Here is a 71076-nt window from a genome sequence, read left to right as displayed (position 1 = left end):
ATCAACCAGGAACAAGCTTTGTAAAAGAGAGATAGAGCCGCGGGTGGCTCCAACTTTCCTTCCATTTTATCTTCACATCCCTCATTCTCTCCCATTCTCCACACGATCTTCCCTCCCCATCTTTCTCTCTCTTTTGTCACACTTCATACTTACAACTACATGCTTTTGTTCTTCTAGCCTTTGCGTCTGTTATTAGCATGTCTCTTCAGTCTGTAGCTCACGTTAATGGCTACTATCTAAAACCCACTTCTGTTTTCGCCACCAAAAGAGACTTTTTGTTTCTAGATTTTGTGGGTTTAGGCGCTAAACGAAGTAATCGGAGATTACTTGGAGCTGGTGCGAGTGCTCTCAAGAGTGTTGGAGGGTTCCCGAAGAACAGGAACTGGTCGTGTTCGATCAAATCGGTTCTCGATTTTGATCGTGTTGATCATGTGGACGCCCAGCAACCTTCTGATTCCAAACGGAAGGTGTGATTTCGTTTTTTCAATTTCGTTGATTGTTTAAATCGGTAATCCAATTCATTATTCCCTTTAGTTTCAGTAAGTTCTATAGCAGATCGATATTTTTTCTAATAAACAAAGGAGGAGCAGAGTCGACGACCAATACACCATTATACTGACAGAAACCGGACCTTATACTTCTCTTCAAAATCGAGAGTTGACTAAATTGAGCATCTGAACAATGTTGAGTGATTTGTTTTTGTAGGTTGCAAATTTGGAAGAAATATTAGCAGAAAAAGGGGAGTGTGGAGTTGGGTTTATAGCTAATTTGGACAACAAGGGTTCGCATCAGATAGTTGAAGATGCACTCACAGCTCTTGGCTGCATGGAACATCGGGGAGGTTGTGGGGCAGATAATGATTCCGGTGATGGTTCGGGGTTGATGACTTCAATTCCATGGGAGTTTTTTAATGATTGGGCTGAAAAACAAGGGATTTCCCCCTTCGATCAATTGCATACAGGAGTTGGAATGGTTTTCCTTCCAACGGATGAAACCCTTATGGAACAAGCCAAATCCAGTAAGTTTTCAGTACCATTTGCCCGACTTTCTCAATTAAGTGAAAAACAAACACTATCTAAATCTCCTGTTTTGAAATGCTTTTGTAGTTATTGTAAATATCTTCAATCAAGAGGGTCTTGAGGTGCTTGCATGGAGGTCTGTTCCCATAAACGCCCCTATTGTTGGTTTCTACGCAAGAGAAACCATGCCAAATATACAACAAGTTTTTGTTAAAATCAACAAAGAAGATGACATTGATGATATCGAAAGAGAACTTTATATATGTCGCAAGTTGATTGAAAGGGCAGTTAGTTCAGAAACATGGGGAAGTGAACTTTATTTCTGTTCATTATCAAATCGAACCATAGTTTATAAAGGAATGCTTCGTTCAGAGGTTCTTGGAAAATTTTACTATGATCTCCAAAGTGATATTTATAAATCCCCTTTTGCCATTTATCACCGAAGATACAGCACAAATACAAGTCCTAGGTGGCCTCTTGCTCAACCCATGAGGCTTTTGGGTCATAATGGAGAGATCAACACCATACAGGTACAAATTACAATGCCTTGAAAATTGAAATCTCCTTCATATTACAAGTTTACAACATTTTACTTTGAAAAATATACTCAAAAAACTAATGATGCAGGGAAACTTAAACTGGATGCAATCTAGAGAGAACTCATTGAAGTCACCTGTTTGGAGAGGTCGTGAAAATGAAATTAGGCCTTTTGGAAATCCCAAGGCATCTGACTCTGCAAATCTTGATAGTGCAGCAGAAGTAAAGCATATTTCTTTTTGTATAATACATCAACATAGTTGTTTTTTTAGCTAGTTAACTGATAAAACATTTATAATTAGTTGTTTATACGAAGTGGGCGTAACCCTGAAGAAGCTATGATGATTCTTGTCCCTGAGGCATACAAGAATCACCCAACTTTGTCAATCAAATATCCCGAGGTATTTATGTTTCTTGAACTTGTAGTTAAAGATGATATTATAAGTTATAACTAACTATTATGTATAATGTATGTCTCTTTTAGGTTCTTGATTTCTACAACTACTACAAGGGCCAAATGGAGGCTTGGGATGGACCTGCATTACTCCTCTTTAGGTAGAATCTCTAATTACTCTTTTAGGCAACATTGTCTTTATACAACATAAAAGAATGACTTTAAAAACTTGTATTGAAAAACAGTGATGGGAAAACAGTTGGAGCTTGTCTTGATCGTAATGGACTTCGCCCTGCTAGATATTGGAGAACTGTAGACAATGTTGTCTATGTTGCATCTGAGGTGTGTGTGTGTGTGTGTGTGTTCTTTTCATATTAGCTTCTCTTTTCACCATGTTTGTGTTACAATTATTAGAGCTTGTTATCTTAATATAGGTTGGTGTTCTACCAATTGATGATTCAAAAGTGACAATGAAAGGGCGTCTAGGTCCAGGGATGATGATAACAGTTGACCTAGTCAATGGCCAGGTATGTACAAAATTGTAATCTTTGTAAAAAGCATATATGAACTGAATATTTGCTGATATTGAAAGTTTGAAACAGGTTTATGAGAACACAGAGGTTAAAAAAAGAGTTGCTTTATCGAATCCTTATGGAAAGTGGATATCTGAAAACATGCGAAAGTTGGAGTCTGCAAGTTACCTCTCTGCCCCAACCATGGAGAATGAAACAACATTACGCCGCCAACAGTAAGAAGGGCATTCACGTCTTTTTGCACAGACAATATTTTGTCCTTTTGTGAAATCTAATGATGATCATTTTGACATGAACAGGGCGTATGGTTACTCGAGTGAGGATGTGCAAATGGTTATTGAAACCATGGCTTCAGAAGGGAAGGAGCCTACTTTTTGCATGGGAGATGATATTCCTTTAGCTGTATTATCTCAGAAGTCACATATGCTTTATGATTATTTCAAGCAACGGTTTGCTCAGGTTTCATTTTCATCTATCTCATTTGATTCTTCCTATTTTGTAGCATCTTTTAAAATGAAATTAACTTCATTATGCATTATCATATCCAGGTTACAAATCCTGCAATTGATCCACTTAGAGAAGGATTAGTCATGTCTCTTGAAGTCAATCTTGGTAAGCGTGGCAACATATTAGAGGTTGGACCCGAAAATGCCTCTCAGGTAAATGGACTAATTTCTCATTCCTTATTATATTATTTTCTTCTCTAAAACTTATTTTCCTCTATTATTCTTTTTTCCTGAACATACCATGCATGTTGTCCTTTTAACTAAAGCAAACACTTGGTATCTTTTCCCAGGTGACTTTGTCCAATCCTGTACTCAATGAAGGGGAGCTTGAATTATTATTTAAAGATCCGTATTTGAAAGCTCAAATTATACCAACATTTTTTGACATACGAAAGGGTCTTGATGGATCCTTGGAAAAGACACTGAATAAGCTCTGTGAAGCAGCTGATGAAGCTGTTAGAAATGGTTGCCAGCTACTTGTCCTCTCTGACAGATCTGATGAACTAGTAAGCACTGTGTGTGTGTGTGTGTGTGTGTATATATATATATATATCATGCAGAATGTGTCTCATACTAATAAACATGTGTGTGTGTGTGTTTGGCAGGAAGCCACACGTCCTGCTATTCCAATACTGCTTGCAGTAGGTGCAGTCCACCAACATTTGATACAGAATGGACTGAGAATGTCTGCATCTATTGTTGCTGACACTGCTCAATGCTTCAGTACACATCACTTTGCTTGTTTGATTGGATATGGTGCAAGGTATTTATATTTTTTTTTCTGACATTTTCATTGCAAGTTGCAAGCTCAGATGATTTATTTGTTTATTATTGAATCAATTTTGTTGTAGTGCTGTGTGTCCTTACTTGGCATTAGAGACATGTAGACAGTGGCGATTGAGCAAGAAAACTTTGAACCTTATGAGGAATGGAAAGATGCAAATGGTTACAATTGAAAAAGCTCAAAATAACTTCCGCAAGGCTGTTAATTCTGGTTTAATGAAAATTTTATCCAAAATGGGAATTTCCTTGTTGTCAAGTTATTGTGGTGCACAGATATTTGAGATTTATGGATTGGGTCAAGATGTCGTTGATTTTGCTTTTTCTGGGAGTGTCTCAAAGATCGGTGGATTAACTTTTGATGAGGTACATACATACATACATACATACATACATTAAAAGATCATCACTTTTTCAACTTTAAATAAGTTTTAAACTGAAGTTTGATCTTTTTCTCCTCACAGCTTGCAAGAGAGAGTCTATCATTTTGGGTAAAGGCTTTTTCAGAGGACACAGCTAAAAGACTTGAAAATTTTGGATTTATACAAATGAGACCAGGAGGTACTTACTTACTTAAAGACACTGATTTTTCCATATGGTTTGGTTTATTTCAGGAAACACATACATAAAAGATAAAACTTGCAGAGTAATTTTGTAATTTTGTTTTGTTGTCTAATAATTTAAAAGGTGAATATCATGGTAACAACCCGGAGATGTCAAAACTACTTCATAAAGCAGTTCGTGAGAAGCGTGAGAGTGCATATTCAGTCTACCAACAGCATCTTGCAAACAGACCTGTCAATGTAAGTATAAATATATTAAATAATAAATGATAACATAATATATCTGTTTGTAAGAATGTAAATATGAAGGACAACATATAATATAACTGACGGATGTGATTCCAATTTGTGACCTACCACAGGTGATTCGTGATCTTTTTGAGTTTAAAAGCGAGCGATCTCCGATTCCAGTTGGAAAGGTGGAATCCGCTGCATCAATTGTTGAACGTTTCTGTACAGGTGGCATGTCTCTCGGGGCTATATCCCGTGAAACCCATGAAGCAATCGCCATTGCAATGAACCGAATAGGCGGAAAGTCCAATTCCGGAGAAGGTGGTGAGGTAGGTGATTCAATAAAAAATCATCTCCTAAAAGAAGGAAGAACATTTGATATAGATAATATAGATATTTGGTAAATGATTCAGGATCCGATTCGGTGGACCCCACTTTCGGATGTGGTTGATGGATACTCACCCACACTGCCACATCTTAAAGGTCTTCAGAACGGGGATACGGCTACAAGTGCCATAAAACAGGTGGCATCAGGGCGATTTGGTGTGACTCCAACTTTTTTAGTAAATGCTGATCAGATTGAAATTAAAATTGCACAAGGTGCAAAACCGGGTGAAGGTGGTCAATTACCAGGGAAGAAAGTCAGTGCGTATATTGCAAGGTTGAGAAATTCCAAACCGGGGGTCCCGCTTATTTCTCCGCCACCTCATCATGATATTTACTCTATTGAAGATCTTGCTCAATTGATTTTTGACCTTCATCAGGTGTGAAAACATGTTAAATATTATTCACACAACTTTTGTTGATATGAATGAATTGAGAATAATGAGTTTTGAGATTTTATGTTGTGACCAGATTAATCCAAAGGCTAAGGTTTCGGTCAAGCTGGTGGCAGAAGCGGGAATTGGCACGGTGGCTTCTGGAGTTGCAAAGGGTAATGCTGATGTTATTCAGGTATGGAAGCAACGTACTTTTGTTTATTTGCTATTTAATTAATAAAATGCCCTTCTAACTGATTTTAACAGAAATTCAACTAATTTTAACTAACATCTAATCAGACGTTAACATATTGAAATACATGATTTCCCTTTTGCAGATATCAGGACATGATGGTGGAACTGGAGCCAGTCCAATAAGTTCAATCAAGCATGCTGGTGGTCCTTGGGAACTTGGACTCACAGAAACACACCAGGTTTTATTTTATTCTATTTTAAGATTTGAATGATTGTTGTTTGTTAATTGTTAAGTAAAATGATGTGATGTTTTGGTAATGCAGACTCTGATATCAAATGGTCTAAGAGAAAGAGTGATTCTTAGAGTTGATGGTGGGTTTAAAAGTGGAGTAGATGTTCTTATGGCTGCTGCAATGGGTGCAGATGAATATGGATTTGGTTCAGTTGCAATGATTGCAACCGGATGTGTCATGGCCCGCATTTGCCACACCAATAACTGTCCAGTTGGCGTTGCCAGTCAGGTACTGGGTGGGACCCACCTCCCTTCAAAAAAAAAACATATTTTACTCTTTTAACCAATATATTGTTACATACTTTCTTTATATCTCTCAGAGAGAAGAGCTACGTGCTCGTTTTCCTGGTGTACCTGGTGATCTTGTGAACTACTTTTTGTATGTTGCTGAGGAGGTAATTTATTTCTTTCAACTCTAATCTCTTTGTTTTTTATATTGTTATAAAAAATATATATATAAAAATTTATATCTTGTATTTACTTGCAGGTTAGAAGCACATTGGCTCAACTGGGATACGAAAAGCTTGATGACATTATCGGACACACAGAGCTATTAAGACCTCGAGATATCTCCTTAGTCAAAACTCAGCATCTTGATCTTAGCTACATGCTTTCTGTATGTCTCTTTACACTCTCAAAACCACATTTCTTTTTTGTTTGAAAAAAAATAAAAACAAAAACGGTAATATTAAAATTTTCATTTCTCAGAATGTTGGGTTCCCAAAATGGAGCAGCACCACCATCAGAAAGCAGGAGGTGCATAGTAACGGCCCTGTTCTTGATGACATTATTCTTTCTGACATTGAGGTAATTTACTAATTCTTTCTTCAGTACAATTCCTTTTTTCAAGATTTTACATTTTTTTTTTTGTGTGCAGATATCAGATGCAATTGAAAATGAAAAAGTGGTAAACAAAACCTTCAAGATATACAATGTGGATCGTGCTGTTTGTGGGCGTTTAGCAGGTGCTGTTGCTAAAAGATATGGAGATACCGGTTTTGCAGGGCAGCTCAACATAACGTAAGACATTAAATTTAATATAAACTATTTATAATAATAACTAACATTAATCTCACAACTTATTTAATTAATCATATTTTCCCATTATTCTAGATTTGAAGGGAGTGCTGGACAATCATTTGGATGTTTCCTTACACCAGGAATGAACATACTACTAGTAGGAGAAGCAAATGACTACGTGGGAAAGGTCTGATTCTCACATATATATATAATATATGCATTAACTTTAAAAAAAAAAAAATTAAAATTCTTACATTGGGAGGTTTTGTTGTGTTGTGGGGTGTTAGGGTATGGCTGGAGGTGAACTGGTTGTGAAGCCTGTTGAAAATACCGGTTTTGTCCCTGAGGAAGCTGCAATTGTAGGGAACACATGCTTATATGGAGCCACAGGCGGTCAACTTTTTGTCAGAGGCAAAACCGGGGAGCGGTTTGCGGTCAGAAACTCACTTGCTCAGGCGGTGGTGGAAGGGACCGGTGATCATTGTTGTGAGTACATGACAGGCGGTTGTGTTGTTGTCCTTGGAAAGTAAGACCATCTTTTTTTTTTTTTTGAGAAAAGGGCAAATACGTAAATAGTTAGGTTAGGACTTACCTGTTTGGTTCTTGTTTCGTAGAGTTGGAAGAAACGTGGCAGCTGGAATGACTGGAGGTTTGGCATATATTCTTGATGACGATGATACCCTCATTCCCAAGGTTTCTTTTCTATCAAACATAACATTTTCTATTTTTCTGCATTTAGATTTTGGAATATAATTAAATCAATTGTTATTATATAACTACAATAACAGATAAATAAAGAGATTGTGAAGATTCAGAGAGTGGTTGCACCTGTGGGCCAGATGCAACTCAAAAGCCTTATCGAAGCACATGTTGTAAGTAGAAACAATATCAAATATTAAGTCCTTTCTTTCTTTCTGCATTAAGTCAAAAAGAAACTATGATGAGTTGTTTTTATTTATTTCATGTAGGAAAAAACCGGGAGCACAAAAGGTGCTACTATCTTGAAAGAATGGGACAAATATTTGCCCCTGTTTTGGCAGTTGGTGCCACCAAGTGAGGAAGACACACCCGAGGCTTGTGCTGAGTATGAGCAAACAGCCACTGGCCAGGTGACAAGTGTCCAGTCTGCATAAGAAGATAAGAGCCCCAAAACTAGACAAAAAAAAAAAGGATTCTTTCAAATCGATTTGACTTGGAGTAGATGACACTGAGTGATTTACAGGCTTCACCTTCACTAGTGGAAGATTAAAATGGAGGTCTGGTTTGTTAAAAAAAAACATGCCATTTGAATTGAAGGTGAAAATGTATAGACCATACACAGATGGTGTAAAAAGTGTAAATTCCTAGGTACAATATTGAATAAATCTACTTTTTTTGTGAAAGGATATGGGAACAGAACACCATATGTCCATAAGCATTTGCTTCTATTTGCATAATTTTTTACTTTCACATGAAGCTTTCAAATTCGATATGCTAAAATTCTTCTTCTTCTTCTTCTTCTTCACATAATATACTACCAGAGTGTTTAGTGTTGATTGTAATGCACATAATGATGTATACTTGTACAATCATAGAATATGGATTGAAGAAGTGAAAACCCATGACTCGGTTCAAATCAATTTTCAACATTTTGGAGCTTAGCTAACTTTATTAGAACATAAAGGATTTAGGTCCTATAGTTAGGATTCATGATGATTATATTATTGTGAACATATGTAGAAATTCATATAGTAAGTTGATAGGAAGTTTACATATGTCTCATGGTCATTCGTGTTTTCATATGGACTAAACGGACCATGATGCTAATGTGTTGCTTGTAATTGTTGTTCTTAACCACTTATTAACAATGACAAAGATGATAAATACTGATTTTTTTAAAAAATTATAAATGATGATAAATAGTGACTTTTTCATCATAATGATTACAAACGATTTTTAATATAAGTTACTATATTATAAAATATTTCAACAATATTATGTTATAAAAGACTAGAAAAAAAAATTAAAATTTGCTTTTCCATTATAAATTACTTCAACTTTTGTATTGCGTATATGTCCATATATTGTGGAAAAAAGAATTATATGATAAGTTTTTCTGATGGACGTGAGTTTGCTAAAAATAACTAAGTTGTTGCAATATGAAGTTTCATATAATTTTTTTAGTATGAGAATTATTCATATATTTTTAGGCTAAATGAAACACATGTAATATTGTATATTTTTACCATTTTCTCTATGTATGATCACATAATTTCTTGTATTATATATAGTGTAGCAGACCTCAAAAGTATTGAGTTAGGCAACACTATAACCGATTAATAATATTATTATAACTTTATAATAGAGATAATATAGTTGAGTTGAGTAAGGTTTGAAAATGTCACTTGACTCGTTATAGTATTAAACTATTTTTATGATATTTATCTATGTATAACCACATACACATACACATGTATTGATATACAAATACAATTATACATACAAATATACTTATACATAGCTGCACACGTACACGTTACACATATACATATATACGCATACCAAAATTGGAAAATGAAAACCGATACAAGATACACATACAAATAGGGGTGAGCATGGTGCGGTTTGGTGCGGTTTTAGAGCCAAACCGAACCTCAAATCGCAAGGTGCGGTTTTTGAATTCTAGAAACCGTTGGGTGCGGTTTTTCAATAGTTCGGTTTTGCGGTTTTTGAGCGCGGTTTCGGTTTGTACCGGTTCGGTGTCGGTTTTAAACCGAGTCAAACATATGGTGCCGTTTTTTATGTTCATCAATACTATTTTTTAACCGTGGTGTTCATGTAAAGATTTATGATTTTATGACATGCTGTCATTTCGTTTCCTTACATTTAGAAACTGTAATTTTGAGTATTTTATGTTGTTTACTTGTTCACTTCATTTACAACCCATATTCCTAAGCTTATTTTTTTTATTCAATCTGTGTTTACAATTTATAAGCTTGCAAGTTGTAACCCACATAATCTTTACACTTTACACATAATCATTAAGTTACAAACACAAACTCACATATTACACCTAATACCTAATTACTAATTATTTTCAAGTTCAATATATAATATATGTATAAAATAGAATTTATTAGTTTTTTTAAATAATATGTATACTTGTATAATATAAATTAGTAATTTATTTTATTGTAAATAAGCTTGCGGTGCTGTTCGGTTTTGATGGTCCGGTACTAGATAAAAACCGCACCGCAACAATAAATTCGGTTCTTCAAAAAAATAAAATCTACACCGTCGGTTTGTGCGTTGGTTTCGGTTTTTTGGTTGCGGTTTTTCTTTTATCAGTTCGGTTTTTGCTCACCCCTACATTCTTAATTTACTAAAATGGAAAATGAAAACTCAATTAGTTTTAACCAAACGTGGTTTCTAAATTATTTATAGAAAACTATAAATGACAACTCTACAACTTTTTCTATTTTTTTTCCAAGAAACTGAAAACACATTTTTACAAAAAAATGCATCTTTAAGTTTACATCATTACGTGGCATGGTAACCGGGAATAGAAGCCCCAACCCGGCTAAATGGCACTCGACAAATTTTGGAGTATAAACAAAAAAAAATCTATTTTTAAGCTAAGAGTGTTGATGAGGTGTAATATTAAGGGCTTTGTGACATTTTCCTCCATTTCTACATAAAAAATCATAATTAGTGGTATTATGTAATAGAATGAGCCGACCTCAAAAATATCAATGCCAAAAAAATACTCAAATTGATAAATATTGTTATATATAACTTTTTAATATAAATAATCAAGTTGAGTTGAGTGAGTTTTGAAAATACCATTTCATATATGTTATAATTAAGCTACTTGTATGTTATCGTTATAAAAAAATTGTTTAGAAATTTTTTACTTTTTCACAGAAAAGAATTTAACATATTGTAGTTAGATTTCGTACCTTCTAATAACATGATCTGGATATTAGATAAACCATGACTCTAACCCAAACACAATTTATTCTACAAACGGAATTTTGTGGATGACTTTTCTTGTATGATATAATATCTTTTTTAGTTTTATAAGTTCTTTTTTATTTCCCTTTTCAGTTTCTTACATTCTTGTATATAAAGTAGTCATTTTAATATAATTTTTTTGTGGGAAAGATTGTTGCATCACATCAAAGTAACTCCTCAAAAAATCATACTTTTATAAGTATATGGTAAGAAGAATTGATATAAAACTAGTAAAAAAACCGGGCGTCACCCGGGGTCGGTACTTTTTTTAAAACCTTTTTTCCAATTAGAGCATCGTACTTTGAAAAGATTATTGTTACTTATAGTAGCAACGTTCTTACATAGTTCTACAAATACTTTATTTGTATTTATTGCTATCATTGGTAATTAAATATATGTGTTGTTACATGAGGAAAATAAGATCGCATAATAGAACATCGAAGGTGTGGGTGTGTGTGTGTGTTTGTGGGAGAGGGGGGGGGGGGGGGGGAGGGGACCAAAAGCAGCAACTCCATAAACTAATATGGCAAAAATTTGAGGTGTCACATTTAGTAAATGCTAGGGACCAAAAGTAGGAAACTCTTGAACCCTTTGTGGCTAGCAATAGAGAATATCGAAGTCGAGGGACCAAAAGTGCCAACTCTACAAACTAATGTGGTACAGAGTTGAGGAGGGAACAAAAGTGGGAATTTATTGAAACTTTATATATGTATGGACGAGCATCGGAACCGGGTACCCGCTTTTGGAACCGGAACCGCCTCGGAACTGCCGGTTTTGGAACTGGAACCGCCTTAAGCGGTTCCAGTTCAGGTTCCTAAAGTTATGGAACTGCCTTAGGCAGTTCCAGTTCCGATTCTCGTTTTTTTGGAACTGCTACCCGCTGGGTACCCGACGAAACCGCTTTATATATATATATATATATATATATATATATATATATATATATATATATAATTTCATATAAATATGTGTTACTTAGATCGGTTTAGAATATATTGGTCCGATTTTGTCCATCTTTGGTCCGAATTGATTTGATTTGGATCGAACTAAATTGCGGTTTTGTCGAAAAAAGCTAACAAAATTAACGCGACCGGGTTACCCGCTCACAGAACCGGAACCGCCGGTTCCGGGACTGGTTCCAAACATTTAAGAACTACCTAGATCGATTCTGGTTCCGGTTCTAACTTTCTAGGAACAGCCGGTTCCGATTCCGGTTCTCACCAAATGAGGCGGGTACCCGCCTACACTCATCCCTATATATATATATATATATATATATATATATATATATATATATATATATATATATATATATATGTGTGTGTGTGTGTGTGTGTGTGTGTTGTTCTTTGAGGGAATTAAAACCGTATAGTAGAATATCAAAGGGAGGGGGGGGGGGGGCAAAAGCGACAACACCACAAACTAATGTGGTAAAAACTTAAGGTTTCACATTTGGTAAATGCCAATGACCAAAAGTAGAAAACTCTTGAACCTTTTGTGGCTAACAATAGAGAATATCGAAGCTGGAGGACCAAAAGTGTCAACTCCACAACTAATGTGGTGAAAAGTTAAGAAGAAACTAAAAGTGACAAAGTGTTGAAGCTTTTGAGCTAAAACTTTGAAAAAGTTGAAAAGAGACCAAAAGTGACAAAGTATTGAAATTTTGTAGCAAAACTTAAAATAATAGAAAATATACTATTCATAAGAGCTTTGTGCATATATATATATATATATATATATATATATATATATATATATATACACACACACACACATACTAGCCGTTTACCTGTGCAAAGCAACGGGTGCAGATCAACAAAATGACATAAAAAATTTGTTAAACAAAATGACGAACATATAGAAATTTCTTACCTGGGCTAGGGTTAAACATAAGACATCTTTGGCTCATTCGATTTTAATAGAAAGAAAAACCAAAGGAGGAGACAACGAGCATGAGATAGAACCAAGGTTTTGTGGTTAATGGCTAGGCATTCATGATAGACGAATGCTAGATTAATGTGCCTCTTCCGGTTTATATGAAATGCTTTATAACGTGTACATCGTATTAGACCGATTCAAATGGATATGAAGAACACTTGGTCAAACTATGACCCATTCAAAATCTTATCATCATCTTATTTGACTTTTTCATTAATGGTAACCGGATAAGATTCAATATTTACCGATTCAATTGGATATGGGGAACACTTGATCAAAATTTGATCAATTCAAAATTTTATCATCATCTTATTTGATTTTTTCATAAATGTTGACCGGATAAGATTTAGTATTTACCAATTTAATTGGAAATGAGGAACACTTAGTCAAACTTTGACCTATTCAAAATCTTATCATCATCTTATTTGATTTTTTCATAAATGTTAACCGGATAAGATTCGGTATTCTTTTAATGCATAAAGTCATTATACATGATGTACTAATGGTTTGTACCTCTTAATTTTTAACCTTTGATCAAATTTGCATAATAAGTAATATATATATATATATATATATATATATATATATATATATATATATATATATATATATATATATGGTTTAATTTCAAATTTTGTGGTATTCCTAAAAAAGTGTTGTAGCTCCTAAAGAATAGTTAATTCAAATATTGTCACGTAAAATATTTTAACAAAATTTTATGGCTCTATCATGATAATGAGTTGTGAATTAAAATGTATTATAACACTTTATAAAAAATAAGTAAAGATGTATTTTACCATAACTAGCAGCGTACCCGCGCAAAGCGGCGGGGTGTGTAAATTCTTTCGGTGATATGTTTCCTCTACAAAAATGTTATGTTACAAAAGAAAGTACATGTCGAAAACAAAATAATCAAACTATGGTGTTATTTGGGAGATGAAGTCATTTTTTGTTCCTAGACGGTGGGCTTTATAGCAGATGAGGGAACAAAGAGGTATATGTGATTGGAGGGATATTTGAATCAACATGCTAAATTTAAGGATATCTAAAAGGGTTCAAAATTTGAATGAATCCGGGATTTGAGGGAACAATATCAAATTGCTGAGAAATATAAGGAGATTTGATGATAAATATTTGAATTCAAAATGTGGTTAAGATTTAATATTATTTTATTAATGTTTACTTGTACTATCAGCTTCATTATTTTGACGTCTTAAAAAAATATTATTATTATAATCAATCTATTTTTAGAAATAGTTAGATTTCTTTTATAAGATAGTAAAGATATGATTATAGCGAGTTAATTAGTGATGGTAAAGCAATAATTATAATATTGTATGAAAAATACTCTTTGACATATATGAATTCATTTGTTGGTTAGAGTTTTTGTTAACATTATTTTTATCGAGTTTGTTTTTGGTATTCTATCATAATAACGAAGCCATATGCTTTTTTTGGAGGAATTTTGTTCATCATTATGAGAGAGGTCTTCTTGAAGAGGTAAATGAATGAAAACATCCAACATGATATAAACTAACAATCTTCCTAGAAAAGCTATTATATTAAGCTACATAAAACTTAAAAATAATTAAGTTCAAAATCATTGAATGATGAATAAACTTTTAGGCCATTCGATATATCTATCATTAATCCAAATATGATGAGATGTCATGTCACTGCCATTTTATCACCAAATTTAAATCATACCATTATAAAATAATCACCACTCCACATCATTATGTTTTTCTTACCTTTTGATATTTAAATGAAAAATAAAGGTTTTTTTAATTTATTAAAAGATAAAAAAGATAGGGAGGGAAAATATGATTAGATGTGGTCAATTATGGTAGTGACATCATTTCACTATATTATACACCACCATATTGTATTAGGATGATGTTCATTATAATGGTGGGTTGTCATCTTATCACCACGAATACTTCATACCAACCATATCAATTGATTTTATCTCAAAATGACTAAATTAACAGAAAATGACACAACATGTTCACATAAAACAATTACAATTTTTATTTGTTATATATAAAAAAACATTCTAATTAACCGTTTTAGTTTGTTCCCAATATTTTTTTTAGGGAAGAGCTAAAATGGCTTTGGAACAAGAGAGAACGTGTGATAGAAATCTAGGGTTGCGTTTAGTTACGGAAAAACAATTTTCATTTTCCGTTTTTTGTTTTTCCTTTTTGATTTTCGTTTTTCGTTTTCATTTTTCATTGAAAAATTTAGAAAACGTGTTTAGTTAAACTTATTCATTTTTCATTTTCAGTTTTAGAAAATTAGAAAACGTGTTTAGATGTGTATTTTTCTATCGGTTTTCATTTTTAAAAAACGGTAGCGATGGTAGGGTGTGGGTGGGGGCGGTGACGGTAGTGGGTCGGCGGCGGTGGTGATGACAGACGATGGTGGTGGTGGCGGCAATTGTGTCAGTAGTGGTGATGGTGGCGGCAGCGGTGGTGGTGGTGCTAGTGACGAGTTAGTGGTGGTGGTGGTGGTGATGGTAGTTCGGTGATTGTCGTGGTGGTGTTGGGTTGGTGCGAGTGTGTGTTTGTGTGTGTATGTGTGTTTGTGGGGGTAAGTATAGGGTTGTGTGTGTGTGGGTGTGTGTGTCTGTGAGGGTGGAGGTGGGGATAGGTGTGGGTTTGTGTGTGGGTGGGTATGTATGTGTGTGTGTATGTGTGGGTTGGTGTGTGTGTGTGTGTATGGGTGGGTATGTATGTGTGTGCGAGGGTGGGTATGTATGTATGTGCGTGTTTGTGGGTGGGTGTGTGTGTGTGGGTAGGTATGTATGTGTATATATATGTGTGTGTGTGTGTGTGTGTGTTTGTGGGTGGGTGTGTGTGGGGGTAGGTATGTATGTGTATATGTGTGTGTGTGTTTGTGGGTGGGTGTGTGTGTGGGTGGGTATGTATGTGTGTGTGTGTGTGTTTGTGGGTGTGTGTGTGGGTGGGTATGTATGTGTGTGTGTGTGTTTGTGGGTGTGTGTGTGGATGGGTATGTATGTGTGTGTGGGTGGGTTGGTGTGTGTGTGTGGATGGGTATGTGTGTGTGTTTGTGGGTGGTGTGTGTGTGGGTGTGTGTGTGTGTGTGAGTTGGTGTGTGTATGAGTTGGTGTTTGTGTGTGTGAGTGGGTATGTATGTGTTTGTGTGTGTGTGCGGGTGGGTGGGTATGTATGTGTGTGTGTGTTGGGGGGGATGTTAAGGTTGGGGTAGGTAGAGGTAGATGGGGTGGAGTGGATGTGTATTTATAGAAAAATTTTGAAATTAGAAAAATATGGAAAACAATGATTAACAATTTTCCAACTTCTTTGTAATTTTAGAAAACGGAAAATTTTCATTTTCTGTGAAAAATTTAGAAAAATAGACGAACTAAACGCGTTTTCAAAATTCTTATTTTTCTTGGAATTTTTTTTCCGAAAAACGACTCATTTTTCCGCAACTAAACGCACCCTAGGATATTCAATTCTATTTTCTTTCGCCGTAAACCACATCCTAAATGCGGCTAACACTATAGTTTATATGTTAGCAACGAAGCAAAGTTGCAATTTTTTTGAGTTATTATTTAATGTTATGGTGCCGATTTCTTTCATGTTTTATTTATTTTTCTTGAATGCCACAAAACGTGATATGGCCGAGTGACTTTGTAACACGAATTGACTTTTTGAGGGGCTATACATTTTCAAAAGTTTAAACACGAGTATAAAAAAACAAAAATGCCATCAAACAAGTCGTTAATATTGTTGTGGACTATAAATATTATTATATTTAACGTGTTTAAAATTCTTTTATCGTGAGAAAATACACAAACTCAATAATTCTGATTTTTTAAAAACTGAAAAAAAGAAGAAGATAAAAACAATGTGTGTTTGTGTATATATAATAAAATAAAAGCTTAGACAAAATCGAGTCATGGCCGACTAGACCCAAACCCAACCAAGAAACGACCATATCAACCACCACCGATATGATTTTCCTCCTCCTATTTGCCTTTTCCTCTTCCGCCGCCTCCGCCGTTAACATTCAAACATCATTGAATCAATTACAAGCGCTGCAGATTTTGTAACAAGGCTCTTAAAAATCAACCCCCACATCCGAATTAAGGCGATTGTTGAAGATTGCATCGTGATTTTCTTTGGTCGAGATTTACGTGATTCATCCAGATCTGATTCTGAATAGGTATACCTTTAACCCTCTAATGATCGGTTTGATATATGTAGTAAATCGTTGAATCACGTATATAGGTTTTGATGGTTTATGTGTGGTCGTGTGATTGTATTGGTATTTTGTTATCTTTCCATTTGTGGTTTCGTACGATTAGGGTTTTCTTTTTTCCTCTTGTTTATTTTGACGGATGATTCCGTTGATGTTTTTGATTGTTGGTTATGTGTGTGTGTGGGGGGTTGATTGGGTTTCATAAGTTTTTGGAATGTCTATCGTCGTTTATGCATGCGAGGAATGACGTCATCTGATTTTCAAGCGCGAATGTGAGATTCTCTTCGGTGATAACTTTCATACCTCAGGCGATCAGAAGCGGCTAGGTTGTTGTTTAATATTCTGCAAAGTTTTTAGGTTTCAAGAATCTTGATGGTGGTGGTGAAACCACAAATTGAATATCTTCTGTTGAATCTTTTAATATCCAGAGTAGTTGCATCTAGTTCTTGATTGCAATTAGCATATCCAAGAAGTATGTGGATGAATTTTTTGACAGATTGACTGAATGGGGCTTTTGAATGTCTTGAGAATCTATAGTATGCAACATTTAGATATGAGTTTCTTAAAAACAACCATTACAGATTGTTAGGCAACCAAATATTTTTGTTTCAAAACAGTAGGAGTAGGATTCAGGCTATTGTAAGTCATTCTAAAGATTATATCCTATTCATTGAAAGTTTGGATATTAAGGTTTGTGGGAAGTTGGCATTATTGACTTGATGAAGATATTATGTGTGATGCAGTTACTTGGTGATTAAATGTTGAATGTAGCTGTTCAGATCAGATCTTTTGGAGCCAAGTCTTATCACACTTGTTTGATGGACAATGACTATTCCAATGAATAACACTGTGAGTAATTTGTCAAGGGAGAGAGCTCAACTTCTTTACAACAAGGTATTCTATCCATGATCATTAGCATTATGTTACTAATATGAAAAGCTAACAAACACAATTATGATATTTTCTTGATTGTTGATCTCATTTGTTGTTACCCTGTAGAATGTTGAGTTGGAAAGTAAGCGTAGAAAAGCAGCACAAGCAAAAATCCCATCAGATCCAAATACATGGCAACAGATGCGGGAAAATTACGAATCTATCCTTCTTGAAGACCATGCCTTCTCTGAACAACATGACATTGAATATGCTCTATGGCAGTTGCATTACAAATGCATTGAGGAGTTGCGGGCACACTACAGTGCTGCCCAAGCACAAAATGCAAAAGCTCCTGCCCCTGCCCGGCCAGGTCCTGCCCGAATCACTAAAATCCGTTCCCAATTCAAGACCTTTCTTTCTGAAGCTACTGGATTTTACCATGATTTGATGGTGAAAATTAGGGCAAAATACGGGTTATCTTTAGGTTATGTTTCAGATGATTCACAACATGATGTTGAGATGAAGAAAGGATTGATATCTTGTCATAGATGTTTTATTTACCTTGGAGACCTTGCTCGATATAAAGGGTTATATGGTGAAGGTGATTCAAAAACACGTGATTTTGCTGCAGCTTCAAGTTACTATAAGCAAGCTGCTACTCTTTGGCCTTCAAGTGGCAATCCTCATCATCAGGTATGTTTGCTTTTAATCATTCATTTTCATATTAAATAATAATAATAATAATAATTATAGTAATAATCTGTTTGTTGTAATGTATTCTCAGCTTGCTATTCTTGCATCCTATTCTGGAGATGAACTTTTGGCTGTTTATCGTTATTTTCGAAGTTTAGCAGTTGATACCCCTTTTACTACTGCAAGAGACAATTTAATTATTGCATTTGAGAAGGTATTTTGTTTTCTTACAATTATTAATAAATATTTTATGTTTACAACCTTAGTAATCAAAGAAAGATGTATGGAATTTTTGGCAGAATCGTCAAAGCTATTGCCAGCTTCTTGGAGATTCAAAAGCTGCCCCTAACAAGAAAACACCTGCCCGAGTGACCGGGAAAGGAAGAAACAAAGGTGAAACATGGGTTTCTTCAAAAGATAGGAAAACAGAACCAAATCTTGTTGAAAGAGAATCTATTACAATGCCTGAAACCCTTAAAGCCTTCAGTATTCGATTTGTCAGACTCAATGGCATCCTTTTTACTCGTACAAGGTATATAAATATAAATATAAATATTAATTTCTTTTCCAATAAAGCTTAATCAACTTATACCATCATCTACAGTTTGGAGACTTTTTTGGAAGTTTTCTCAGTGGCAAGGAGTGATTTTCTTCAGCTACTATCATCTGGACAAGATGAGGTGTTCAATTTTGGTTCAGATTATGTGGAGTGTAAACTCTTCATAACCAGATTCATTGCAATCATGATATTCACTGTTTACAATGTAAACAAAAAGGAAACAGAACACCAATCATACGCAGAGATTCTTCAACGATCTGTTGTCCTTCAAAACGCATTTGCTGCAATATTCGATTTCATGGCACTCATACTTGAAAGATGCATCCAGTTAAATGACCCATGTGCAAGCTTTTTACTCCCTGGAATCATGATTTTTGTTGAATGGCTTGTTTCTTGTAAAGAGGATTTAGCATCCACAAATGAAATGGAGGAGAAACAGGTTGCTGCTAGATCCTTATTTTGGAACCAATTCGTTTCTTTTCTCAACAAGCTTTTGATTGTGTCTCAAGTGGTTAATGAAAGTGGAGATGAAACTCGTCTCGCGTTGCCTGAAGACATGGAATTAAGGGGCTTCCTTCCACTTGTTTCTGGTCAACTCGTTCTTGACTTTACAAGAACAAATTATTTAGATGGAAATCAGGAAAAGAAAGCACGTGTACAACGCATTGTAGCTGCTGGAAAGGCTCTTTCTAATAATAGTAAGAAAGCATTCTATTTTGATTCCAAATCCAAACAGTTTCTCTTTGGTGTTGAGCCACAAAATAACAACCAAGTTTCCACTGAAAACATTGGACAAAAATTAGAATCTGAAGAGGAGGAAGATGATGAGGTTATTGTCTTCAAACCCTCTGTACCTGAAAAACATACACCTACACATACAGATGGTTTGGTGTTTCCTTCAAAACGTATTGACAATCCTGCCCCTGTGTCTATCTCAATGCCACCACATGAAGCATGTGCATCTTCTGTCAATGAAAACATGGTTGAACAACCAGAAGAATTTGTTGAAAATGGTTTGTTTTCAAATCTCAACCTGTTGGGAGGAAAAGAATCTGAAAAACATTCAGGAGGAAAGTCGTCTGTTGGTTTTCAGGATTCTGAAACTATTATCATACCATCCAAGTTTGATTCGGTGATGACATCAGCAGCACCTAGTTTTGGCAGCCTTCCTTCAAAGACAAAGCCCATTAAGAGTCCAGTGAGCCGGCCCATACGACATTACGGGCCACCACCTGGATTCAACAACACTGTTGGTCCTAAATATACTGTGGATGAGCCTCAGCCTCAGCCTCAGCCTCAGCCTCTGTTTGGTGTTAACCTAAGGAATGGAATTGGAAATGTAAACCAACCTGTGGATGATTATAGCTGGCTAGATGGGTACCAGTTACCTTATTCTGGATACAACAATGGAATTGGAATTGGTAATTCCTGGAGGTGTTTGCCGCAACCGAACAAGCTTTTGAACACGAGGAAGATGTCGTTGGGAATGGAAAGCTTTCCGTTCCCTGGTAAACAGGTGTCGTCTGTGGCTGAGGCTGAGAATGGAATACAGAAACAACAGAATGGTAATGGTGGTTATCAGATTCCAACAGAACGTGGGAATGGGAATCTACAAGAAGCAATGCAGCAGCAAGTTAAAAAAGGAAATGAAGAGTTCATTGCACTGCCTCAGCAATACCAGGGACAATCGTTGTGGGAAGCTCGTTTCTTTGTGTGATGATGTTATGGAGCATAGATGGTATGTATGTATGTTTTTTTTTTTTTTTTTTTTTTTTTTAAAGTTTTGGTTAAAGGTGTTTCTAATAATAAGGTTATGTAGGTGTTGAACAATCTACTAAGGTGGATGTGGAGTGAAGTGGAGTGTCCTGGTACGACCAGTTCAGCCATCAGATATGCAATCAATGTGAATGTGATTTTAAAAAAAAAAGCTTTTATTGGAGGAAGCATGGATTGGATGGTATTGGTTTGGATTACTGCAGGCATCTGCTGGTTAATAGGTTTCTCTTGTTCATGTTTTTGCATTTACTTCTTTCTATCTGATTCATGTCATGTTATATATTAACTTATTTATGCAGGTGCCGAGTTTTCCAGATTGGATGAATGAATGATAAGAGTCTGTGGGAAGAATCTGAAAACTTTTGTGGGTATGATATGATATGATATGATATGATATGATATGATGAAATCAGTGTTTTTGGAGATGTATATACGACTATGACAAACAATGGCAGGATTGATTGATTGCTTGAAGCTTTTATCCTCCTGCTTATCAATCATATAAGGTATTATTATTATTATTATTATGTGTCTGTCTAATGGAAGGGGAAATCAACAACAGTAACACTCTCTTGTTGATCCAAGTCTTTTTTTAAACTTTGTTTTCTTGGGTTTTTGTTTTTGTTTTACTTATAAAGATTTGCTATAAGCGACTATGGAACGCATGTATTGTGGGTCATGATGATTGAAGTTGATGTGTTATTATTGTTATTATTATGTTTGCAACTTTTTTTTTTTTTTTTTCATTCTGTTTGCTCGAATGATATACTTCAAGATCTTGTGGTGGCACACTACCTAGTGTCTGGTCTGCCATCAAGAAGCAACCTAATGGACCATTTTACAAACAGCAAATTTAGTGTTAGTTTAATAAACACAATTGGAGGTGTATAGTTTGTTGAACTACATATATTTACTCTGCCATAGTTTAACAATATTCAGCTACACAATAACCAGCTATACAGGCATATTGCATCATTCAATATGTACCGATAATGATGATATATTTTTTCCCCCATAATCAATAATAGGATGCTTATATATCAATTATTCAAAAGGGAAAGCATGGGTTACTCATCTTGGGATGTTTTGTGAATGAAATTCTTGCCCCTGAAGTCCTGTATCATAATCGAAGTACAACCTGAATTTGCATAAACTTAAGCCAACAGTCTCACCATATTCATAGAGCTTAATCCCATTCCATAAATCTATTTAGTATGCACGACTTGTCTGTCTTGATTGATCAAGACAAGTTCAAATTCATTTATACAAATCATGCAATCTAAGGTTCATGATTATCATTTTCAATTTCAAGTAAACAACCATAGTTAGACATAATGTTTGAAAATATAATCAATATGCTTACTATAACACTATCACTGAGATTACCATCAATTGAAGGTCATACCATAACTGGGGTTTCATCACCCTTTACAATTTCACCATTAAAGCTTAGTTAAGCTTACAAGAATAAGATGATACCTGTTTATCTAAGTAGTAGTGTTTGATGTTTGATTTCCTTGAAACTCCCTTTGGATTTAGCTTAAATCGTAGGTGCAAGGCTCTTAAATCTTAAGATCGCCCTTACTTGTCTGTCCAGAAGTGTACAAGTGAAATGAGAAGCATATGTACTATACTCATTATTGGACTTCGAATTAGTTAGATGGTCGTGTAACTCATTACACGATCATGTAAATGCATATTTAGAGTGTTACTTCTATTAACTTAAGCTTCAAACCTCAAATGTGCATATCTTTCTCTTGTAGACTTTGTTTTAGCCGATTATTTTGCTCACACGTTCTATTTTATCATGGATCCATTTTATGATCAAGAATTAATCATTTGATTTCATTAAGTCATGATTTCATGGTCTTAAACATCGGATATCGACTAACAACTTATTAATACAAAATCAACAAATCTTTTCGAAACAACACAACTTTTCATTGGATAATTTTACCAACATATCCAAGAGTTATTATCTTATAACTAATTTTAAAGGATAACTATACCCCGATTTACTGCCACCAATTCATTAAACGATCTGTTAAATTATGAGCGTGTGAGCATATGAGAAGGTGATGCACATTCTCATGGAATTCTTAGTCTCTAACTATTCGTAGCTATTTCTAACTTCTGAAAAATTATCATTTTGTCATAATTATCAATTTTATAGTTACCGAAGGTGTGTGTGTGTGTGTATATATATATATATATATATATATATATATATATATATATATATATATATATATATATATATATATAATGTATCACATTTTGTTGCACTTCCATGAATTTAAACACTTATACATGAGTTTTATTACTTCTGTATTGTGCCTAAAAACTTGAAGTTCCCATCTTACACATTATTTTGCACCAATTTTCAGGAAACCTATGCATAAAGCCACCATATCGATTGAGGAAATTAACCTACACGATCCTCAAAATATCCAACAATATTGATTAATGCATCCTTTTCCTCCCATATTTCCAACAACGCGAATCTAGAAGAACAATAGCCCACAAGGCCAAGGTTCCTTAGTCATTAAGAAACATTGTATAATGTTGAACTGAAATATACCAAAACTCCACCATATTTTAGGAACCTATGTGTAAGGCCACAATATCGATTGAGGAAATTGACCTACACGATCCTCAAAATACAACAATATTGATTATTAATGCATCATTTTCCTTCCATATTTCCAACAATACGACTCTAAAAGAACAATAGCCCACAAGGCCAAGGTTCTTTAGTCATTAAGAAGCATTGTATAATGTTGAACTGAAATATACCAAAACTCCACCATAAACTATATTCTAGTTGCCAAAAGACATTTCCTTAAGGAAACATGAAGATAAAATCCTTTTTTGGAGAGTTGCACTGGCTAAAAGTATATGTGAACCTAGAGGTGACATAAACTAACATGACATGGTAACCTTGTACGATCTCTACACAAAATAAATAGGTTTAGGTAAAATATTTGAAATCGTTTAATTGAACAGATTGACACAACATAACATAAAAATTCAACGACTTATGAGTTGTTTGATAGTTCCCGATTCAATTAGAGTTGATTGAGTCATGTTAAGAGACATCCAATACCCTTTAGCTGCCTAGGTCAAGACTTAATATTTAGTTTTTCCGTTCTCTCCTTTACTTCATAGTCCCCTTGATCACTCCCTCCTTATAAACTTACCCCTCCATACTTGTACTAATCTTTCCGCTTTGCACTCTAAAATTACTATGGATTTCGTCATTTCACCTCCCAACTCTTAACTCTTTTAACTTGTTTAGTGTTTCGACCCGACACATTTATATGATCTAAACCCTAACCCGCAACATGGAAATAAACATGTTAAATGACACGGTAGTTAGACAGATCGAATTAGGGTCAAAGTATCTCAACCCTTTTAATGTTTCGACTTAACACGAACGTGACACGACACAACATGTTTTCCAGGTCTATGTCAACCCTTATCTCATTTTTTTATCGGAAATGTTGTGTTGGTTGTTTTTTCTATCATCATTTTCCGATGATAAGAAGTAGCTAATACAAGAACGCAAATCAAGAAACATTTTATACAATTATGAAACAATAACGACTTTTTAGAAACGCCAAGACTCTCAACGATCCCTTGAGCCTCCCAACAACTGGGATTAGAGTTCCTATATACAAAAGAAGACTAGTGAAATAGCACATTCTTATCAAATGTAATCAATGTATCTCTACTCGTCCTCTATAAAAATTTTGAGTATGAAATCACGAAAACGTCTAGAATAATTTCGAGGATCAACAGCTGATATGGATGTTGGGTCGTATTGGAAGGACTTGTAAGCATGCTCGAGTTTCTTAGTGATGTCATAGTCTTGAAGTATGTCTATGATACCAAAAAACATTACAACATCATAACACACCCCCGTGGGTTCACCTATTAGCTCCATTTCGTTCTTTCTCTCCATCTTTTCAACTCGTGTGTGCATGCTGATTCCTAACTTCGACCTGCAATCATATTGTAGCAACAAAAAAGAAAACAATTTCTTAAATCTCACCCCGAAACATACATTTATCATCGAAGTTGTCACCATAGTATTTCGTTATAAGAATGGTGGTATATATATTACCCTCCAGGGTCTGAAACATGGTATGCCGAATCATCTGTGCCACCATTAAGATTAACATATATTAGAGCTTTCAATCGATATTTGACACTAGCGTTCATGTGTACATATATATAAATTAAGGAAATTACAAGGATAGATTAGCAACTGAAATACCTAAGTCGCTATTTGTGTCTTTGAAGTGAAGACCAACCAAGAGGCTGTAATCCATGATTCTCTCCTGCTCGAGAAAATCACAATCCCTATCGATTTGCCTGAACATGATTTACACAAATTCTTAAGCACCCTTTTGAAACAAAGAGCAAACTGAATCTTTACCTTCTAAATTCTTCGATCCAAGTTTTCTCCAATCGAAACATGAAGTTGAGATCAAGGTCTTTAAGTATAGTGGTGGTCTGGATTTCTGACTCGGGTTTATCCGTGATCCGACCAAGGGAAGACCCTTTTAAGTCGAATCGTCTGTGAATGACGTGATCGGTGCAGAAAAGGTTCCCCATGATGATAAATCGTACCTAAATGATCATGCACTAACAAATTGATCAAAATCTTCTTTTGTGATACATCTAAAGAATGGATGGATGCTATATATGATGTATTCAATCAAACCTTCTTTTGTGCAGGACCAGTTAACTTCACACAGTGTAATCCGTAGAACTTGGTGAGTAGGGTATGCTCAAATGAGCGAAAATGGTTGTAGTATGCCGATAGCATCCTTAGTATAGCCTAAATAATGATTCAAATAAAACAAATTAACCCCATGAAACTCAACTACGTAAAGATTCGGAACGTTCATTAATTTGATTAATTAAGATTCAAAATCTTACTTTGACTTCAGCTTTTTTGATGGTTTTGATCATGTAGCGATCATCATGCGTGAGGTAAAAGAAGCTTCCGCTCTTTCCAGGGGAAGACAGCTCTCGAAGGGCATCGTTCCCACATATTGATAACATGTAATCAGCTGCATCCACCTTGAACAACATCCTTAATGTCCTATACATGTTCATGAAATCATGCATCATATATTCATCGTCTAACTACATCTATTTTTTAATAAAAAAAGGTGGACAAATGTTGTAAAGTGTTACCTGAAAACTAAGGGGCAATAATCCTTCCATCTGAATTCACAAGATTGATGAGGAGGGGTGTATTTAGATCCCTCTGGTGGGAATCTTGTCCAAACTTTCTCTTTTGGATTAAAAGCAGAAGATTTCAAGTCTAAGGAGGGAACTGGACCTGGTCTTCCTACAGAATGCCTACACACAACTGGATTTCATTAGAATAATTCAAAGCAGAAAAAGTTTTAAACAAGATAACGAAACAAAAAAGATTGGAACTATATAACCTGATCCCTAGTTGCAAATTAAGCATAAGTTCATAATTCTTATGCCCTTTAGATATAGTCTCGCCTTGTTTCTTGACAACTTTTGGAAGCCGAATTGGACTTCCTTCAGATAACGCATTACCAGATATTAACGATGCATCATCCCTAGCTTTCATGGTCCTTTCTGTGTCATCCAACATCCGCATTCTAGCAAGGTCTTTGTCCATACTTGCATCCAATCTCCCATCAACAGACATTCTCCTTGGTCTAACTGAAGGTTCAGTTCCTTTTGAAGATCTCCAAATTGCTAGTTTCTTTTGTGATGGCAAGATCGGAACTTTATCTTGAGGGGAAATAAAGCAATCCTTGAGATAAACATCAAAAACTTCTTGTGGATCATGTTTAACATCATCAGACGAAGGATTAAATTTCAAGTCTTGCTCTCCTGAATCTGTACTCCAATTCCCGACATAAGAACTCCCATCTGCCCATTGAAACGTTCCATTTCCTTTTGGTAAACATTCTTCCCATTCCCCTTCGTACATGCTTCCATCAGGCCAGATCAATTTACCCTTCCCAGACATGGTTCCGTTTTTCCATTCGCCATCGTAATGGCTTCCACCTTTCCAATTGTACTTTCCATTACCTTCTTGTAATCCTCTACACCACTCGCCTTCATACGTATCTCCATTGGTGTATTCCTTCACCCCATGTCCATGTTTCAAGTTCATGACCCAATGGCCTCTGTATGTGTCTCCGTTGGGGCCTGTGTAGGTGCCTTCTCCATCCATATACCCACTCTTGAATTCGCCATCATAAGAGGCTCCTGAAGGCCAACTGAATGTGCCTCTTCCCATGGTTTTTCCACGACACCAGTCACCTACGTACATGCAGCCATCGGTCCACCAATACTTACCGAAACCATGAGGGAAGTTTTCCGACCAGTTTCCTGTGTAGTAGTCTCCGTTTGATAGGAATCTTTCGGCGTGGTAGATCTCCCCAGCTGCATGATTCTCAAGTTGATCGGTGTCTTCATCGTCTACGTGGGCCACATGGGCTGACCCAAAGATGTTGGTGGCTTGTTTCTTCGCTTGTTGTGTTTTCCGGATTGTTGCTTCCCATGCCTTCATGACGTGTTGATATCAATTTGATCATGAATTTTTTGTTCTGAATATTTAAGCATCCAATCCTAATTATGATGCTTAATTATCAGGATGGATCTCGTTTATTGAAACAAAATATCATGAATTCCATGAAATAGAACATGATCTATTTCCCCGACAGTAATCATAAACATAGATATTACGATGAAAACAAGAATCAAACCCTCGAAACAGCATGCAAGATTGGTAATGCCCTCTCTTTCTCTCTCTATTTTTCTTTCTGTTCTCTCTATCTTTCTCTTTCTTTCTCTCTCTCTGGTTTGTTTTCCCTATGTTTCTGGTAATCAAATCAAAGGACAGCCAATGCTAAGGGTATTAAGCTCCTGTTTTTCTGTCACAGCTGGATTGCATCCGTGTACATTAAGATGTGAAAAGCAAATTAATTGTACAAAATATTTTAATTACTAATATTGCATATTATAAGATGGAAAACCTGCATGAAGGGAAATTGACTTATTCATGCAAGGAATGATAGATCTATTGGCATGACATGTGGAGATATGGGCAGGAGACAAAGATTGAAATTTTGCCAGTTATTCATATTTAAAGACAGCTAAAGAAATACCAAATGTCATTTTAATTTGCAATGATCCCCAATGCGCATCATGTTGTAAAACTAATGAAAATATCACTTATCTACCATAAAAATAAAGTGAAAAGGATAAATGAGACCAATCTTATTCTTCGTTTTCAAAATTCAAACAAATTCTAATTTCCCAAAACAATCATCAATTTCATAGATGACATTTATGAAATTCAAAATCCAAGCAAATTCTAATTTTCAAAAATAGTCATCAATGAGACTAATCTTATTTATCCCTTTTCAAAATTCAAACAAATTCTTATTTCCAAAATAGTCACCAATTTCGTAGATGATATTTATGAAATTGGTGATGTCATCCGAGAAGTTAACATTTTAATTTGTTTAAAAAATTTGTGACCGATTCAATCCGAAATAATACCTACATTTCATATTCTGACCATTACACATATGACATCTACAAACCGACAACTTTCATATGCAAATGATCAGTTAAGGTGACATTTTTTTAGTACAATTATACAATAGTTACTTTCTACATACCACTTTATTTATAAATTCATCTAACAATATTTATTTTCTACCCACCAACTTATTTGAATACTAACATTATCTTATTCACTATAAAATGAGTTCACTCGTATATGGTTTTTGATATTATGAAAATAAAGATTGTTATATTTGTTTTGATATCAACCCATTTCCTAATGGTTGATTGAACCACTACCAACAAAAGGGACCCATGATAGATACTTAATGAATGTACAAACGTTCTCATATAGAGGTGCAAGAAAGTTATAATGAATATGTAACGCCCGGTTCCTGGTATGTATTTTAAATCAAACTTTATTCACTTTTGCATGGAAACTCAACGAATTGGAGGCCCCAAACTCGCCGAGTAGTAATGGAATTTGGACGCAGGATGTAAAGTCTACTCGACGAGTTGAGAGCCTCAACTCGACGAGTAGGACTGACAGAGTGAAATCCTAATTTTTAGGGTTTAACTCCCTATTTAAACACCTTAACCTCCCAAAGGCTAGCCTTATTTACAGCCTCTAAGTCCCAAACCCTAAATCTCAAAACCCTAATGCCTTATGTGAGCTTGTGAGTCATTTTTAAGAGAAAACTTGTGCTAATTACAAGGAAGAAATTGCAGGCCCCGAGGCTGCTAAATGGAATGAGGTAATGAAGAGTGAGATTCAGTCCATGTATGATACCCAAGTGTGGAACTTGGTTGATCATGTACCTTGTCGTAAGACAGTCGAGTGCAAATGGATCTTCAAGAAGAAGACTGACATGGATGGGAAAGTACCCACTTTCAAAGCTAGGATGGTTGCAAAGGGCTTTACTTAAACCCAAGGGGTTGACTATGATGCGACCTTTTCACTAGTAACTAAGATAAAATCTATCAGGATTATGCTTGCTATATCTGCATTTCATGATTATGAAATTTGGCATATGGATGTTACAACCGTCTTCCTTAACGAGAAGCTATCCGAGGACATCTACATGGGTTAGCTAGAGGGTTTTGTACATACCTAGTTTTCTGATAGATTGTGTAATCTTGAGAAATCCATTTATGGATTGAAACAAACATCTCGCCAGTGGCATAGCCAAAATTTTATTTTAGGGTAGACCAAATAATATACATAATATGAAACGATAACAAAATGTAACTATATATGTATTTTTAACTAAATTATTATTTAAGTTGCACATGATGTTGTCTTACAACAATGTATCCCCTTCTACTAATTTCAAGTTTTGAATGAAATAGACCATATCACAACCCTAAATCTTTTTATTTAACAAAAATATATATTGTACATATCATATATACGTAACCTTAATTTTCTGTATGTGGGCCAATGCCCATTCTTGCTCTATATTGGCTACGCCCCTGCATCTCGCAGCTGGAATCTTTGCTTCCATGAGAAACTCAAAGAGTTTGGGTTCTCTAGAAGCGAAGATAACTCTTGTGTATATGTAAAAGTTAATGGGAGTAAGACTCAATGTTCCAATACTAATGAAGGGATATCTAACATGAGTCGAGTCCCATATGTTTCGGTTGTAAGATCGATCATGTATTCAATGACATGTACTCTCCCTGGTGTGTCTTATGCTTTAAGCATGGTTAGTAAATTTCATGGAAATCCTGGCAAAGTCCATTCTATTACGGTGAAGAATATTCTTAAGTATCTACGAAGAACAAAAGACATGTTTCTAGTTCTTGGTGGTAGTGGTACGTTAAGAGTGACTGGTTACCGTGACACCAACTTTTAAATAGACCGAGACAACTTTTGTTCGTAGTCTGGTCAAGTGTTTTTATTAAATGAGGGAGCGGATACTTGGAAAAGTTCCAAGCAAGACACAGTGGCTGATTCCACATGTGAATCAGAGCATATTGCATCGAGTGAAGCATCGAAGGAAGCGAATTAGCTAAAGAACTTTTTTCGAGATCTTGGAGTCGTTCCAACTATTCAGGAACCGATGGAGCTTTTCTGTAATAATGAAGGTGCGGTTGCTTTGACAAAAGAACCAAAGGATCATGAAAGATCCAAACATATCGACATGAAGTACCATAATATTCGGCATCGGGTAGAAGAAGCACATCTTTTGGTGAAGAAATTATCGTTAGAAGATAATGTTACAGATCATTTCACAAAAGCTCTGAGCAGAGTCAAATACTACCAGCATGCTAGGAGCATTGGCCTTAGAGACTACATTAGTTTAGTAGTTAAGTGATATTTAGAAAACGTATAACAAAATAAATGTAATCGTTTTGGTGAATGTATAATAGAGAATTATTTATGAGTATCGTATTGCCATATTCAGTTATTTATTTTTGTGTTTCTTTTTGCATGTTTATACTTCTCGAGTAATTTAAATTATTCGAACCTCACAGTCATTCTACTTTTGGAAATAAGTAGTGAATTAAGATTGTTATGAATTAACTGTAGATTGTCGATTGAGGTTAAGACATTGCAATTGGAATTGCTACAAAATTCATGATTACTCTGAAAATAGAGATTTTAAGTATTGCATAAACTCACGCTTAGATATTACTTCATGAATTTAGTCACGAGTAATTTCTAAGATGATAATATCTACTATTCTTAAGCGGAGATATGTAGTTCGTAGTTTATGAATCAGTTGTGGATTTGTTTACCCAATCGCATCTCGTAACTGGGTGTTATAAAGCATAATTCCATGTATGATTTGGTTAGTAAATTTTATAACTATATAGTCAAAGTAATTCGTTCATTTTGCCCTATTTAAAAAAGCAATATCTTTGGGCCCCTCGATGATTCGATGCTGATCATATATAGTGTTGTGCCCAGCCAGGACTAATTGATACGTTCAATTGAATTCTAATATAGTCTTTACAAATCGGGAGATCGAGAAACATAATATTGAACAATGAGATTGATTCTGATCTATGTCTCGTGTCTATACGGTATATTGAAGAACGAATGAATAACTGATCAATTATCTTAGGGCCGATGGCTGGTTTGAATCAGAGTTTGACAGTGGCTTTGGAAAACACACTAACTTTTTTACTTCAAGGTCTTTACTTGCAATTGTAGTTACAGACTTATCCAAGTAAGAGACTGTTGATTTAGGTGTCTAAGTCAATAGTTAAATTGTTATATTCTTGAAATAAAATCAAAGTTATTTTTGGGTTTCCCTCAAAACTAGCAACTGAAAAGAATTACATATATAGAGAGAGGATAATTTATTTATATATTGCATGATTAATATGTTAATTATAAATAGTAATTATTAATTTAGAATTAATCTGAAATTAATTGGAATTAATTATGGGATTAATTAAATTAATTGGAAGTGTTGGGACTAATGGTGATATTGTTCAAAAGTTGAGCAATGAAGAGTTCTAGAACCTGCCTCATAGGGATGGTTTTTGTAGACCTTCTTAAGGCTTCTACGAAGCCTTGGAGGATAAGTAAATGATTTAGATAACTGCCTATTTTGAAATATTACTATTATATTCAATTTAGTGTTATCGAATGATTCTTTGTCTCCTATAAATAGGACCTTAAGGGTCATTAATTTCGTCCATGCTCTCAAGCCTTCCATTGCCAAACTTTTTATATACCGTCCTCTCTTATCTTGTGTTCTTGTTGCTAAGGTTTGGGTATAAACCATTAGAGGCATCATCTCTTTGGTGCTAGTCTTTCCAAGCTTCATAACTACAAAGATTGATTTGATTTGTTTGCTATAACAAATCAAAAGGTATGTAACCTAAACTTTGTAATTTTCGATTTACACCAAGGTTAGGATAGTTTAGTAACATAGATCTTTTATAGAATGCATGTACCGTATTAATTGTTAATTGTTTTTCGCATTAATTGTATATAGTTACTATCTATAAAACCTATCAGAATAGGGATAATGATCCCTTCAAGAATTACATGATGGAATTGTTTGATAGATGTGATATAGCCTAGGGAATTTTTTGTTATGTGCTACTTGGAGTCTAGATTAACAACGTTAATTTCTAAGTGTATGTTTTAGAATTATACACGATTAAGACCATATAAACTTAGAATGATTGATTTAGTCTTATTTTATGTTTCTGGTTTGGTGGTGATCTTAGGGTAGAATCATTTACAAATAAAATGATATTTAGTGTCATAGAAAAAGTGCCACTGAAAACGAAAAAAGTGCCACTAAAAGCAGCTTTAGGAATCGGCAGCACAAAAAGATGCCACTAGAAGCGCTGCCACTAAGGTCTTTAGTAGCACTTTTTGGCTGTGTCATTGCAGACTTATGGAGTTTTAATGTCACTTTTTTTTAATATTCCACTAAAACACTATTGTGTTTTAGTGGCATTTTTTGTGCCACTAATATAGTTTCTAATACAAATACTATTTTCATGCTTTTAGTGATACATTTCTTCACTAAAAAAATTATATTAAAAAACTAGATCATGCATACACAATGAATTGTTATGGTATAAAATAAAAGAAAAGTTGCACGCAATGAATTGTTCTATTACATTTAATAATAATCAAGTATTCAAAAAAAAAATTATAAATTGCTACTTGTGTTTCATTCTCTATTATGTTTATGCTTACAATTTCATAACAATTTCCGGACCTCTCGCTGCCCCTATCATGTTTGCTAAACAAGGTGTAGACGTAAAGGGCAAAGATGGAGCTTTTTACACTTATTATGTGTAACGACCCAATTTTTACGTCCGAAAATTTCATTTTAAAATATTACTTTAGAAAACATTAATAAATAAAAACATTGTTTGATCACACCATAACACATCGTAACCATGTTCTAAAAGGTCAAACCATACATCCCATCAAAATATCAGAGTACAATCCCAGTAAATCTCGTAAATGCGGAAACCGAAGAGTGTGTGTATGACGTGCCGCTACCGCGCCGGCTCCTTCCCCTTCGATGCAGAGGTACCTGAAAACAAAACTGTAAACGTAAGCACAAAGCTTAGTGAGTTCCCCCAACGTACCGCATACCATACAAACACATAACATAAATACTGCCAGGCTATTCTGGGGTGCCTAACTACCCGGTACGACCATTCTGGGGTGCCGACCTACCCATACGGCCATTCTGGGGTGCCGTCCTACCCGTGTCAAGCCATTCTGGGGTGCTGACTACCCATGTCAAGCCATTCTGGGGTGCTGACTACCATTCTGGGGTGCTGACTACCCATATCAAGCCATTCTGGGGTGCTGACTACCCATCGGTCCTAACAACCGATCCTCGGGGATTGGTCCCCTCCCGCTACCTCTATCGCATAGCATAACAGACCAACATACAAGCATACCATTACATACAGTCAGATAATTCTGGGATGTCTGACGACCCAGCGGTCCTAACAACCGAACTCTACTACTACTGCATATAGCGTATCATGATAGCATGTAACATAACAGGTAATAACAAACCTAGATGATATCACAAAGACAATCATCTATCATACATCTCCTACTGGTGGGCCGGCATTGTGGCCTTAGACTCACCACTACTGGAAGGTAACTCACCTGAACTGCTGAGACCTACTGATAAATCTCTGGCTGCTACCCGACAATCCCCTGATCCGCTGCTCCTCCAGCTCTCCGAGCTATCAATATACATATAACACTTAGTCTGACAGTCAACTAAGTCAACTCTGGTCAAAGTCAACCTTCCAGGTCAACCCTACTCGCCGAGTCTTCCTAAAGACTCGCCGAGTTCATAAGCTCAGGGTCTTTCTTATTCGCGACCCGACTCGCCGAGTCAGTCCATGACTCGCCGAGTCCAACCAGTTCCAAGTCCTGTCCTGTCCAACTCGCTAAGTCACCACCCGACTCACTGATTCGGGCCTCGACTCGAAGGGTTCAGGGTTTTCGCGATCTGACTCGCCGAGTCCAAGAACAGACTCGCCGAGTCCTAGACAATCTTCAACCAACTCGCCGAGTTGCTCATCCAACTCGCCGAGTCCATGCCTAACTTCATCCAACTCGACGAGTTGTTCATCCTACTCGTCGAGTTCCTCCTCATCTTCAAGCTACTCGCCGAGTCCACTCGAAGGACTCACCGAGTCCATACGGTTCTACATACATGCAGAGGACCTTTGAGTCATGCATGGACTCCAAACTGTAGATCCACTCTTTTAAGGTCTATTCCTTACGTAAAGTTGCAAACTTTACGTGTAGAGAAGGAGATCTAGGCAAGATACGCCATTAACTAGGGTGAAAGGCCAAGGGACTTCAAAATCAACACAATGACTGATACTTTATGCTTCTCCAGGCCCTAAAACACTTGAATCTGAAGTAGCAACTCTAGATCCGGCTTCTAACCCAAAATAATAACATTATGGCAAAAGAGCCCCAACAACCACACATAGATCTAGGTGCAAAAAGGGTCCAGGAACTAGTTTATTACCTCCAAGTGCTCAAAATGAACTCACAATCCCAGATCTATAGCTCCTTCTTGCTCCTCCAAGTTCCTTCTCCCTTTTCCAAGCTTTAAAGCACCTTCCAAGGCTCAACTAAGAGATATGACGGCTAGGGTTTGATATCCAGGGTTAAAGAGGCAGTAAGGAACCCTGGGAAGAAGATTAAGACACTTATATAGGCCCCAAGTCCCGAATTTAGGGTTTTTCCCGCACAGACCAGACTCGCCGAGTCACCCTGGTCGACTCGCCGAGTCGGTCACTTACTCCCCGACCCGGATCCCGCTCGGACTCGCCGAGTCCCTCTTAGACTCGCCGAGTCAACCCCTAAACTTAGAGTTTTCTTCCTTTCTTGGTCTTCGAAACTTTGGGTGTTACAACTCTCCCCCACTTAAACTAAACTTCGTCCTCAAAGTCTGCTATGGCCCACTGCCTGCGAGTTGCCCCTAAACCCAACCAACTATTTCAACACCAGCTGCTTACCCTTGCTGGCTTTCGCTCGATCCTTCCGACTAACCTTAATCCCTGCAGATAACACCTCGGGTCAACCCCGACCCTGAACATCCTGGAGACCCAACTTACTCAACTAGTAATGCTTCTGATACTCACCGAGTACTGAACTGAACCTATAGGGGTCCGCCCCTTCCTGTCCTTGCGCAAATCCCTTGCCTTCCCAAGGCAAGGTTCTATAACCAACTATTTCTCTGTAACTGTGAAGGTCCTATACTTCACCAACTCCATCACCCTCGCCAATTCCAGTACGGGTCAATACCGCCAACAACCACCGACGCCCCTATCTGACATAACTTGGTGCCGAGCACCCCCGGTCCTTACTGACGCCTCCATATTTGGGTTACCGAACCCTACCGGTTACTACACCCCTTCGCAATCTCCTAGTCGCTTCCAGCGACTCCTGAAAATACTTCGAGTATCTATAACTGTTCTATCCATTCTTCCGCTCATACTGAAACGATGCTGTTGGGAATAGCTTGCTTATATCCCATCTGATTATTCAACTCCTACTAACTCGAGTCTTTCATCCCGAAGAAAAGCTACTTGCCTAGCTATCTTCACATGTCACTTATGCTCGGCCGAAGGCTCAACTGATCCTGCTGAGAGAGACTTGTCATTTCCACATCAACCAACTATACCATCGACACAAGTATTCCAACTCAAATACAATACTGACCCAAAACTCCGAAACCTTTCAAACACGACCCAATTTTTACGTCCGAAAATTTCATTTTAAAATATTACTTTAGAAAACATTAATAAATAAAAACATTGTTTGATCACACCATAACACATCGTAACCATGTTCTAAAAGGTCAAACCATACATCCCATCAAAATATCAGAGTACAATCCCAGTAAATCTCGTAAATGCGGAAACCGAAGAGTGTGTGTATGACGTGCCGCTACCGCGCCGGCTCCTTCCCCTTCGATGCAGAGGTACCTGAAAACAAAACTGTAAACGTAAGCACAAAGCTTAGTGAGTTCCCCCAACGTACCGCATACCATACAAACACATAACATAAATACTGCCAGGCTATTCTGGGGTGCCTAACTACCCGGTACGACCATTCTGGGGTGCCGACCTACCCATACGGCCATTCTGGGGTGCCGTCCTACCCGTGTCAAGCCATTCTGGGGTGCTGACTACCCATGTCAAGCCATTCTGGGGTGCTGACTACCATTCTGGGGTGCTGACTACCCATATCAAGCCATTCTGGGGTGCTGACTACCCATCGGTCCTAACAACCGATCCTCGGGGATTGGTCCCCTCCCGCTACCTCTATCGCATAGCATAACAGACCAACATACAAGCATACCATTACATACAGTCAGATAATTCTGGGATGTCTGACGACCCAGCGGTCCTAACAACCGAACTCTACTACTACTGCATATAGCGTATCATGATAGCATGTAACATAACAGGTAATAACAAACCTAGATGATATCACAAAGACAATCATCTATCATACATCTCCTACTGGTGGGCCGGCATTGTGGCCTTAGACTCACCACTACTGGAAGGTAACTCACCTGAACTGCTGAGACCTACTGATAAATCTCTGGCTGCTACCCGATAATCCCCTGATCCGCTGCTCCTCCAGCTCTCCGAGCTATCAATATACATATAACACTTAGTCTGACAGTCAACTAAGTCAACTCTGGTCAAAGTCAACCTTCCAGGTCAACCCTACTCGCCGAGTCTTCCTAAAGACTCGCCGAGTTCATAAGCTCAGGGTCTTTCTTATTCGCGACCCGACTCGCCGAGTCAGTCCATGACTCGCCGAGTCCAACCAGTTCCAAGTCCTGTCCTGTCCAACTCGCTAAGTCACCACCCGACTCACTGATTCGGGCCTCGACTCGAAGGGTTCAGGGTTTTCGCGATCTGACTCGCCGAGTCCTAGACAATCTTCAACCAACTCGCCGAGTTGCTCATCCAACTCGCCGAGTCCATGACTAACTTCATCCAACTCGACGAGTTGTTCATCCTACTCGTCGAGTTCCTCCTCATCTTCAAGCTACTCGCCGAGTCCACTCGAAGGACTCGCCGAGTCCATACGGTTCTACATACATGCAGAGGACCTTTGAGTCATGCATGGACTCCAAACTGTAGATCCACTCTTTTAAGGTCTATTCCTTACGTAAAGTTGCAAACTTTACGTGTAGAGAAGGAGATCTAGGCAAGATACGCCATTAACTAGGGTGAAAGGCCAAGGGACTTCAAAATCAACACAATGACTGATACTTTATGCTTCTCCAGGCCCTAAAACACTTGAATCTGAAGTAGCAACTCCAGATCCGGCTTCTAACCCAAAATAATAACATTATGGCAAAAGAGCCCCAACAACCACACATAGATCTAGGTGCAAAAAGGGTCCAGGAACTAGTTTATTACCTCCAAGTGCTCAAAATGAACTCACAATCCCAGATCTATAGCTCCTTCTTGCTCCTCCAAGTTCCTTCTCCCTTTTCCAAGCTTTAAAGCACCTTCCAAGGCTCAACTAAGAGATATGACGGCTAGGGTTTGATATCCAGGGTTAAAGAGGCAGTAAGGAACCCTGGGAAGAAGATTAAGACACTTATATAGGCCCCAAGTCCCGAATTTAGGGTTTTTCCCGCACAGACCAGACTCGCCGAGTCACTTTGGTCGACTCGCCGAGTCGGTCACTTACTCCCCGACCCGGATCCCGCTCGGACTCGCCGAGTCCCTCTTAGACTCGCCGAGTCAACCCCTAAACTTAGAGTTTTCTTCCTTTCTTGGTCTTCGAAACTTTGGGTGTTACAACTCTCCCCCACTTAAACTAAACTTCGTCCTCAAAGTCTACTATGGCCCACTGCCTGCGAGCTGCCCCTAAACCCAACCAACTATTTCAACACCAGCTGCTTACCCTTGCTGGCTTTCGCTCGATCCTTCCGATTAACCTTAATCCCTGCAGATAACCCTTGTCTGGTAGGTTGTGCTACCAGACAAAGTTATCATGTGATGTTGTCATGCTATGTTGACAAACATTGTTTTCATGTTGTTTAGGTTATATCAATAAACCTAACATTTTCACTCACAGAAACATACTAACAACGTGGTTGGATCGTAAGACAAAAAAACAAATAATAGCAACAAGAATTCATAAAGCTTAGTTATAAACTTATTCTGATTAAGGGTTTTCAATAACTCTCACAAAGAGAGAATACACAAAGTGGCTTACAATAAGGTTAACCCTAGCATAACATATATATACTAAGTAAAAACGTCAATAATGGAAATCCCTACAAATCAAGGATATATATATATATATATATATATATATATATATATATATAACATACAATCCTAATCACTAAGATTACAGATAAGATCCTTGAAGCATAAGAAACACTGCACGTTGATACTAAAAGATTTGGCAGTGTGATGTCACGCTGCAATATGATACAAATTAAAAAGAGTTTTATAATCATCAGATTCTTAGGTGTAGCCTAACAAACGTAAATACAAAAAACAAAGTACACAAACCTCTAAAGCACACACAATCTAAAATAGTTTTTTAGGTAACACATTGGTTTTTGTTTACATTTAATAACCATGTTTTTTGTACACGTTTGACTAGTAAGCTTGTTTAATCTATTTATAATATGGTAATATCACCGGTAATTACCGATGATATTACCCTATTATGAATACATCAAACAACTTATTGATTAAATATGTACGGAAAAAAAATGATTATCTAAAAGTAGACAAAAATCAAACTTTGTTACCATTGTAGGTTATTAACCTAAAAAAAGCTACAAGGAAGAAAAAAAAAAACCAAACTCTTGTGCTCGACTTACCAAAAGTCAATTAGCCAAGGGCTATTCTGCAATTTAATTTGCTCAGGGAAACTGATACGTATGAATACATATAATCAAGCGAAGTGTTCCGTGTTCGATCGGTTGTGCTATATAAGTTGGAATCTTATGCTATTTACTTTATCAATCAAACCTGTTCTAGAATTTTGATATACGGAGCTCGGCACTGAGAGAATCTTTGTACTAGGGTTTCTAATTTATGGAGAACATCAGGAGAGCATCGCACGCAGGTTCATGGTACTCCAGTAATTGTAAGTCCCGTATAATCCTCAAGTTTCATATGCATTCCCATTAATTGAAAACCAATTTGATCATCAGTTTCATATCTTGCTAAATTTTTTGGGTTTGATCGAGATATAGAGTTAATCTTGACTGATTGAAGGTTTCAGTTGATAGGAAGTGTGCGATTTTTGTTCCCGATTATCCCTTTTCGTGTCATGACTCATGAGTGATTAAGATTGCTGCTTTTGAAGTATTAACGATACGATTGTTGAAAAAGTATATGAATAACTAAAGTTTTACACTATACTGTCTGTGATTAAGGTAGCAATTAGATGATTCTGAGTTTGCACCCAAATAAAATAAATTGAGAAATTCTGATGATTTTATGTTCATCAGCTCAAACATTAGAAGCAGAGCTTGATGGATGGCTTAGGGAATGTGGTTTGCCCAAATCTCCAGATGTCAGAGGTGTAATTGCTCCGTAAGTAAAATCTCCATTTTCAATCTTTCTCATATTTTCCATTGAATTTTCTAATACATTTGTCATTTTATCCACTAGACATGCAGGTTATTCTTATTCTGGACGTGCAGCTGCTTTTGCATTTGGAAACATTGATCCAACTAACATGTAACCTCATTCCCCCAAATTATACATTTATACACACCTCCATTTTTTTTTGTTATATTTGTTTCTAATTATGTAGATGTTTACATTTTTCAGTACTCGGATATTTCTTCTTGGTCCTTCTCATCACCATTACACCCCTAAATGTGCTCTTTCAAGAGCAACAATTTACAAGACACCAATAGGCGACCTCCCTATAGATCTTGAAGGTATCCTATTGTATCTGACACATTTTATATGTCAGATACAATATAAGTAATGTATCAGGTACAATGTGTAAACACATTGTACCTGATGATACATACACAGTATGTATACAAATGTGGCTGATACATACATTATGTACGTATCAGCCACATTAACCTGACAACATGTCTCTTAAATTTTGTTGAAATCGCAGTCATTGAAGAGCTAAAAGCTACTGGAAAATTTGACATGATGGATATTGAAGTTGATGAGGCTGAACATAGCATGGAAATGCACTTACCGTATCTTGCCAAAGTATTTCGTGGGTAAGTGTAAGTCTTTTTTTTTTTTTTTTTTTTAAAATCGAAGTTCTTATTCCGACTTATAACATTCCGATTCCGGTTTGCTTGCATGATTCCAGCCATTCGGTTAAAGTTGTTCCTATTATGGTTGGGGCTGTAAGCACAGAAAATGAAGCAATGTATGGACGATTGCTCTCCAAATATATTGATGACCCGAAAAATTTCTTTTCAGTTTCATCTGATTTTTGTCACTGGGGTTCTAGGTATGCTAAGATCATATGTTCCTTTTCTTTAATTATATAAAATGTCTATAAATTCATAAAATTTGTTTTTTATCATTTATATAGGTTCAATTACATGCACTATGACAAGAAACATGGAGCTATTCATAAATCTATTGAGGCATTGGACAAGATGGGAATGGAAATTATAGAAACTGGAGATCCAGATGAATTTAAACACTACTTGTTGGAGACTGATAATACAATTTGTGGACGTCATCCCATCAGTGTATTTCTTCATGTAAGTCCTAACATTTTACTAATTTGCCCTTGTTTATTTTTATGCATATAAAGTCCTTTTACAAATAAATCACTTTGTTGACAAGTAGATGTCGAAGAACTGCTCAACAAAGATTAAGATAAAGTTTCTTCGATATGAGCAGTCAAGTCATTGCAAAAGCATGAGAGACAGCAGTGTGAGCTATGCCTCCGCAGTCGCAAAGTCGGAATAGCTGATTCCGGTTTTGGATTCATTGCATTATGTAATTCCGAACCTTGTTTTTCTTAATTTGAACCGTGTCTCTCTCTCTCTCGTTTTGTTTCTTGTCAATAATATGAAATTTCTGAAACCGTATGATTGAAACTAACATTTTAGCTTTTGATAACTCTCGTAAATCGTTTCCATTAATGTAAAGTTTATGTAAAAATAACAAGTCTTTTGCATTCATTATGTGTGATTATACTAAAAATCCCGCAAAAGAATCAACCAAATAACAACATGATATGAATATGACAATGACACGGTTGTTGTGATTCCGATTCCGATTCCGGTGATCATATCTTGTTAAGTTTTGCAAGGAGGAATACAGAGGCGGAAGTGACGGCCGGAATGAATACGTCATTCGGAACGGCATTTGGAGCTGCGCGCTGTTTGATAAATGTGGTGATGACTGGGATTCCGAAGATGAAGAGGAGTATGTCTTTGATTCCCATTCCGGTAACTCCGGAATCCAGGATTATATCCTGCAAGATCTTCTGAAACTCGTCCTTGCTCAAGGACTTCTCTTTTCCTTTATGGTGCTTCTGCAATTCATTCCCATGATTCCATTCCAAAGATCTCATCAAGATTTGTATCACATTTATTTGCCCAAAATAACACATCTGGATTGCATTCTTGTATCAAATTTAAGGGTTATCTATAGAAAAGTCCCAAACTTTTTTCAAAAGTTTCAATAAAGTTCTAAAAGTTTTTTTTTTTTTTTTTTTTTTTTAAATAGAAAAGTCCCAATATTTTGAAAAAAAAAATCATATAATCTATCATTTGTTATTCAAATATAAAAAAGGATTTTTTTCAGTAATTTAGGCAAAACATCAAAATATTGGGACTTTTTTGTTCAAAAAAAAACTTTAAGACTTTATTGAAACTTTTGAAAAAAGTTTGAGATTTTTCTGTAGATAATCATATTTAACTCCCAAGTGCCACATTCACGATTTAACTTTAATTCATTAATTTTAGAACAAAGAGCATAGGAGATGAACAACTTAAATGACAAGATGTTAATAGTTTCAATTGTTACTCATGAATATGTTATAAATTTATTATGATTTGTATTATTAAATTATAAATGTGTACTTATTAGATGTTTTTATTCCAAAAAAAAGATACCAAACTTACGTTGTAGGCTTGTTCAAGGGTAGAACTCTTTGGGACATGAAACTGTGTGCTCCCAAGCATCTTGTTCATTTCTCTGTCAAATCAGCATAATGTAAGTACAAAAATATTTCCAGTGATATTCGTTTAAAAATAATGAAATAGATTTTATGTATTAAAATGGTTTTTATATAACATTGGTGTTTAAATTACTCGACTGTCTCACAAACTGCATGATAAAACTCAGCTGAGTTCCATTTCTTGTTTGGATCTGCAAAATATTTGTCATAGCATTTCCCCACCAAAGGACCAATATCTTTATTTTCCTCTTTTCCTATACAAAATCATGATTAAATTAATTATATGTATGTGTGTGAAGACAGAAGAAAATCAATGAAGGGAAATCATGTAAAAACAGACAGAAAAATAAAATTTTGAAAGAGAAAGATACCAAAAGTCTGTCCCATGTTTTTAGGCTTCTTGCAAAGGTTTAACTAAGTTGAAAGAATTGAATTGAATTGTGTGTATGATATATATGAATAACATTGGATTTATATAATGATTCTTGCTAACGAAGAAGGGTATACTTGCATTTCTAATCTTAATGGTAAGGAAAAGTTGAACACTGATTGACTCATTGAAGGAAAGAATAGTTAGGATTGGCCCATGTTCTTTCTAATATATTACACAATTAGATCCTCTAGTTTAATAAATTGTATTTTTCACACCACCTAAACTTTCACTTTCACATGTAGAAAATGGATCGAGTACTGGATAACAAGAGGAAAAAATTTAGGATGGCTAAAAAATATTTAATATATTGACCAATTTTTTGTCCATTTCTTATGAGTTCTACAAATTTTTAATATAGTAAAATATTATTTTCGATTTAGATCGATTTTGTTTGCAAGAAAACAAGGGCTAATACCGATTCATTCTGGAAGAAAATTCCTTCATAAAAAAGCTTAGACTCATAAAATACTTGAATTGTTTTGTAATTTCGTTCATTTCAAAAGAAAAAGGAACTTGAAACCGATTTAACTGATTTAATGGATTCTATTGTTTATGTGACCTCCATCTTGTACAAAATTACTTAGATAATGTATAATTTGTTTGAAAAAGTTGACATGGCTTGCAAGTCGTATAAACGTGAATTTTTGATTTTATATGAATTGCTAAAATCGATGGCTTTGAAGATGATATGCCTAACTAAAATTCTGTAGATGGTTAGAAAGACAAAAACTACACAACTCATTGATCCCTTATAAAGTCAACGTCCCAAGTCAAATCCACCTATAACTTCGAAAAGTCAATGCCTAATTCACACCCCAAGCCCACGAATCAAATACTTGTATTCGATCCGACCCGTTTGCAACCCTAACATCCGATACAGATAACATGATAACCTCAAAAGTCAAAGAAAGAATCCACAGAGCTGACTTCTTATCATAATCACCACTTGCCATAGTTGACTTTGACTTGGTCTATACCAAATTAGCAAACCATCTCCATATACATTTCAATTTTCAATTCTCACAATAGAAAGAGATCTAAAAGCAATGGAATACAAGCATTTCAACCATGAGCACAACCTATCGATGTACCAAGTGCAGCTAGGGCAACAACTGCGTTGCTCTGGCTGCGACAAATTCTGTGATAAAACCATTTACGCTTGTTGGCACTGCAAATTTTTTCTTCACGAGCATTGTGGGAACGCTACTCGATACATACGACACCCTTTTCACACACCTCATCCTCTCATTCTTAGCCCATACCCAACTTACCCTTCAAATTGCTTCTTATGTAACGCCTGTGGAACCACGGGAACTAGGTTTTCATATTGTTGTGCATTATGTGAAGTCGATCTCCATGTCAATTGTGCTTTCCTCCCCCCAAAGGTACTTTAATTTCAAGTTTCATTCGCCTTTTCATTCAATTGGGTTCCTTAAAAAAGAGCAAATTGTTAATTAAGTGTGTTTGTGTGTATACATACAGGTAGCACATAAGGCTCATCCACATGAGCTACTTCTTAACGTTAGCAATCGAACCCAGGATCAGAATGCAACAAACCAAGTGTGCAAGATATGTAGAAAGTCGTTGGATTGTAAGCATTGGTCGTATGAATGTGGTGTATGTGCAAACTATGGTGTTCATACATTGTGTGCGACAGCTGAGGTAAAAATGGGTCTGTACCAGATGGATGATGGGTCGGATACTGAATCTGATCAGGGGCAGGGTGCACCGAAGCCTCAACAGGCTGCACCAACGGCTCACCAGGGTCCAAGTGAGGGTCAGGTTCAGGTGGAACTAACACCACAGGAAGCTCTTGCATTTCTTCATCTCATGGGACTTACTAATGGTGCTTCTTATGTATAAGCTTTGTATTGAAGTTGTATGCGTAATTGAGATTTAATTAATTAACCCGATTTTAATTTATTTGTAAATGATTGTGGGTTCGTGGCTTACTGTTAATAAGGAATGTAAACTTATCCTTTAACTAACCTACTCCAAAACACTTATCCTTTTGACTTTCTCCTAAATGTTATGTTGGATGGAATCAAGATCCATTTGAGTAGCAAACAATTCAATCCATGTGCCATACCTACCAACTTCTATCTTACCCTATATGCAATTATTATATACATCCCCACTCACTAACTCCTTTAAAATTTTTAAAATTCCATTACTTTATAAAACAGATTCGAATTTAGAAAATCTTGCACTAAATATTTATCAGTACAAAACAAAATATCCCCACAAAAAGACGTGTTAAACATCATCACCACCTTTTTTTCTTGTTACAACTTCCACCTAATTGATTCCAACCCAAACCAAGAATATCCAATTCTTCACGAAAATACATAAATCCCATTTTAAATCAATTACTTCTTCTATTTAATAACAGTTTGCAACAAAAACAAAAATACAAGCAAAGAAAACATTATTAGATTTTTGTTAATTAGATTTAGATGCCTTCCTTGGGCATGATATAAGTTCAGTTCACAAACCATAAGTCTTGTTTCTACTCTTACTCTATCTACAAAAAGCTCTTATGCTGTTACTAAATGACTAGCTCCCTTAAGTGGAAGCATGCAAGAGTAGGTCACATACTTAACACTATCTAATAAAACAACAACAAATATCCTTGAAAACGACTTGGGCCCACCCATCATCCCCTCCACATCACCACCACCATCGCCGCCTTCTCGAGGGTCAAACAACACCGAAACCACCATCGATGAAACCGAATTGTTCTTGTGATGTTCTTCATGCTTTGAGCTGTTTCCCGCCACTTGTTCTTTTGTGATGTTGGTGGTGGAGGTGGATGCCGATAGGGGAATCGGGAGGCTGTGGAGGATCCGCCGGTTTTTCACGTTCGTAATGTAGGTGGAGTTATGGCGGTCTTCGGCGGTGATATTGGCGGTGGATGTCGCCGAAACTAAAGCTCCAGAAGCGGAAGCCACCGAGACATCGAACTGAAATACTTCTGTGCACATACCAGAACTTAACATAGGCCCTGTGTAACAAAAAAATCCACCCAATTATAGCAATGATTAAGATCTAACAGGGGATAACTAAAAACAATGGATCAAAGAAACAGAAGTAAGCAAGAATATGTGTTTGATGAAAGTGTTATAGTGATACAAAATTGAGAAATAATTACCAGCGAGACCTTCACGAAACCATTGTTGCAGTTTTCCATCAGCATGTTTTGACTTCAACTTCTCTTTGTCTGATGAGAGAATCCTTTGATGATCGCTTGAAGACCTGTAAATATGGGGTTGTCTTCCACTGTTTCTTCCCACTTTTGGAATGGAGATAGCAGGGACTAAATCTAGGGCAACTGCCAAACCAGTATCCTCCTTTTTAGTCATTCCTTGTTCTTCCATTGAAGCCATAGCTTTCTCGCTTGCTAGAACAGAATGGATTATCAAATTCCCATCGATTTTCACAAGCTTATCGTTTCTTGGGACATAAAGAGATGCAACGAGAGGCTCACTGGCGTTATGTTCATGTGCTCTTCCACTACTTATACCTGTTCTATGGTTAGTTCCATTAACATGATCATCACCCATCAACACCCTACCTGGTTGCTGCTGCTGTTCGTAGAACATATAATCTTTAGATACACCAGAAAAGCCACCATCTGTTACTCCACTGAATTTCACATTCATAATTGGAACTAACCCACCGAAGAGCAAGATAAATAGCAATAACCCGAGGAAGCTAATGCTAGCAACCTTTTTGGTTTTGGTTTTTGTTTTGGTTGTAGCTTCAGTTTTCTTCACTTCAACCTTCTTGGATTTCTGTGAGGATGTAGGTTGTTGGGGTTTCAATCTGGGAATTGGAACTAATGGTACCTGAGAACCCTGTGATTTGACTACATAAGGTGGACATGGCATCCAAGGATATCCCATAGGCGGCATTGCAGGGTGTGGTGGATACATTACAGGAGGCGGGCATACAACACCACCACCGCCGGCAACCATTTGTTGCCTTAAGGTTGCGTTCTCTGCTGCAAAGTAAGTTATTCTAGCATTCAAATCTTGGATAGTTGAATGCATTGCCCTGACCTTATCCTCTAACTCCTCGACATAATGTTTCTTCCTCTGTCGTGAAAGTTGTGCGCTCTCCCGGTTCCTTATCAGCCTCGCCTTCTTCTTCTCGTCTTTTCCGTCAATTTCATTCGAATTCTCAGTCGTTGTCGAAGTTCCATTTGACCTTTGGTACTTGATTGTCCTGGATTCCGAGTTCCCCTCAGGCGTCTCTTTCTTTCTCTTTAACATGAAATTACTCCCTGATTCCCGCTTCACCTTCTGATCAACAACGGAATTTCCAGAATCAGGTGACGGACAATTCATAGCGGCATCCGATCCGGCGGAGCCGCAATTTCCGGAACCCTGAGACGAAACCGGATTCTCAGTTCTCGATTCCGGAGACAGACTATCCAAAACCATGACAGTTTCCCCAATAAAATCTTTACCGGAATTATCCGGTGACGGAATGTTAAGAAATCCAGAAACATCCGATACTTGATGTTCCGACAAATTACCGGACTCCGCAACGACGGTTTCGGGGTCAGACACGAAGTCATTGAATTCAGGATCAGAGGATGACAGATCAATCGGATTGGTAGGATTGAAGGCGGAGTTGAAAAAGTCTTCGGTGTCTGAAGGGAGGTGTAAATCGTCAAAGGTGATGTCGAAGTCTCCATCGTCGTAGGGTAGAAAATCGTCGGGTAATGTGAGGTCATCGGAGAATATGGAGGAGCTGAGAGGGGGAATTGGTAGAGAGGCTAACGGATCGGCGACGGCCTGCATTTCTTCGGCCATTGTTAGGGTTTTTCGTCGGAGACGAAGACTCTAGAGTCTTGAGAGAGATTTGTTAGGCATTGAAAGTTTCCGTTTGAATGACGTTACTCGGTTCTACGCATTTACAAAGAGCGTTCCACGCACTTAAACAACGAGATCCATTATTAATTATTAAATATGAATAGACTAGTCTTGTGATTTTATCCGAATATAAAATATTATTTTTAAAATCTCTGAATAAAATATTTACAATAAAAATAAAAAATTAATAATATATGGTTCATAGATCATAATAAAAGTTCTTGAGTGATGTACCAAATATCAAGGGATAAAAAACTGAGATTGAAGAGTTTATAGAAGATGTTTCATTTTTGTAAGGTTAAAAATAAGAAAAATGCTATTGTTTCTAACATGTTTGGATTTTATCTCAATTGCATCTCCCTTTTGGAATAATATGAAGTGTAGCTTTATTTATACAATGATATATTTTTTTTAATTTAATTAATGAATGTAGTTTTTCTAATTAAAAATCTTTCGATATCACCAGAATCTGTCATTCTCTACATCGATCTTTCGTCTAATGTTATAAACTTCTAATGGCTGAAGCGGTTCAGCCATCAAGCTAAATTGTTCCTTGATGTTCGTTATAAAGACATAACCAAATAAGTTTTTTGTATTTCTCTTGTGTTTTCTTGATTTGGTAAATAAACTCACACATCATGCTACTCAAAGACTTGGAACTTGCAACTTGAACGTTGGTATGAACTATAAAGGATTTTTTCAGTTTTCAAATGTGGTTAAGTGTGGGGTTAAATTCAACAAATAGCAAGATACTTTTAGTTATTTTCGAAAGTAAGATGTCATGATAAACAAATAGTGAAAGTATGTTCCTACTTTGTTGCATTTAGTCCTTAAAGGTTTTGTTGATTCCTACGAAATTGGAATTGAGATTCTATTCATTGGAGTGTCAATACCATCAAAATCCTTAGAACTTTTTTATTTTTAATGTAATTTGAGGCAAAATTTTTAGAAAACTTTACATTAGTATTACTACATTTTTTTATGATACCTAGATTTTGTTATAAACATAATAAATTTAATTAAACAACCTTTTGCATTAACCCTTTAAATCTTTACCCTTTCTCTGGACCATCCATGAAAAACCATCAAGGGACTTGACTTAATTGTTGATGCATTAGAAGTCTAAAAGCATATCAGAAAGCGGCAATAAAACATCCTTTTGATAAGGTCTGAATTTTATTAAAAAGTTATACAAAAGGGTGTTAAAAATTTGGGATAATGACTTAAAAGGGTAACATATTATTGGTTTTGTAGACATTTAGTCCCTGACTTTTTTTTTGTCCACATTTTACCCTTGAACTTGTTGTTATGTATAAATTAAGTCATTATTACCGGTTGCTTCTAGTTAAGCCAGTCATTTTATGTTTTACTGGTTTACGTGGTAGTTACGTGGCAGTTACCCCCTTTCATGCTCATTTATCAAGAAGCCTCATTTATGAACCAAGATTAATTAGGGTTATATTGTCTTTATTCTCATAATTCCTTCTTGATCAGTTCCACATTACTCACACTTCTCTTCTCTCAAAACACCATTCTGATTCAATGGAGGAAAATCAAGCTTTTCCAAAAGTCGATGTACACTATAATGGTACTTTTGTGCCTAATCTGTTAGTGTATTTTGCTCCACAAGTACTACATCTGAATGAAGATGCAAACGAATTAGGTTTCTCCGATTTCGTCAAATATGTTGAGAAGCTTATCGATTTTCAGTGCAAGCATGTGTATTATTGTATACCTGAAGTAAGATTGAGTGAGGAGCTCCAAACAATACAAAATGAATGTAACTACTCTGAGTTTCTTGAGGTTGCAAATGCTAACAGACATGTGGATGTGTATATTGACCATGATAATGAACCTCTATTTGAGTGGATTCAGAAAGAAGAACCAGACGATGAAGACCTTGTGTATTCAGAAGAAGATGTCGACTCTGTTTTGGCAGATGATGAGAACTGTAAACATGAAGAGGATGAATCTGTTACATCAAGCAAAAGAATCTTCAAAAGAACCTATAATGATAAGTTTCTGAACAAGTTATGTCCAGTAGTTGTTGAAGATGAAGATGAAAAAGGCAATCAACTTTTAGTTGTCTACCCTAGGCATGATGCTACTCAGGAATGGAGGAAGATGAAGCCTGAACTAGGTATGAGATTCTCTTCTCCTGCTAAACTTAAGTCATCTCTCAGTAACTATGCAGTTGCACATGGATATGACTTGTATTATGAGAAGAATGACAAAGATAGGTTGCTTTTAAAGTGTTATAAAGGAAAAAGACCACAATGCCCTTTTAGACTATGGGCTTCCTGGATGAAAGATGAATAAACATTTCAAATAAAGTCCCTTAGAGAAGACCATAGTTGTTCAAGGGCATTCAAACTTGGTTCAATAGTTACCTACAAGTGGATAGGGAAACAATTTGTCACTGATATTTTGGAGTCCCCTAAAATGAGTTTGAGGAAGATGAAAGCTATGGTATCCAAGTTATTCAACATAAATGTTAGTGTTGGATAATGTAGGAATGCAAAAAGATTTGCATTGTGTGAAATTGAGGGTGATTTGAAAGATCATTATTCCAAGCTGTGGGATTATGGAGCTGAAATTAAAAGGGCTAACCCAAGATCTCATGTAGAAGTGTATGTGCAACCCCAAAATAATTCTATTGTGGTGTTTGAAAGGTTTTATGTGAGTTTTAAAGGAGTTGTTGATGGATGGTTAGATAGGTGTAGGAAGGTAATTGGGATAGATGGATGTTTTCTGAAGGGCATCTGTAAAGGAGAGCTCCTCTCAGCAGTAGGTTGGGATGGAAACAATAACATTTACCCAATAGCCTGGGCAGTAGTAAATGTTGAGAACAAGAATAATTGGAAGTGGTTATTGTACAATCTAATGGAAGACATAGATGAAGGGGAAATGGTAATGGAATCACATTGATGTCAGATGGACACAAGGTACATATATACACTACTATTTTTTTTTACAAAAATTACCTTTTACAAAAATCAATGCAGGGTATAATGGAGGTTGTGAAAGAAAGATATCTAGAAGTTGAGCATAGGTTGTTTGCTAGGCACATCCTTGCTAACTTCCATAAAAAGTTTAAGGGTGAGTGCTACATTAAACCTTATTGGAGGGCTGTAAAGGCAACTACAATTCCAAAATTTGAACTTGCAATGGAAGAAATCAAGAGTTTTGATGTAGGGGCATGTGATTATCTCATTAAAAGGGACCCCAAGTGTTGGTCAAGGGCTTTTTTTAAGGTTGGAATGGGATGTGATGCAATGGAAAATGGTGTGTCTGAGAGCTTCAATGTTGCTATTGAAGAAGCTCGAAAGAAGCCATTCATCACTATGTTGGAGGACATAAGGGTATTTGTGATGGAGAGATTGTACATGCAGAAAGGGAAAGGATTAGGCTGGGATTTGGCAATTTGTCCAACTATCAGAAGGAAACTTGGTAAACTAAAGAAGTTGAGAAGGTTAGTTGTTACAAACACTTTTACTTACTTTTTGTACATGCTAGTGCTAACTAACTTTTTGAATTGACAGATTCTAGGCATCATATGTTAGTGGATACAAGTAGTTTGAAGTTGTGCAATGTAATGAAAGGTACGGTGTTGACTTGGAGAAGAGAGAATGTGGATGCAGAGGTTACAATTGACAGGAATTCCTTGTGTACATGCCATATGTGCCCTATCTTCCTTGAATCTTGATCTAGAGGAACTTGTTGCAGAGTGGTTTACTAAATCTGCATTTCTTAGGGTCTATGAATACACCATACATCCCGTGAATGATAGTACCTTGTGGCCCCACATGCCTGATTTTCACCAGATACTACCTCCTATTAGGAGGAGGTTACCTGGTAGGCCATGTGTGAAAAGAAAAAGAGACCAAGCAGAAAATGAACTCAGTGGGTACACAAGGCATACAATAAGCAGGGCAGGTGTTCAACACAGATGTACAATTTGTAATGAAACTGGACACAACAAAGCTACATGTCCAATGAGGGGTCCTTCTGAAGCAGGTCCAAGTAAAGCAAGAAAGAAGAGTAATGCAAGAAACTGCCCTTCACAAGCAGGTCCGAGCACTCCAGCTCCAAGTGCTCCAACACATGTCAATCAAGATCCTTTGACTCAAGACCATGTCCCTGTGAATGAAGATCCTATGAATCAGGAGAATGTGAATGAAGTTCTTGTGAATGAAGTACCTATTAACCAAGATCTTGTGATTCCAGTACCTGTTAACCAAGTGCCTGTGAATCTTGGTGTTAGAGTGCCTAGGAGACTTGGTGTTAGAGCAAGGAAGCCTTAAGATAGAATCAACAAGATACAAATCAGGAAGCAGGTTTTCCGAAAAGATGGCAAAGGAGTGACTAAGGACAACCTAGTTACTTTAGATTTAGATTGATTAGGGTTACTTATTTTCTTTTGCTTTGGAAGTATGTAATAGTACATTGTGTATGGTGACTTTCTTTTGTTAATTGGGCCAAATTTTGATGTAATTGACAATACTACCCTTGCTTGTATCCTAGCAACTTTTTATGGTCTTTAAGTAATGGAATTGGATATGGTATCCTATGTCAATTGTGTTTTGTCTTTTTCAATCTTTATTGGTATTAATGCATTAATTTTTTAAGAAGGTCATAATGGGAATCATATGTCAATTGTCTATTGGGAATCATATTCCCTATTTGTTTCTATCAATGTCCTTTGTCTTTTGGTTGTTGAAGTTGCAGACAAATTCAATTATCATTATCCTTGTCTTTTGGCTATTGAAATTGCAGTCAAATTCAATGTAAATTACAATCAAATGTTCACCATGTAACACTTCATTCAATATGCAAACTCCATTCAATACATTTAATATAAACTATTCAGAACATTCCATATAAACCATTCAATCCCTACATTCAAAATACCACAATTCAATACATCATACAAAACTTTATTCAAACTGTTTTCATATAATATTATAGCTGATTTCAACCCTATAACTATGTGCTTTATTCTTCAGTTCTTGAACTTCTTTCTTCAAACATGCAACATCCATTTTAACTGCTTCAAGTTCTTGTTTTAAATCTGGATTCCCAGTCATAGGTTCATCAATCCATTCCCAATACTTACATTTCTTACCTGGTTTCTTTGAAATCAAATATAAAAATTGTAAGAACCTCAAAATCTTTATTTATTAGAAACAAAATCAAAAGTACATAGGGAAATTAAGATCCGCATACCAGAGAATTAGGGAAAACTTTGAACTTTTTGTTAGGGTTGTCTTTAGTCTTCAATGTGCATATTCGAACCGGGAGTTGACAATCACATAGCTCCTCTTTCTTTGCGATAGAACGAAATGAACTGGGAGTCGACATCTTCTTCTTCGATTTTGGGTATGGGTTTGAATGTTTTTTGACTGGAATTAGGATAGGTATGGTATTATAATCAACGGAACTAAGAGATGATCCACGTAGGAGTGTTTTCTTTTAATGAGTGTCCACATAGGCAGCCATGCCAACAAATTTGGAAGCAACCGGTAATAATGACTTAATTTATACACAACAACAAGTTCAAGGGTAAAATGTGGAAAAAAAAAAGTCAGGGACTAAATGTTTACAAAACCAATAATATGTTACCCTTTTAAGTCATTATCCCTAAAAATTTATACATTTATTCTTTTCGTGATGTAGGCTGACAAATGGAGATCATGACGTGTGGAAGAGAATATTTGATAATATCTATAAAATAGCCAAAATAGACATCTTAAAAACAAAACACTAAGGTGCTGTTTGTTTTTTGTAAAAACATTTTCAGACCTCTTATTGTTGCACGACATAGCACACGCGCAACATTTTTCATCTCGCAGTTGTTTGTTTTTTAGAAGTTTTCGGAGTAAAAAAACATTTGCGTGTATTCTGTTTGGCACAACACTTGTATTGACTCTTCCAATATTTTTTTTATTGTTGAAATCTTAATGAGTCTTGATTATACGTTGTTGAATTCTTGTTTTATCTTTTTTTTTCGTTTTTTTTTTCTTTGGTTTATTCTTGCAAAATGATTTGTTTTCGTTTTTATATTAAATAATGATAATTTCTTGCTGAAATATCATTATTTTTGTTGAAATATCATTATTATTTTTTTTATTGAAATATCATAAACTTTTGCTAAAATACCATATATTATTAAATTTTCAGTATTAAAAAAACTATTTTTGTTATATAATATCAGTTTATTTTAGTTTTTTAATATCTGCAACAGTATGCAGATTGTTAAAAAATAAACACGTTTTTATTACAGTCTGCAATCGTTTGGTCCATCTTTTCTGCCGCAGTTTTATGAATTTTTTCTTAAAAAAAAACAAACAACACCTAAAAATGTGGAGCAAAGGCTTACCCTCTAGTTAATTATTTAATATGATTAGATTAGTCGTATGATTTTATCCCAATATAAAATATTATTTTAAAAATCTCTTAATAAAATATTTATAATAGAAAAAAATTAATAATATATGGTTCATAGATCATAATAAAAGTTCTTAAGTGATGTACCAAATATTAAGGGATAAAAAGTTAATAATAATAATAAAACGAGATTGAAAAGTTTATAGAAGATGTTTCATTTTTATAAGGTTAAAAATAAGAAAAATGCTATTGTTTCTAACATGCTTGGATTTTATATCTATTGTATCTCCCTTTTGGAATAATATGACGTTTTAGCTTTATTTATACAATGATATATTTTTATTTTATTTAATTAAACTAGTTTTTCATTTTTTCTTTTTTCTAATTAAAGATATATATAATGAACATTTTAAAATCATAATATGAGGTTATCTAATAACATGACACGGTTAAATTTTTATTTATAAATAATATTATTTTCTTTTTTAATAATTTATGTATTAATGTTTTATAGTTTACAAATTTATTTAACTATGTCTCATTATTAATTAATTTATATAATTGATTTGACTTATAGAACTATATTTCAATATATAAATACATTATGGGTGTTCCGCAAAATATGTAAAATTACAAAAAATCATTTACCTCAAACAAACCATTAATTTTAAAATGGGTATATAGCTTTATTTGCAAAACTATAAATTTTTTTTTTTGTTAAATGCTATTTGTAGTAGCTTTTAGACTTGAAGTTTTTTGTTTTACCTAAAATCTAAAAGGTCTCACCCCCGAACGAAACTTTTTCTATAAGATAATATATTTCTAAAATCTAACAGAAGTATCGACTTAGAAATAAAATGTATAAGATACATTATTATAAGCAAATTAACGATTACAATGAAAGTTACTAACTTAAACTTGAAAACTGGATATATGTTTGGAAAATTAAGTAGTCTAACCATTTTTTGGTGTTTTTTTTTTTAAATAACAAGTGTTACATATGTTTCGCAAAATAATCTTTTTTCGGAATAAGCTATTCCATAGTTCACTTCATGCTATATGGATCAGACCCAATCCAATCAACTCATTCTAGAAGGCCCATTCTGACATGTTCCACAGGAAAAAGTACCTATCATTTAATGCAAATTTTGTTTTGAAATATCTACACATTTTGGAGATCTACACATTTCGGAGTAAAGAAACAAAGAAGATATAACATATAATTATGATGATTTGGTTATTTTATATGTTAGTTTTTCATTCATACACTTTTAGATGTTTAATTATAGGATTAGTATTGTAAAATAGTGTAACACCTGGTTCCTGAATTGAGTAATTGGCAGGTGCGCTTACCAAATTGTTTATTGGAAGATTTCAAGTTTTGGGAGGTTTTTAATTGGAATGCTTGATTCCCGATTATGCTTTTCTCATATTTTGATTGGTGGTTTTATAATCCAAAGGAAATGGAAGGATATGGCTAAGAAGGAACCCATTAATCACATTTGTTAAAAAACTGAAAATTTGTTGAATTACCCTGAGAGCGCAGAGCACCTCTGGCCTAATGGGTTGAACATGTTTTTAGGGTTTTAAGGCTATGAAGGTTCATTAACTCCAATAATTTGTTATTTCTCAGCATCCATCACCTCTTGAATGATCCTTATGAAACCCTAGCTTCCATTGTAGGATTTTGAGCTCATTTTCTCTCATAAAATAAAATTTTGGTGCTCAGTTGGATATCTTTAGTGCTCTATAGTGAACTAAACAAGAAAGATTGATCAAAGGAGCTTTGCATCTAAATTATTCAACCTTTTTACCATTTTTCGACTCTTGTAAGTCATAAAGATTCAAGTTTTATTGGTTTTCATCTTTAGATTTATGTATATTTGGTGTTTTTGTCCATTTGGATGAAGTTGTGGTCCCTTTATAGCTTGATCTATAGAGTTTGGATAACTTCATGAGCTTAGAGTCATGTTTGATATATATTTGATCTTTTGGGTTGAGATTTGAGTGCTTGCATGCTCTCTTTCGCTCCATGCATGAAGAAAGATTCATTATTGGACATTTCTTGACTTATGACTTTAGATCTAGTAAGTTTGGAGTGATTGATTGGATATAGTTGGTAACTTTATCTATTAGGACATCATTTAGGTATAGATCTGAGACTTGGAAGCTTGGACTTAATGGATTAAGTCGTTTTGGAATTCTGAGTTTGGCTTGGGCGTGACGTGTTTTCGTAAAAATATGATCCGTGTTTGTTTTCGACCAAAAGTCTAACTGTTTTGTCCTGTTGTAGGCGCGGAGCACCTAAGAGGAGGGGGGGAGTGCCTATTGACTTGGGGTTAACTTTTTGACCAGTTTGAATTCCAGTCAAATTGAGGGGTTTTGAGTTATAGACCGAGGTTTAGTCTTTGTTTGGTTCGGCGATTCGTGTAGCTGATTCATTAGGCTTCGAGTAACGGATTTTAGCTCCTTGTTCGGGTGAGTTTCTATTGTACTCTATATTGCAATATGTATTCTCTGTAGGATATGATGTGTTTATGTTGTAGTATGTTGTTAGGCAAGTAGACTAGATAGATAGTTGCATGTGGTATTGGATAGTCTGTGTATCTTTTTGGGGTGTGTGTGTGTGTATGTGTGTGTGTGTGTATATATATATATATATATATATATATATATATATATATATGTTAGCATATTATGTGTTGAGTTGAGGGTGGTCCACCTGTGTTGTAGGCCAAGATACTCAGGGCGGACCAACTATGTGTTGAAGGCCAAAGGGGTAGACTAGCTATGTGCTGATGGTCGGGAAGGACCAACTTTATGCTGGAAATCAAAAGGGCGGTGTAACGTCCCAAAAATCATGACTAATGTGCACTGCAATCTTCCCGAGCTCCTCTTTTGAAAATTGAGTACCTAAAACCAAAACTGAAAACTGTAAGCACGAAGCTTTGTGAGCTCCCCCAAACTACCACATACCATACAATAACATATAAAGCACATACTGGGCCTTGCCCACTGTATCAGATCGAGGTTCGGACTAACTGGGACCTTGCCCCCTGCATCGGACTGAAGTCCGGACTAACTTGGGCCTTGCACACTGCATCGAATCGAAGTTCGGACTAACTAGGGTCTTGCTCCCTGCATCGGACCGAAGTCCGGACTAACTTGGGCCTTGCCCACTGCATCAGACCGAAGTCCGGACTAACTGGGGCCTTGCCCCCTGCATCGGACTGAAGTCCGGAAACTGACTGAACATAGCATAGCATAATCATAACTACTAGCATAAACACATATACTGTATACTGCAGCAGACCAAAGTCTGAAACACATAAGACAATAACATGCTTGAATCACAAAGACATCAAGCACACTAAACTATTGCATCAGACCGAAATCCAGAACTACTGCTAACTAAACGGGCCGGCATTGTGGCCGTATACCTGTTCCTACTGGAAGGAAAACTCACCTCACATTGTTGAAGTCCCGCTGATAGAACCATAGTTGCTCGATGACAGATTCCCGATTTGTCAATATCAAAATAACACCCATTAATAATTGGGTTCTAACACATATTCATAAATCCATGCTTGGGGTAAAAGACTAATTTTCCCTGTAACTTAGCTTGACCCAAGCCCAAGGCCCAATCTAAAGGCCCAAAAGTCTAATCATGGGCCAAGGCCCAACTATGGCCCAATTTTCAAAATTGGGCCCAAACCTCTACATGGACTTCCCTTAAGGCCTAATTGTTCAGTCCAGTCCAACATGTCTCATTCTAAGGGCCCAATATCATACAGCTATCTAGGCCCAAACTATGGCCCATCTATGGGCCTTACCTTAAAGCCTAACTAATTACTCTAGTCCCTGTGATTATTCTTGGATAGGCCAACACAAAGCCCATGTGAATATTAGGGTTTTCTTACTTAGCCCATTAAGGACTTAATCCATTAAGTCCTTCACTCTACCAGATAATTGATATGGTGAAATTAGGCTTAATACACAATCCATTCTCAATGGCCCAAAAGTGGGTCCAATAAGTCCAAGGCCCAAATACTTACAATTAGGGTTTTTCACTCAAACATGGCCCAATAGGCCCAAATAAGTCTTTAAGCCCATTTGGGTCTTGCTAGGTCCATTAGAGTTTGCTTGTGGGGCACCACCCACTACTTCCTCGGGTAGTGGTGATCAATGGTGACTCACGGCGGCGGTTTAATTATTTTCATTAATCTTTTCGCTAATTACAATTACAAGGATTTTAATTCAAAAAATAAATACACACACACTAACTACTCTAACACACACAACCACCCTTGTGATTTATTAATATGTTATAAGAATAATATATTAAAGGAAAAATCATATTTGTTTAATTAATATTTCTCACAAATTAATTAGGAATTAATTTTGTGATCAAGTGTAATTAATTAAACTAGAGGGGTTGAATTGTAATTATGTAATAGTTGCAAAATAGGGCAATAATTATCCTTATTAAAGGATGGACGAATTCAAGGATAAGGATATCCTTAGAATCGTCCAAGGTGCAAGAGATAAGGGTTTTTGTTTTCAAGGCTTATCTTGTGGTTGCTTGGTGGGCAAGTAACTGGATAAGAATAAGGACTGAAACCCTAATCTAAATCCTATATAAAGACCCCTAGGCCATTAGAATTTGTGTACATGCTCCTAAGAGGTCCCAATGACGAATTCCAACTCCTCCCTCCTCTATCTTAAGCCTCTCCAATTGCTTGTGGTGTTTGTGAGCCATTAGAGGCACTACACTTGTGGTGCTTGCTTTCAAGACTTAGGATTCGAAGATTTAAGTTGTTATTGCAATATAACAACAAGAGGTATGTAAACCAACCTTGTATGTTAATTTCGAAAATAGCAATTCACATTAGGGTTTTATTCTTGTGTTCATAACATGTTTTCAATTAGTTTTATTCAATTGTATGAACTTGAAAAATTAGGGTTTATAGCCAATAAACCCTAGGAGGCCATAGATATCGAGATTAGGGTTTCCTAACCCTAATTTGCGAAAATCTTGAAAGGGTTTTTGAATCCTTTCCTTTCAATCCAAGATTTCGAAATCTAGGGTTTGCAAACCCTTAGATTTCGAGATTTGCCTCCTTCCCCAAGATAAGATCCTAAATTTTAGGGATTTGGATAATCCCATATCTTGTAATTATCCTTTAATAGTTAAATATGGTAATTAAAGGTCATGAATTATCCCATCCCTATTTTCGAAATTTATGGAGGGATTTAAGGGATTAGGATAATTTAAATGTTTAAATGATAATTATCTTTTAGATCTAGATAATCCCTTATGATTTGATAATACAAATTAATAGTTTAACTTAAGATAATTATTAAACCAAGAGTTTTAATAATTAAAATTTTAATTTAAGTGACATTAAATTTCGAAAATTTTAATTAAAGATTAAAACCCTAATATTTTCGAAATGTTTAAAATACACCCTATACTATTATATTATTACAAGCTTAATAAATATATATGTATAATTAAAATGCTAGTCTTACCGTTAGTAGGCCTCATTCACGAAGCCGGTCTAAAAGGTGGGTATAAGGTTGCGGCCTATAAAATGGCGCTTAATGGGTGTACACTCACACCCACCGCTTGCTTGATCGGTGGAGGGTCGTTAGCCGAACGGGTAGGATAGGGCAACCTCATCCTCTCATTAAAAGTATAATAAGAAATACAAAGTAACTACATGTTTTCTAAAATTTCCCAATCTTAGTTACTTTAGGAAAAGTGAATTGATGCAATCCCATGAAATTACACTTTGCACCTTGCTAAGAAGTTAGTGGAGTGTGTGTGGTTTACTGACACACTAATTGGTTCTAAGCGAAGGTGGCAAAGGGTGATTCGTTGTTTATCATAGTTCGATGGAGCGTGTGTGGTTTACCGGCACATCGAATAGGTGATCGTTACAACAAAGGCACCATGTGAATTTGCATGGTAATTCACACCCACTTTGTGATCCTCGGTATCCCAGTCACAAACGAGAGGGGCATATCGAGATTTAAATATGCCATTGAAAAGTTTCAATGAATCTCATCCGAACCTAGGAATTCTCAATACATTTAGAACTTAGAGTTAGGTTTTTCATGATGGAGAATTAGTGAATCGTCATTCACTTACCTTCAAATTTTTTGCATTTAGATTACGGCATCCCTTTTCTAAGATGTAAATATTGTTGTTGGATCCTAGCCCTAATTTTCTTATTGGGTGATTATTAGGGATTCATATTCTAATCTATCTTTGTCCTTTTCTTTTGTAGATGTCGAAATCAAACAACGCTGCCGATAGTTCCTTCACATTGATGAGCCTTTTCCAAAAGGTTACTTTCGATGGAACGAACTTTAGTGAATGGATAAGATACATTCGCACAATTGCTCGCTACGAAGACAAGGAGTATGTCCTCGATGAGAAGCTTGAAAAGATCAACGCTGAAATTGCTACTCTGGCTGAAATGAGTGCTTTTGAGACTCATGACGTGATGCAACGAAGGTTCACTGCATCATGATAGCCACAATGAACTCCGAATTCCAAAAGTCCTATGAGGACATGTACCCGTACGAGATGCATCAAGACTTATTGGAGCGATACCACCAAAACGCGAGACAAGAGCGTTATGAGATCTTCACTAACATGATTTCCGCTAAGATGGGTCATGGAGAGTCTCTTACCGTGCACCTGCAAAAGATGCAAAGGTATGTCGATCGTCTTCGCAAGTTGAATGTTGACTTTGGGGAAGACTTGGCAATCGACATGGTGCTTCACTCTTTGCCTCCGAGCTACAATCAATTTAGGATGACCTACCACATGAACAAAGAGGAGGTCACACTAAGAAAACTCCAAGGTCTCTTGAGGGTCGCTGAGAGCAACTTCAAAGACAAGTCTGTTGCACCAACTCCCAATCCAGCCACTGCTCCTGTCTTGGCTATTGGTCAAGGGAAGGGAAAGAAGAGGAAGGCTTCGTCCAAAAACCAACGCAAGGTGAAAGCCCGAGATGGTGCCTCTTCTAGTGGGACCAAAGTTGATCCCGCTAAGCCCTGCTCTAACCCTAAGGAGGCTGAATGTCACCACTGCCACAAGATAGGGCATTGGAAGAGAAGCTGCCCAGAGTACCTGCAAGCCATCAAGGAAGGAAAGATCAAGCCATCTTTCGCAGGTATATACACAATTAAATCTAACGATTCTAATCATGCTACTTCTTGGGTTCTTGATACCAGTTGTGGTTACCACATTTGTTCTAATGTGCAGGGACTAAAAGGAAGTAGGGATGTGAAGCAAGGAAGGATAAATCTAATCATGGGGAACAAAAGATTGTCGCCTGTAACCAAGATTGGAGTATATTCTTTAGTGCTTAGGAATAGTTTATGTTTAGATTTAGAAAATTGTTGCTATTCGCCAGAAATGGCTAGAAACATCATTTCATTTCATGGTTTATTTAGACAAGGTTTTAGATTTTCTTTTAATAATGAGAATGGTTCTATTTTAGCTTATCTAAATGGTGTCTTTTACTTTGAAGCTATACCATGTAATGGAATTTATGAAACTGTGATGATTGTTGATAATTTAGGAAATGATGTTTTGAATATAGATTCTTCCAATAGTTTGGATAAAGCATCCTTGTGGCATAGTTGTCTTGGACATGTCAACAAGAAACGCATAGCCCAACTCCAAAAGGATGGAGTGTTGGAGTCATTCGACCTTAGGGAAGATGACACATGCGAATCTTGTATGCTTGGAAAAATGACTAAGTCACCCTTCGCTGGTACGTGCGAAAGGAGTGAAGGTTTATTGGACCTAATACATACTGATGTATGTGGACCATTTAGATCAACCATGAAGGATGAGAACCGCTTCTACGTGACTTTTACCGATGACTATAGTAGATATGAGTATATCTATTTAATCAAGCAAAAGTCAGAAACTTTTGAAAAGTTCAAAGAGTTTAAGAATGAAGTGGAGAATCAATTGGGCAGGAAGATCAAGATGCTTCGATCCGATCGAGGAGGAGAGTACCTAAGTCTTGAATTCCACGAATATCTCAAGGAGTGTGGAATAGTTTCACAATTGACGCCACCTAGGACACCACAATTGAATGGTGTGGCAGAAAGGCGTAATCGAACCTTATTGGATATGGTTCGCTCTATGATGAGTCGTGCTTCACTATCAATCTTTTTTGGGGGTATGCCTTAGAGACTGCAACCCATATCCTTAACCGAGTCCCTACTAAGATGGTTGCCAAAACACCTCACGAGATGTGGACGGGAAAAGCTCCTTCGTTGGCACATATCAAGGTTTGGGGTTGCGAGGCTTTCGTAAGACGAGATACTCACGAAAAACTCGAACCTCGAAGTGAGCGATGTATTTTCATCGGCTACCCGCAGAAATCCTTTGGATATCTCTTCTATAGAACGAAGGACAATGTTGTCTTTGTTGCAAGGAGAGGAGTTTTCCGAGAGCGAGAACTCATAGGCCAAGAGGACAGTGGGAGGCAAATCGAGCTTGAAGAAATTCAAGAGTCAATAGATGAAGGAACCTCTACCGCTGGCACTCAAGCTGAGGAGGAAACTCAGGTTGAACCAATTGACGAGTCCTTACCTCTTAGACGTTCCGATAGAGTTAGAGTTCAACCCCAGTTTTTGTTGGATAAGGTGTCTAAGTCCATAACTTATTTGGTACATACTTGACCCGACCCGGCATGGTCCATTTGGGTTGCATTTCATCCAAACTATTTATGGATAATTTTATGAGAGTTATACACATATGTTTATTAATATATTATAAGTTATAATATATTAATATGAAGTCATGTTATTTTATTAGTGTTAGTCTTAAATTAATTATGAATTAATTTAGAGATTAAAAGGAAGACTAATTAGATTGTGGGCTATTGGTTTTATATGGTGTGGGCTAACACTCATTTGTTAATGGGTTAGGCTTGTATGGAAGTCCATGGATGATCCATGGAGCTTTTAACCCATGGATCCTTGGAAAAGGAAAGGTCATGGGTTATTAGGGTTTCACCCTAATCATGTACACGATATAAGCATGCTTATGTTGCATGAAATAGCCACTAGTGAAACTAGTGTAACTAGTATGTGTGTTTGTGTGTGACCGATTTTATAAGTGTGTATACACTCTCTCAAAGTTTTCCAAGAGTTTGTGGTCATTTGTGATTCCATTTGAGGCATTCACACTATTGGTGCTTGGCCCTCAAACTCCTTAGGAATCAAACTCATCATCAAAAGGTATGTAATCTCATCTAATTCTTTTATGTTTAAAAGTACCCCATGCCATGTTAGATAGGTTATGAACCTTGGAAAAATTATTATTTTGCATGTATTTAGACAAACATAGATCCAAGGTTTATTAGGGTTGCATGCACACTTAGGAAGTGTTAGATTGCTCAAAACCCAACAGTTTTATGGTTTTCATATTACTACCGAAGGGGACACGTATATTAGTGATGGTACACTAGTAAATGTTGATGAACCTAATAGCTATAAGGAAGCCATGGCAGGCCCGGAGTCTGCAAAATGGAAAGAGGCGATGGATAGCGAGATCCAATCCATGTATGATAACCAAGTTTGGAATTTGGTTGATCATGTGCCCGGACGTAAGACCGTTGGGTGTAAGTGGATCTTCAAGAAGAAGACCGACGTGGATGGAAAGGTACACACATATAAAGCACGATTGGTTGCGAAGGGCTTTACTCAAACTCCCGGAGTTGACTATGATGAGACCTTCTCACCAGTTGCGAAGATAAAGTCTATTAGGGTAATGTTAGCTATTGCCGCATTTCATGATTATGAGATTTGGCAAATGGATGTCAAGACCGCTTTCCTTAATGGAAAGTTGGCTGAGGATGTTTACATGGCCTAGCCAGAAGGGTTTGTGGATCCGAAGCATCCAAATAGAGTGTGTAAGCTTGAGAAGTCCATTTATGGACTTAAGCAAGCATCTCGCAGATGGAATCTCTGCTTCAATGAGAAAGTCAAAGAGTTTGGATTTGTACGAAGTGAAGATGAGTCGTGTGTATATGTCAAATCCAGTGGGAGTATAGTAAGCTTTCTAGTTTTATATGTCGATGACATATTACTCATAGGAAACGACATCCTGACTTTGCAGGAGGGTAATTCCTGGCTCGGGAAGTGCTTCGCTATGAAGGACCTCGGAGAAGCTTCTTACATTTTGGGAATAAGGATAGTAAGAGAAAGAAGTAAGAGACTAATTGGACTTAGTCATAACACTTACTTAGAGAAAGTACTAAAAAGTTTTAGTATGGAAAACTCGAATAAGGGAGCATTACCAATACAAAGTAATGCCAGATTGAGTAAGACTCAAAGTACGAGTACCGAAGCTGAGATAGCTGAAATGAGCCGAGTTCCTTACGCTTCTGCAGTTGGCTCAATCATGTACGCTATGACTTGTACTCGCCCTGATGTATCCTTTGCTTTGAGCATGGTTAGTAGATATCAAGGGAACCCTGGCAAAGCACATTGGATTGTTGTGAAGAATATGTTGGAATAGTGTCTAAGGCTGTAACTATATTCGGTTGTGCATGGTCCTTTTGGGTTGCCTTCACCATAGCAACTTGAAGGATGATTTGTTAAGAGAGAGTAAATATTATAAGGAATAATATTTAGCTATTTGATTGATATAAGTCATAAATTAATTGGTATTAATTTGGTGACTTAAAGAGATTAATTAAATAAGAGGGTATAAACTGTCAATTGTTTGATAGTTAAGCTTTAGACTGTAAATCCATTAGGGTTGACTTTGGACGGTTTCTAAGAGCTTTAGGATAGCTCAAAATAGTCCATAAGGATATCTATGGAATGGATTTGGATAGCCTTAAGTGAAGATTATCCAATTAGGGTTTAGGTGAAACCCTTAAGGAGTCTAAAGGTATAAATAGGCCCTTGGGGTGTGGAATCAATGTACAATCTTTCAGAACCTAAAGCAAGGAACCTCTGGCCGAATTCCATCCCCTCTCCTCTCTCCTAAATCATCTTGCTTGCTATTGGTGTTTGTAAACCATTAGAGGAGTGACGATTGTGACTCTAGAAGCTCCAAGACAAGAAGATCAACAAGGAACTCAAAGGTATGATTCTAGATCTGTATTAATGTTGTTGTTTAACCTAATTAGCCATTAGAAGTCTTGGATTCAAAAGCATGTTTGATAGAAAGCCTAGATCCAAGCAATAGGGTTTTGCATGCGCACATAGGAAAGTTCTTATGGCTAAAACCCAACAGTGGTATCAGAGCCTAGATTGGTTTTCTTTAAATTGTTGCTTGAATAACTGAAACAAACCTGCAAAATTCGAATTTTTGGGTTTTGAGTCACTGACTCGTCGAGTTCCATGGTGGACTCGTCGAGTAGGCCTGACTCGTCGAGTCCCCTTGTGCACTCGGCGAGTCCAAGCGTTAGGAAGGACAAAATTCGGGATTTCTTTGTGTTTATCTTATCCAAACTTTCCATAAACTAATTAGATCAATATGAATCCGATTTCTTGATAAATATAAGTGTTATCTTGATCTAGTTAAAGGTAATTATCAACTAATTAAATATTTAGTTTCCTTATATGATAATTAATTAATTGTTTTAATTATTTTTTGGTAATTATCCTCAAAGAAATCAAAGATAAATCAAATAAAGATAATTAAGATATTAATTGTTAATTGAAATTATTTGTTATTTGATCCTCAATGTTTTTAAATGTTTAAAACCTACCCTATAGTTTTGAAATTTATATTTGTGATTAAAAGCTTTAATTTAGACAACTTAAATTTCAAACCCTAGATTTTGAAAAGTTTAAAATACAACCCTATACTTATATGATATTATTAGAATAATATATATATATATATATATATATATATATATATATATATATATATATATGTATAACTAAATGCTAGTCTTACCGCTAGTAGGCCTCATTCACGAAGCCGATCTATAAGGTGGGTATAAGGTTGCGGCCTATAAAATGGCGCTTAATGGGTGTACACTCACACCCACCGCTTGCTTGATTGGTGGAGGGTCGTTAGCCGAACGGGTAGGATAGGGCAACCTCATCCTCTCATTAAAAGTATAATAAGAAATACGAAGTAACTAAACTTTCTTTTAAAATTTCCCAATCTTAGTTACTTTAGGAAAGGTGAATTGATGCAATCCCATGAAATTACACTTTGCACCTTGCTAAGATGTTAGTGGAGCGTGTGTGGTTTACCGGCACACTAATTGGTTCTAAGCGAAGGTGGCAAAGGGTGATTCATTGTTTATCATAGTTTGATGGAGCGTGTGTGGTTTACCGGCACATCGAATAGGTGATCGTAACAATGAAGGCACCATGTAAATTTGCATGGTAATTCACACCCGCTTTGTGATCCTCGGCATCCCAGTCACAAACAAGAGGGGCATATCGAGATTTAAACATGCCATTGAATAGTTCAATGAATCTCATCCGAACCTAGGAATTCTCAAAAACACTTAGGACTAAAAGTTTAAGTTTTGTAATGGAGAATTAGTGAATCGTCATTCACTTACCTTCAATTTATTTGCATGTTGGATTACGGCATCCCTTTTCTAGTATGTAAATGTTATTGTTGGATCCTAGCCCTAATTTTCTTATTGGGAGATAATTAGGGATTCTTGTTCTAATCTATCTTTGTCCTTTCTATAGATGTCAAACGCAAACAACGCTGCTGCTAGTTCTTTCACGTTGATGAGCCTTTGCCAAAAGGTCACCTTCGATGGAACGAACTTTGGCGAATGGATAAGATACATTCGCACCATTGCTCGCTATGAGGATAAAGAGTATGTCCTCGACGAGAAGCTCGAGAAAATCAACCCCGAAATTGCTACTCCCGCTGAAATCACCACCTTTGAAACCCATGAGCGAGATGCGACGAAAGTACATTGCATCATGATCGCCACCATGAACTCCGAGTTCCAAAAGTCCTACGAGGACATGTATCCATACGAGATGCATCAAGACTTGTTGGAGAGGTACCACCAAAACGCGAGACAAGAGCGTTACGAGATCTTCACCAACATGATTTCCGCTAAGATGGGTCATGGAGAATCTCTTACCGTGCACTTGCAAAAGATGCAAAGGTATGTCGACCGCCTTCGCAAGTTAAACGTTGACTTCGGCGAAGACTTGGCGATCGACATGGTGCTTCACTCTTTGCCTCCAATGTACAATCAATTTAGGATGACCTACCATATGAACAAAGAGGAGGTCACTCTAAGTAAACTCCAAGGTCTCTTGAGGGTTGCTGAGAGCAATTTCAAGGACAAGTCTGTTGCACCAACTCCCAATCCGTCTGCTGCTCCTGTCTTGGCTATTGGTCAAGGGAAGGGAAAGAAGAGGAAAGCTTCTTCAAATAACTATCGAAAGGTGAAAGCCCGAGATGGTTCCTCTTCTAGTGGGACAAAAGTTGATCCCTCTAAGCCCTGCTCTAACCCGAAGGAGGCAGAGTGCCACCACTGCCACAAGATAGGACATTGGAAGCGAAGCTGCCCGGACTACCTGCAAGCCATCAAGGAAGGAAAGATCAAGCCATCTTTCGCAGGTATATATGCAATAAAATCTAACGATTCTAATCATGCTATTTCTTGGGTTCTTGACACCGGTTGTGGTTATCACATTTGTTCTAATGTGCAGGGACTAAGAAGAAGTAGGGATGTGGAGCAAGGAAGAATCAATCTAATCATGGGGAACAGAAGATCGTCGCCTGTGACCAAGATTGGAGTGTATTCTTTAGTGCTTAAGAATAGTTTAGTTTTAGATTTGAACAATTGTTGCTATTCGCCAGAAATGGCTAGAAACATCATTTCATTTCATGGTTTATATAGACAAGGTTTTAGATTTTCTTTTAATAATGAGAATGGTTCTATTTTGGCTTATCTAAATAGTGTCTTTTATTTTGAAGCTATACCATGTAATGGAATATATGAAACTGTTATGATTGTTGATAACTTAGGAAATGATGTTTTGAATATTGATTCTTCCACTAGTATGGATAAAGCATCCTTGTGGCATTGTCGTCTGGGACATGTCAACAAGAAACGCATAGCCCAACTCCAAAAGGATGGAGTGTTGGAGTCATTCGACCTTAGGGAAGATGACACATGCGAGTCTTGTTTGCTTGGAAAGATGACTAAGTCACCCTTCACGAGCACTTGTGAAAGGGGTGAGGGACTATTAGACCTAATACATACCGATGTATGTGGACCTTTTAGATCAACCACGAAGGATGGGAACCGCTTCTATGTGACCTTTACCGATGATTATAGTAGATATGGGTATATCTATTTAATCAAGCAAAAGTCAGAAACCTTTGAAAAGTTCAAAGAGTTCAAGAATGAAGTGGAGAATCAATTGGGCAGGAAAATCAAGATGCTTCGATCCGATCGAGGAGGAGAGTACCTAAGTCTTGAATTCCACGAGTATCTTAAGGAGTGTGGAATAGTTTCGCAATTGACGCCTCCTAGGACACCGCAACTGAATGGTGTGGCAGAAAGGCGTAATCGAACCTTATTGGATATGGTTCGCTCTATGATGAGTCGTGCTTCACTACCTATCTTCTTTTGGGGGTATGCCTTAGAGACTGCCGCCCATATCCTTAACCGAGTCCCTACTAAGAAGGTTGCCAAAACACCTCACGAGATGTGGACGGGGAAAGCTACCTCGTTGGCACATATCAAGGTTTGGGGTTGCGAGGCTTTCGTAAGACGAGATACTCACGACAAGCTTGAACCTCGCAGTGAGCGATGTATTTTCATCGGCTACCCGCAAACTTCCTTTGGATATCTCTTCTATCGACCGAAAGATAATGTTATCTTTGTTGCGAGGAGAGGAGTTTTCCGAGAGCGAGAACTCATAAGCCAAGGAGACAGTGGGAGGCAAATCGAACTTGAAGAGATTCAAGAATCGATAGATGAAGGAACCTCCACCGCTGGCGTTCAACCCGAGGAGGAAACTCCGGTTGAACCGATTGACGAATCCTTACCTCTTAGACGTTCCGATAGATTTAGAGTTCAACCCCAGTTTTATGGTTTTCATATTACTACCGAAGGGGACACGTATATTAGTGATGGTACACTAGTAAATCTTGATGAACCTAATAGCTATAAGGAAGCCATGGCAGGCCCGGAGTCTACGAAATGGAAAGAGGCGATGGATAGCGAGATCCAATCCATGTACGATAACCAAGTTTGGAATTTGGTTGATTACGTGCCCGAACGTAAGACCGTAGGGTGCAAGTGGATCTTCAAGAAGAAGACCGACGTGGATGGGAACGTACACACATACAAAGCGCGATTGGTTGCAAAGGGCTTTACTCAAACTCCCGGAGTTGACTATGATGAGACCTTCTCACCAGTTGCGAAGATTAAATCTATTAGAGTGATGCTAGCAATTGCCGCATTTCATGATTATGAGATTTGGCAAATGGATGTCAAGACCGCTTTCCTTAACGGAAAGTTGGCTGAGGATGTTTACATGGCTCAGCCAGAGGGGTTTGTGGATCCGAAGCATCCGAATAGAGTGTGTAAGCTTGAGAAGTCCATTTATGGACTTAAGCAAGCGTCTTGCAGATGGAATCTTTGCTTCAATGAGAAAGTCAAAGAGTTTGGATTTGTACGAAGCGAAGACGAATCTTGTGTATATGTCAAAGCCAGTGGGAGTGTAGTAAGCTTCCTCGTTCTATATGTCGATGACATATTACTCATAGGAAACAACATCCCGACTCTGCAGGAGGTTAAGTCCTGGCTCGGGAAGTGCTTCGCTATGAAGGACCTCGGAGAGGCTTCTTACATTTTGGGAATAAGGATAGTAAGAGAAAGAAGTAAGAGACTAATTGGACTTAGTCAGAATACTTACTTAGAGAAGGTACTAAAACGTTTTAGTATGGAAAACTCAAAGAAGGGAGAACTACCGATACAAGGAAATGCCAAGTTGAGTAAGACTCAAAGTCCGAGTACCGAAGCCGAAATAGCAGAAATGAGCCAAGTACCATACGCTTCCGCAGTTGGCTCAATCATGTACGCTATGACTTGTACTCGCCCTGATGTAGCCTTCGCTTTGAGCATGGTTAGCAGATATCAAGGGAACCCTGGCAAAGCACATTGGATTGCGGTGAAAAACATCCTTAAGTACCTTCGGAGAACGAAAGAATGGTTCTTAGTCCTTGGAGGGAGTGATGACTTGAAGGTGCGAGGGTATAGTGATGCCAGCTTTCAAACCGACAGGGACAACTATCGTTCGCAGTCGGGTTGGGTCTTTACCCTAAATGGAGGAGCAGTGACATGGAAAAGTTCCAAGCAGGAAACCATAGCTGATTCAACGTGTGAATCAGATTACATCGCAGCAAGCGAAGCGTCGAAGGAGGCAATATGGCTGAAGAACTTCATCGGTGATCTTGGAGTTGTACCGGCCATAAAGGAGCCATGGAGATTTTCTGTGATAACGAAGGTGCGGTTGCCTTGACCAAGGAACCGAGGGATCATGGTAGATCTCGACATATCGACAGAAAATATCACTTCATTAGACATCGTGTAGAAGAAGGACAACTCGTAGTGAAGAGGATATCATCAGAAGATAACCCAGCAGATCCGCTTACGAAGGGACTGAGTAGGGTTAAGCACTTACAACATGCTAAGAGTATTGGGCTGAAGGATGATATTAGCATAGATTAGATGGTATTAGAAACGTATAATAGATA

At 36.7% G+C, this 71076-nt stretch overlaps 6 protein-coding genes and 2 long non-coding RNA genes across 9 annotated transcripts; 4 read left to right on the top strand and 4 right to left on the bottom strand.

Moving 5' to 3' along the window:
* Positions 1-17: 17 nt before the first annotated feature.
* LOC145047966 (ferredoxin-dependent glutamate synthase, chloroplastic-like) lies at positions 18-8210 on the top strand. Its single transcript, XM_078996340.1, has 30 exons — positions 18-467; positions 706-1018; positions 1107-1549; positions 1647-1778; positions 1859-1957; positions 2041-2111; positions 2196-2292; positions 2385-2477; positions 2553-2698; positions 2783-2942; positions 3032-3142; positions 3280-3495; positions 3595-3752; positions 3841-4135; positions 4234-4330; positions 4457-4572; positions 4695-4892; positions 4977-5327; positions 5419-5517; positions 5660-5755; positions 5840-6037; positions 6129-6203; positions 6296-6424; positions 6517-6615; positions 6686-6828; positions 6922-7015; positions 7116-7354; positions 7443-7521; positions 7617-7700; positions 7797-8210. Exons 1-30 carry the CDS (start codon positions 198-200, stop codon positions 7959-7961), a joined length of 4866 nt encoding a protein of 1621 aa, XP_078852466.1. The 5' UTR covers positions 18-197; the 3' UTR covers positions 7962-8210.
* An 8460-nt stretch (positions 8211-16670) lies between these two features.
* LOC145047965 (nonsense-mediated mRNA decay factor SMG7-like) lies at positions 16671-21604 on the top strand. The gene is made up of 8 exons (XM_078996338.1): positions 16671-16953; positions 17733-17883; positions 17989-18555; positions 18647-18769; positions 18855-19087; positions 19160-20852; positions 20934-21111; positions 21190-21604. Exons 2-6 carry the CDS (start codon positions 17815-17817, stop codon positions 20829-20831), a joined length of 2664 nt encoding a protein of 887 aa, XP_078852464.1. The 5' UTR covers positions 16671-16953; positions 17733-17814; the 3' UTR covers positions 20832-20852; positions 20934-21111; positions 21190-21604.
* Positions 21605-24499: 2895 nt separating this feature from the next.
* Positions 24500-27779, bottom strand: LOC144997978 (phosphatidylinositol 4-phosphate 5-kinase 4-like). The gene is made up of 8 exons (XM_078957828.1): positions 26356-27779; positions 26099-26266; positions 25838-26003; positions 25620-25736; positions 25332-25525; positions 25170-25267; positions 25017-25050; positions 24500-24894 (listed from the first exon to the last, which is right to left on the bottom strand). Exons 1-8 carry the CDS (start codon positions 27462-27464, stop codon positions 24621-24623), a joined length of 2160 nt encoding a protein of 719 aa, XP_078813954.1. The 5' UTR covers positions 27465-27779; the 3' UTR covers positions 24500-24620.
* Positions 27780-39392: 11613 nt separating this feature from the next.
* Positions 39393-41512, top strand: LOC145047963 (AmmeMemoRadiSam system protein B). The gene is made up of 8 exons (XM_078996335.1): positions 39393-39578; positions 39946-40030; positions 40109-40177; positions 40271-40383; positions 40575-40686; positions 40782-40925; positions 41010-41184; positions 41273-41512. The coding sequence occupies exons 1-8, from the start codon at positions 39527-39529 to the stop codon at positions 41393-41395; spliced, it is 873 nt and encodes a 290-aa protein (XP_078852461.1). The 5' UTR covers positions 39393-39526; the 3' UTR covers positions 41396-41512.
* Positions 41513-41539: 27 nt separating this feature from the next.
* On the bottom strand, positions 41540-43108 carry LOC145047964 (uncharacterized). Of its 2 annotated transcripts, none has more exons than XM_078996336.1 (4): positions 42986-43108; positions 42748-42868; positions 42559-42631; positions 41540-42044 (listed from the first exon to the last, which is right to left on the bottom strand). In XM_078996336.1, exons 1-4 carry the CDS (start codon positions 42999-43001, stop codon positions 41718-41720), a joined length of 537 nt encoding a protein of 178 aa, XP_078852462.1. In that variant the 5' UTR covers positions 43002-43108; the 3' UTR covers positions 41540-41717. The 2 variants fall into 2 exon arrangements, with proteins under 2 accessions (XP_078852462.1, XP_078852463.1); XM_078996337.1 differs by having other exon boundaries at positions 41540-41966.
* Positions 43109-43777: 669 nt separating this feature from the next.
* LOC145047961 (uncharacterized) lies at positions 43778-44842 on the bottom strand. Its single transcript, XR_013682587.1, has 2 exons — positions 44728-44842; positions 43778-44478 (listed from the first exon to the last, which is right to left on the bottom strand). It is a non-coding gene; the product is annotated as an uncharacterized LOC145047961 (long non-coding RNA).
* LOC145047960 (uncharacterized) lies at positions 44299-44978 on the top strand. The gene is made up of 2 exons (XR_013682586.1): positions 44299-44432; positions 44530-44978. It is a non-coding gene; the product is annotated as an uncharacterized LOC145047960 (long non-coding RNA).
* A 480-nt stretch (positions 44979-45458) lies between these two features.
* Positions 45459-47980, bottom strand: BZIP49 (basic region/leucine zipper motif protein 49). The gene is made up of 2 exons (XM_078996334.1): positions 46199-47980; positions 45459-46051 (listed from the first exon to the last, which is right to left on the bottom strand). The coding sequence occupies exons 1-2, from the start codon at positions 47865-47867 to the stop codon at positions 45585-45587; spliced, it is 2136 nt and encodes a 711-aa protein (XP_078852460.1). The 5' UTR covers positions 47868-47980; the 3' UTR covers positions 45459-45584.
* Positions 47981-71076: the final 23096 nt, after the last annotated feature.

This window comes from Lactuca saligna, chromosome 5 (genome assembly GCF_052625555.1).
Source record: "Lactuca saligna cultivar CGN05327 chromosome 5, ASM5262555v1, whole genome shotgun sequence".
In the NCBI taxonomy this organism is placed as follows: domain Eukaryota; kingdom Viridiplantae; phylum Streptophyta; class Magnoliopsida; order Asterales; family Asteraceae; genus Lactuca; species Lactuca saligna.
This window is presented reverse-complemented; position numbering and strand designations above follow the sequence as displayed.

Bases quoted from the DNA above. Each gene is read 5' to 3' on its own strand.
- LOC145047963 (XM_078996335.1), top strand. From the start codon at position 39,527: ATGGAGAACATCAGGAGAGCATCGCACGCAGGTTCATGGTACTCCAGT. The intron at 40,384-40,574 runs GTATCCTATTGT...TTGAAATCGCAG, and splicing joins CCTCCCTATAGATCTTGAAG to TCATTGAAGAGCTAAAAGCT. The intron at 40,926-41,009 runs GTATGCTAAGAT...TCATTTATATAG, and splicing joins TTTTGTCACTGGGGTTCTAG to GTTCAATTACATGCACTATG.
- LOC145047965 (XM_078996338.1), top strand. From the start codon at position 17,815: ATGACTATTCCAATGAATAACACTGTGAGTAATTTGTCAAGGGAGAGA. The intron at 17,884-17,988 runs GTATTCTATCCA...GTTACCCTGTAG, and splicing joins CTCAACTTCTTTACAACAAG to AATGTTGAGTTGGAAAGTAA. The intron at 18,770-18,854 runs GTATTTTGTTTT...AATTTTTGGCAG, and splicing joins TAATTATTGCATTTGAGAAG to AATCGTCAAAGCTATTGCCA.
- LOC145047966 (XM_078996340.1), top strand. From the start codon at position 198: ATGTCTCTTCAGTCTGTAGCTCACGTTAATGGCTACTATCTAAAACCC. The intron at 2,699-2,782 runs GTAAGAAGGGCA...TGACATGAACAG, and splicing joins ACAACATTACGCCGCCAACA to GGCGTATGGTTACTCGAGTG. The intron at 7,522-7,616 runs GTTTCTTTTCTA...CTACAATAACAG, and splicing joins ATGATACCCTCATTCCCAAG to ATAAATAAAGAGATTGTGAA.
- BZIP49 (XM_078996334.1), bottom strand. From the start codon at position 47,867: ATGGCCGAAGAAATGCAGGCCGTCGCCGATCCGTTAGCCTCTCTACCA. The intron at 46,052-46,198 runs GTAATTATTTCT...TTTGTTACACAG, and splicing joins GTTTCGTGAAGGTCTCGCTG to GGCCTATGTTAAGTTCTGGT.
- LOC144997978 (XM_078957828.1), bottom strand. From the start codon at position 27,464: ATGAAGGCATGGGAAGCAACAATCCGGAAAACACAACAAGCGAAGAAA. The intron at 26,267-26,355 runs GTTATATAGTTC...AGTTGTGTGTAG, and splicing joins AATTTGCAACTAGGGATCAG to GCATTCTGTAGGAAGACCAG. The intron at 25,526-25,619 runs GTTTGATTGAAT...ATGATCATTTAG, and splicing joins CTGGTCCTGCACAAAAGAAG to GTACGATTTATCATCATGGG.
- LOC145047964 (XM_078996336.1), bottom strand. The intron at 42,632-42,747 runs GTAATTTAAACA...CTGATTTGACAG, and splicing joins GCAGTTTGTGAGACAGTCGA to AGAAATGAACAAGATGCTTG. The intron at 42,045-42,558 runs GTAAGTTTGGTA...AATGCAATCCAG, and splicing joins CCCTTGAACAAGCCTACAAC to ATGTGTTATTTTGGGCAAAT.